We start from the raw sequence: 55,575 nt of genomic DNA on the forward strand, positions 1-55,575 counted from the left end.
AGTCCCAAAAATGCCCCATATTACATCTGTTTTTCCCTTGCTCTACTCTCAGAAGCTCCAGTGACCACTGCCTCCACATCAATATTTCTTCTGTTTCTAGAACCACAATAAGTCTATAGCAGAATACTAGCAAGTTTACTTTAGTCCATAGTTCATTCCCCAATTCTGAAGATTCTGGGATGGTGATGCCCACTCCACTTTTGGGGGGGGGGGGTTGATCCCATATGGCCAATGGATGAGACTCTCTTGCTTGCAATTGTAGACATTCTTCGTTCCTTAGTATGTTGGTATATTAGTCAGTCAAAGGGGTTCCAATACAAAATACCAGAAATTGGTTGGTTTTTATAAAGGATATTTATTTGGGGTAGGAGCTTACAGATACTGGGCCATAAAGCATAAGTTACTTCCCTCACCAAAGTCTATTTGGAGCAAGATGGCTGCAGACGTCTGCAAGGGTTCAGGCTTCCTGGGTTCTTACATTCCTGGGGCTTGCTTTTCTCTGGGTTCAAGGTTCTTTCCTTCCTGGGGCTGGCTTCTCTTTCCTCAGGGTGCTGACTTCCCTGGGCTCCAGCTTAAGTCTTCAGCATCAAACGCCAACATCAAAACTCCAACATCAGAAAAACCCCAACTCTGTTCTTTGCCCTAATCATAACTCAATTATGCCCAGGTACAAATCAGATTACAAACATAATCCAATATCTATTTTTGGAATTCATAACCATATCAACTGCTACAGTTGATTATCCATCATCTCTTCCTTGTTAGTTGTCCTGGATGAGTCCAGTGAACTAAAGAGTAGGTATTACAATTCTGTTGAGATTCAGGGCCCAGCTTGCACATGGACAGCCCAGAGATTTAAGTCTCTTGGACATACACCTACCAACTTTAGTACTAATTATAAGTTCTAATAGAAGGACAGAAGAGCTATGTGTAGGGAAACCACAACTGAGTCCAACTCTGTCACACTGGGGTTAAAACTACAATGTTGGGAAAGCTCTTTTGGCAATATGACAAGGAAGGGTTACTGGTTTAGGGTGTTTGATGGGGGCATTCAAGACAGGGCACATCTGGGGTCGGCTTCTAGGGAATGTGTGAGTCATCATTTTGTCATAGTGTGATGTATCAGTGGGCGGAGACCCACATAATGAGTGGGAAGGAGTTGGATTCCCATCCTGGGGAGGCCCATTGTGTTCTCAAATGGAAGAGTAGGAGTATCTCGAGAGCATAGGCAGTGCCTAATAGGGGAGGACATGCCAGTGTGTCAAGCGTTCAGAGTTGTTGCAAGTAACTATGAATCTTGTCCTTTGAAGAGTGAAGACTGGTCATCACTGTGGTCCCCAAGGGGAGGAATAGAATAGATGGAACAGGGTTAACTGGGGGGCAACAGAAGTGTTCTACATGATCTCGCAATGATGGATACAGGCCATGTTAAATTTCATCAAAAATTTATAAAAGTGTATGGTCCAAAATGTAAACCATAATGTAAACCATTGACCATGGTTAGTAGCTATACTTCAATATTTGTGTATCAGTTGTAACAAATGTATCATCCACATATAAAAAGGTTATTAATATGAGAAGGGGGAAAGGGGAAGGATGGTGGGTAAATGGGAGTCTCCTGTTTTCTGTATGTGACTTTACTGTAACCTAAAACATCTTTGAAGACAAAATTTTAAAAAGTAGGACACTGTAGCAGTGTGATATTATTGATGAATTCCAAAAAGAAATATTGGATTATGTTTGTAAACTGATCTTCTCCTCTGAGTATTTTAGATTATATTGGATTCACAGGTTTACTTGATTAAGGAATTATGTAAATCTCTTGTGCCAGTAGGGTGTTGAGTCCCCACCCTTTGGTGGGTGGGGACTCACAGATAAAAGGCATGGCAAAGGACAGAGTTGAGGGTTCTTAATGTTGGAGTTTTGAGGTTGGAGTTTGATCCTGGTCTTAAGCTGGAGCCCCAGGGAGAGAGACCGAGCCATTCGCCTGATAGTCTACAGCTGACCTCAGGAGAGAGGCAAAGCCTAGAGAGCCTCACAGTCTACAGCTGACCTTGTTGAAAAAACAGGGGAGCTGAGCCCAGAGGAACTCAGGAAGCCTGGGATCTTGCTCCCACATGTGAAAATAGACTTTGGTAAGGGAAGTAACTTATGCTTATGGCCTGGTATGTGTAAGCTCCTACCCCAAATAAATACCCTTTATGAAAATCAACCAATTTCTGGTATTTTACATCAGCACCCCTTTGGCTGACTAATACAGATACTCAGGGAATAAATGGGAGAAAATGTCACTGTACATACAGGACAACAGATCTTACAGTGATGAAAGGCAAAATGTAAAAAAATATATTTTATAATATTTTCATTATTTTTTAATATCCCAATTATTTTATTTTAGTTTTAGTGTTCTTTTATTTTTTGGTATTTTATTTCTTATGTTTAAAGCTATCATTATTATTTCATTTTCTTATTAATTGTATTTGGATATTTTATTGGCTTCATTTTTTTAAGAAGTTTTGGATCACAGAAGGGTTACAACTCTGGCAGGGGAGGACTATTGGTGTGAGGGGTCAGTGATGGGGAATACATAGGAGGAAGTTCACCTGGGCATATATATAAGGCATATAAATGTGTTCAAATGTTCATTGGGCATTGCCACAATAGGTAGAGATTTATACAATAACCAAAAGAATATCAAATTCCTGTCCTGGGGAGCTCTGCCACATTCTAGAATGGAACAGCAACAATCCCCCAGTACAGGGGCAATGACTAGTGAAGGAGAATCGTCCATAGATGGGCCCTTGATATCAATGACTATGATGATGAGCCTTTGCTTTTGAAATTGAAACTTAGCCTAGTGTTGTAGGGTGCCTAAGAATTACCTAGTGGGGGCCTCCTTGTTGCTCAAATGTGGACTATCTAGTCCAAACTCAGCATATAAACACAATAACTTCCCCCCAGTGTGGGACATGACTCACAGGGTTGAGCCTCCCTGGCCCTTAGAGATTGTTCAAAGTACCAACAAGCAATGTAATTGAAAAAGAAAAAAAAGACCTTGACCAAAAGAGGGAAAAGGTAAAGACAAATGAGTTCACATGGCTAAGAGACTTCAAAGTGAGTCTGGAGGTCATTCCAGAGGTAACGCTTATGCTCATCTCAGCAGGATCTCATTGACAGCCAAAGAAGATACTACCCTAAATTAGCAGGGCTCCTGAGGGCTCTGGAAACATCCAGACACTATAGTCAGAGCAGATAGTTCAGGAGTTTGGTCCCTTGGCTGTGGATCCTACTTTGGAATTTATGTTCCCCAGTGTGACAGAATTGGACTAAGTTTTGGTTTCCCTACATATGGCTCAATTTTCTGTAAACCCAAAGGACCAGCAGCATCCAGGAAGTCAGCAATGGAGCCCTCCAAGAGAGTTTTGATATACTCATCCATCTCATTGCAAACAGAGGCTAGAGGAAGAGTTAGGCACACTCATCACGATGACGAGATGACCCCATGCCTTGTAAAAAGACCAGTGCATACATGGCATGGCCAGACTTCACAAAGTGTTGGTGTACAGATGTCTGTCTGCATGGACAAGAAAAGACTCACCCTTGTGAGTCCAGCAAGTTAGCACTGGTCATATCTGGGCAACTTCCATTTTCTTCCATGTGATTTTTTTTATTTTCCAAAATTTCTAAAGAATGAAGTCTCCTAGACACAAAGGCCTTGCAGACAACTTAAATTTGTTCCTAAAAACTCAATCTGTTAAGTGAAGAAATGTTGGAAAATGTTCCCCTTCCTTTTAATAGGAAAAATAATGATGTATTTCATGATAATCCAAAATTGCCAAATTATTTCCACAAAGAGAAAAACACATCAAATGGAACATGAAAAAATGTTTATAAAAGTATTTGTGGGAAGCAGATGTGGCTCGGGTGATTGGGCTCCTGTCTACCATATGGGATGCCCTGGGTTCAATTCCTGGGGTCTCCTGGTGAAGGCAAGCTGGCCTGCGCTACCGCGGAGAGCTGATAGCAGACAGCGAGTGCCAACAACAAGGCGGGGGTGGGGGGTGGGGGCAGAAAGTATATGTGGCACTTGGAAAGCCCCCCTATAAAGAGACAATCTGTATATAGATACATTGCAAGAAAGGTGTACTGTATTCATTTTCCTTTTCATTTCAGCACCATTTCCTTTACTAATTGTTATGGGTTTCATTGTGTCCCTCAAAACGTATGTTTTAGCGTTAACCCCCAGTCTCGTGGATGTGACCCTGCTTGGAAGTAGGATCTTTGAGGATGTTATTAGTTAAGACCAGTCTGGATTTGGGCAGGCCCTGGTCTGCTGTGACTGGTAGCCTTATAAGGAGAGGAAATATGACATAGACAGACACAGAAAGAAGACTGCCAAGTGATGGAGGCAGAGATTGGTTTATGGCACAGAGAATGCCATGGACTGCCAGCAAGCCACTGCCAGGGCCCCACAGACTCCAGAGGAAGCACGGACCTGCCAGCACTTTGACTTTGGACTTCTGGCCTCCACAACTGTGAGGAACACCTTTCTGTAGTTTTAACCATACCAGTTAGTGATAGTTTTTACAGCAGCCCTAGGAACCTAAGAACCAATTTTTCAGTCGTCTGGGGACTCATGATAATCTTTCACTAAAACGGCCCTTAAAAACAAAGTTATAGTACAGGAAATCTACCAGTCAGGCAAAATTAAGGCAAATACAACAGTGCTTCAAACAATGAGAAAATAGTGAATGTACACGAGACTAAAGTCTAGAAGGTTCTACCCATGCAAAAAAAAAAAAAAACAAAAAACGTTTTATGGTTCATTCAAAGACAGAGGCCAATTCAAGTTTGTTCCATACATTATTCTCTGGCTTGAAACTGGCAGGCCCGTATTTGCCTAAAACCACAATGTCAAAATATCCCTGCTTATAGCGTATTTACTTAGCATGTTTGAGAAAAGCTGTTATTAAAAGGAAGTTTTCCGGGGAAGCGGATGTGGCTCAACTGCTTGGGCTCCCATCTACCATATGGGAGGCCCTGGGTTTGCTTCCCAGGGCCTCCTGGTCAAGGCAAGCTGGCCCACGCCCACGCCTGTGGAGGGCCCGCAGAGAGCTGACGACCCGTGCCCACAGAGAGTTGGTGCAGCAAGATGATGCAGCAAAAGGAGACAAGCAGACACAGAAGAACACACAGAGAATGAACATGGAGAGCAGACAGCAAGCAAGTAGCAAGGGCAGGGGAGAGAAGTAAATAAAATAAATCTTAAAAAAAAAAAAAAGTTTTCCAAAAAGTGACGTTGCAGTCAAAAGAGCTGCTGAGGCAAAAAGTCATTAGCTGAACAGTTGCTGTGTGAGATAAGTCTGTATTTCTCTAGAACCAAATCCCTGTACAAGCCTCCCGAGAATGCTCGTGTGGTCTCCACGCCTTCTAGGCAGGGGTCACACACCCCTCCCTGATGGCCACTGGTGCCGGGCCTGTGACGGCAGGAGGCAGGGGGTCACTCCTTCCCCCTCTGTGGGAGTCTCTCTGGGAGGAAACAGCCCTTGCTGGGGGACAGTGGCCCTGGAGGAGAAACCTGGTGTGGATCTGGAGGCTCAGAGCAGAGTCCGTCCAAGCCAGGAGCACATCCACTGGGTGCTGGGGGTGCCCCTGTCCGGTGGTCAGCAAGCCTGGGCTCCAGCCTCAGCCCTGCCATTAACCAGAGCTGTGACCTTTCCCTCTCTGACCCCTGGATCACACCATGATCAAGTCTGTCCCGCCAACCTTATGGGAATACTGTGAATTCCATGCCAGAGGTTCCCAAACTGTGCTGCACAAGGCACCCCAGGCACGCTGAGGTCATTGCTATGAGGTGCAACCTGGACATAGGATTGATACAAGCTATCCAGGGGATTCTAGTTGGGGAACCACTGATCTACATGGAAGCAACACCTTTTAATCATCGAGCAGGACTAAAATCACCAAGAATAACATTACCAGCTCCATTCACAAAATCTTAATATGCACCAACTATTGTGATGAGCACTTTACCTGCATCATTCATGTTAACTATCTCAACACTATGCAAATCAGTTTTCTCCCTTGTACAGTGGAGGAAAGGGAGGCTTCAAGCCAAAAATCACATGGTAGATAGATGGTGACCCTGTATCCCCCAAAGCCCAAGGCTCAGTACTGGGCAAGGCATTCTGAGAGGGAACTGGTTCAGAGGCCCCAGGCTGGGCCTGTTAGCTTCACCGCATTATTAGCCACATGCCTCGAGGTCTCAGGTGTGAGGCTCAATGAAGATCCCAACACCCAGGGTTATGGAAGCCCCCAAATGCCACCCAGCTAGCATAGAGTCATTTAGGGAAAAAAATACTACTACAAATCTGTGTTGGCCCTGATATACTTGACAGTTCCTTCAGTCACTCCCAAATATCAGGACAACCACCCAGACGCCCTTTGACCATCCACTCCATCTTCCCTGGCCTAACATCTAGCAGTTTACTTGGCAGGTGGGACTTCTCCAAGGAGCTACAAGGAGAAGCTATGCCACGGAGCAGCCCCTGGGAGAGAGGAAGGAGCCAGAACTCATCTGTCCAGCTCCCTCCTACCTGCTGTAACCCATTGGCCAAATCAACCCATAAAGACTTCAACCCCCCACACTTCTGGGATGTGTTGTCTGGCCAGCCCAATAAGGGATGCCAGATACCATGCCCTGCAGCCAGGAGACTGAAACTCTGGTTGAGCAGCTAAGGGAGCCCAGCATTCTCAGGACAAGTGGCTGGTCAGTCCCTCCTGGCACTGGAATAGTCCAGATGCCTTTGGCAAATAAGAGACAAAGAAGGGAATCCTCTTCACCTTCCTCACATGTGGAAAGACATTGTTGACATTGTTAACTGAGGGCAATACCTTTGGAGTCCAGCAGAGATTCTTACCTGGTTGCACACACTATATGATCTTGAACAAGTTATTTTAACTTTTTGCTTTTCTTTCCATAGGCTTAAAATGAAGGTGAAAGTGTAAGATCATTAGACAATGAGGAGACTAGATGTGACTAAGGGACACAGCTGAGGCAAAGCACCTTGCACAATGCTTTCTTTTTTTAAGATTTATTTATTTATGTCTCTCCCCTTCCCCCCCCCGCCCCAGTTGTCTGTTCTTTGTGTTTATCTGCTGCGTGTTCTTCTTTGTCCGCTTCTGTTGTCAGTGGCACGGGAATCTGTGTTTCTTTTTGTTGCGTCATCTTGTTGTCAGCTCTCCGTGTATGCGGCACCATTCTTGGGCAGGCTGCACTTTCTTTCGCGCTGGGTGGCTCTCCTTACGGGGCACACTCCTTGCGTGTGGGGCTCCCCTTCGCAGGGGACACCCCTGCATGGCAGGGCATTCCTTGCACGCATCAGCACTGCACATGGGCCAGCTCCACACGGGTCAAGGTAGCCCGGGGTTTGAACTGCGGACCTCCCATGTGGTAGATGGATGCCCTAACCACTAGGCCAAGTCCGCTTCCACACAATGCTTTCTAATAGGCTATTGCCCATACTCCCAAAAGGAGTTTGCTTCTTCCTCCCAACATGCAGGGTAGGCTGCTTTGGTTGAGAAAGTTCATAATTATTAGACAGGAGTGGTGATATAGTTGGGGTGGGCCATGTAAGTTATTTTCCACTCTGCTGGTTGGAGGCAACGAGATCACCAAGGAATTGAAAGCAGGTGCTTCAGGCCCCAGGTAACTCAGCATCTACAGTTCTGGGTGCTGCTATCCAGGCTTCCATCTAAGTCCATGGGAGCATCACATTTGAATTCTAAGTGGCCCAAAGATAAGACAATAACCTGGACTCTGGGTAGTTTGCAACCCCTTGGAATACAGGTTCCTACTAGCTTCCCTTCCCATGCCTGCTCTTCCTTCTTTCCCAGATTTCTGGAGGAAGGTAGCTTACTCAGCATTCACTGTTGCTCAGTCAACTGAACTGCAGGGGGTGCCCACAATCCATGATCCCCCTACAGCACAGGGCCTTAGGCTCATGCTGTTAAAGGCCAACATGAAGCCAGAAAGAAGCTGTACGTCAGTCTACCTGGGGGATACAGGGGAAACCTCATGGAGCAGATAATTAGCTGGGGCTTGACAAGAGTGTGCCAGGTAGGCAAGAGGGTGGGATAGTGAGGAAGTGAGGCTGACATTCACAGATGGGTCCTACTGAAGCAAGAGCCTCGATGAACCTGTTTCTTTCATCTTCACTCTGACCAAGTGGTAAAGACCAGGCCCAGATCTATTCCTGGGAATATGGCAGGACAGGTTATCTAGACCACTCCTCCCTTGGAACAAGAAAAAAACACTAAAGATGCTAAATATCAGAGACATTTGAAAGAGCAAAAGCTTTAATTCTGATTATGTCCAATTGATTTTTCTTTCATAGTTCATAGTTGGGGGCCATACGTAAGAAATCTGAACCAAACACAAAGATTTTCTCATATTTCCTTCTACAAGTTTTTATATTTTTAGTTTTTATTTGTCTATGATCTCCTACGAGCTCACTTTTGAATATGATGTGAGGAAAGGGTCAGGATTTTGTTGTTGTTGTCTTTTTAAATAACCAATTGTTTCAGGACAGTTTGTTGAAAAATTATTCTTTCCACATAGCCTTTCCACCTGTCAAAAGTCAAGTGACCTCATATGTGTAGTTATATTACTGGATTCACTGTACAGTTCTATAATCTATTTGTCTATCTTCATGACAATACAAAACTCTCCTGATTTTTAACAAACCTTAAAGTTATGCAGTATAATCACTCCAAATTTGTTATTTTTCAAAGTTGTCTTGGCTACTATAGGTCCTCTGCATTTAAATATAAATTTTAGAATCAGATTGTAAATTTCTATTTAAAACAAAAAAACAAAAAAAACCTATTGCCTGCTGCCACCACACTCAAACTCCCACCGCTCCGGACTCACCACTGTTCATTCTCACCAAAGAACAAGTTGGTCAGGAAGCTGAATCACAGCCATGGCTTTTAAGGACACTGGAAAGACACCCTTGGAACCAGAGGTGGCAGTTCACTGCATTAGAATCAGCCTAGCCAGCAGCAATGAGAAGTCTTTGGAAGAGGTGTGTGCTGGCTTCATTAGAGGGGCAAAGGAAAAGAACCTCAAAGTGAAGGCGCCAGTTTGGACGCCTATTAAGACTGAGAATCACAAGGAAATGGTGAAGATTCTAAGACTTGAGATCACTTCCAGGTGAGAATCCACCAACAACTCGCTGACTTGCAGTCCTGGGATTGTTAAACAGATTACTTCCATTCAGTATTGAGCCAGGAGTAGAGGTCGAAGTCCCCATTGCAGACGCTTAAGTCAGCTCTTTGAATAAACAGATTGTCAGTTGCTAAAAAAAAAAAAAAGAAAGAAAAAGCCTCCATGGATTTTGATTGGGATTGCACTGAATCTATAAGAACAATCTGGGAGAAACTGACAGTCAAACAGTATTGAGTTTCCAATCTATGAACACAGTATCTCCATTTATTTAGGTCTTCATTCCTCTCAGCAACGTTTTGTAATTTTCACTGCAGAGATCTTTCACATCTTTATCAAATTTATTCCTCAAGTATTTGGCAAATTTTGACACTATTGTAAATTGTGTTATTTTAATTTGTGCATGGCCAGTATATAGAAATAAACTTTATTTTTGTATATTAATCTTATATTCTGCCACCATATTAATTAATTATGGTAGGTTTTCTTTTTTGCGTAGGTTCTATCAAATTTTCTACAAGACATCTTCAAATAAAGACAATATTAATTCTTGCTTCCCAATTCCTTATTTTGGACAGGCTAGAACCTTCAATAAAATGTAACACAAGTGATGAGAAAAGACATTTTTGCCTTGGTCTTGATTGTAGGAGAAATAGAAGAAAAGCATATACACATTCAGTGTTGGGGACCAAATCAAATTTTCCCATAAAATGCATGCTCAGGTAGGTCCCAACCCCTGATCCTATGGGTGTGAACTCATTGCAAATAGAATTTCTACAAGATGTTACTTCATTCAAGTGTGGCCCATCTGAATCAGAACGAGTTTTTTGGGGGGTTTTTTTTCTCTCTTTTTTTGAGAATGAAAATGCTCTAATATTGAAGTGATGAATGCACAATGCACAACTCCGTAATGATACCAAATGCCATTGATTATACACTTTAGATAAAATGCATGTCTTCAGGTTGAGTTTTAATTGGATTACTAGAGTCCTTTATGAGCAAAGTGAAAGTCAGACAGAGAGAGAAATGGAGAACAGCCAGAAGCTGGAAGTCAATGGAACCCAGAAGAAAAAGAAGATGCCGCCATATGCATTGCCATGTGACGGAAAAACCGAAGACCCAAGGATCACTAGAAGCTAGCCAACAGAACACCAGTCATCAGGAAGAAAGCATCGCCATGCTGACACCTTGATTTTAGACTAATCTCAAAATGCTGGGTAAATAAATTCCCAGTGTTTAAGCCAACCCATTATATGGTATTTGTTTTAGCATCTGGGAAACTAAAATTTCCTCTAGTTCCTTATTTGGTTAGTTTTTACTGAGTAGTGTTAAACTATTGAAATCATTTTGTGTCTATTGATTTAATAATAATCTTTCTCCTATAATCTATTAATACAACAAATTACATTAATTTTCAAATTTTAAGCCTACCTTGCATTCCTGGAGTAAACCCCAGTTGACCAGGGTATATCACCCTTTCTATATACTTCATTAGTTTTTGATTTGCTAAAACTTTATTAAGAATTTTTGCACTGATATTTGGCATATAATGTTTAATGTCCTTTGGTTTTGAGACCAAGGCAATGCTGGCTTCAAAGACTGAGTTGGGAAGTATCATTCCTCTTTAATTTTCTGGAAGAGGTTGTATAGAAATGGTATTATTTCTTCCTTGACCATGTGGCAAAATTTACCGGACTCTATCTGAGCCTAGAGTTTTATTTGAGATTTTATAAGTTCAATTTATTTCATAGATATAAGACAATTTAGATTTTATATTTCTTCTTGAGTGAATCTGAAATATCTAACTCATCTCGATTGTCAAGTTTATTGCCATTAAGTTGTTCATAATATTCTTATTATTGTCTTAATGTCTGTAGAATCTGTAGTGATGTCACGTCTCATATAGCTCCTTTGTTTTCTCTCTTTTTCTCTTGATCAGTATGAATAGGGGTTTATCAATTTTGTACTAGTAATTTTAAAAGAGCTGGCTTTTGGTCTCATCAAGTTTCTCTATTATTTTTTCTTTTCTACTTCATTGATTTCTAGTCATACCTTTGTTATTTCCCTTCTCCTTACACTAAGTTTAATTTGTTGTTCTTTTCTAGTTTCTTAAAGTGGAATCTGTGGACAGTGATTAGAGACCGTTCCCTTTTTTTCTAACATAGGCATTTGATGTTATAAATTTCTCAATAAGTACTGCTTTAATTGCATCACAGGATGCAAGGGCAACATTCAAAACTCAATTGTATTTCTACAGACAAGCAATGAACAAGCAATGAAACAAAAAATGAGAAAAGCAGTACAAATTATAATAACTACCCCAAAATGAAACACTTAGATATAAAATCTAAGAAAATGTACAGGGTTTGTATGCTGAAAATTACAAAAGAAATCAAAGACATAAAACATGGAGACATGTCATGTTTATGGATAAGACTCATTATAATAAATACATTATTCTCACCAAAATTTATCTATAGATTTGATACGCCAATAAAATCCCCACAGGATTTTCTGTACAGTCAGCTGATTTTAAAATTTATACTGAAAGGCAAAGAAGATAGCCAAAATAATTTGATAAAGAATAAAGCTGGGGGAATCATACCTCAGGTTTTAAGGAATATGACAAAGCTACCATAATCGTGATCATGTGGTATTGGCAAAAAGATAGACAGACGCATAGATCAATAGAGCAGAAAACAGAGTCCAGAAATAGACCTACCCAAATAGTCAATTGATTTTTGACAAAGATGCAATGGAAATTCAGTGGGAAAAAGGTATATCTTCAACAAATTATGCTCAACAATTATACATCCATCCACATAAAAAAACATAAACCTCATACCCTATAAAAAGGTAACTCAAAATAAAGCATAAATCCAAACATAATATGTAAGCCTATAAAATATTTAGAAGAAAACAGGAGAAAATCTTCAAGACCTGGGGCAAGACAAAGATTTCTTAGATATGACAACAAAAGAACAGTCCAGAGAAGAAAAAAAATTTAATAAACAGGAATTCATCAAAATTTAAAATTTTTGCTCTGTGAAACACACTATTGCATGAATAAAAAACAAGCTATGGTTTTGGAGAAAATATTGCAAATAATTAACAAAAGATTTGTATCCATAATACATAAAAAACTCTTACATCTCAAAAGTAAACAAACAACCCAACTAAAAAATAGGCAAGGCTTGAACAGATACATCACCAAAAAAGATATATACAGATAGTACATGAAAAGATGCCCACCATAACTAACCATTAGGGAAACATGACAAACTACCACCACGCATCTATTAGAATGGCTAAAATTAAAAATATGGACAAGTGCTGATGAAAAGGCAAAGCAACTAGAACTACCTTATTTTTGAACTTTTTCTCAATCACACTAAATAAATATGCTCACTATAACAAGTAACATTTTGACATTGTGGTTTGAGGCAGAGACACATTGCCAGTTCACTCAACACAAGTTTCCAATCAGAGAACAACTTTGAATTGTGTACTATTTGAATGAACTATAAGACATTTTTCTTTGCATGGGTAGCATCTTCTAGACTTCTGTGTGTGTTCAATATTTCATTTTTTGAAGCATTCTCATACTTAGCCTTTATTTTGTCCTAAAGCAGGACCAGCAAACTTTTTCTATGAAGTGTCAGAATATAAATATTTCTGGCTGTGCAGGAATAAGGACTCTTGCAACTACCCTGCTCTGCAGCAAAGCAGCTGTAGACAATAGGTATGGGCATGGGTGGGTTCCAGTGAAATTTTGCAAAAACTGACTATAGCTTGATCTGGCTCACAGGCCATGGTTTGAAGATCCCTGTCCTGGTGGCTGGAGCTGCAGATGGTTAAGGGCTGCCTGGCACACATTTAAAACACAGCAGGCAGCAAGTGGGCAGGCCCTGGGCCAGCCTTCATTGACACTAAGCATTTTAACCAGTGGCTGTACGGTTTTGCTGGGGAAACATCTCGCTGCTGGCCAGCTCTGGTCTCAAGGTGGTTTCAAGAGAATGCCTCCTCATCAGATCTCACCCTTCCGGAGTACATACAATTCCTGAAGTCCTTTGCCAGCCCTGCTGCGAGCATAGCACCTGAGGCCAGGGGCGGAGGGATTGTCTAAGTGTAGGGCTGAGGCATGAGCCCAGGTCTCCTGACCTCCATGACGTCTTTCCCATTGACCGGGCTCCCCTTTACAAAGAGGGAGCTCCCCTGAAAAAGAAACCAACAACAGGAAGCATCTTCACCTGACCCTTTGTGAAAGGAACTGCGGAAGGACCCGTGTTCCTCAGGGGCTGTCCAGGGACTGTGTCTGCCTCACCAGCGGAGTTGGGGCGAAGATCGCCAGTCAGATCTGCAGCTCAGTACCTCGGGGTGGGGGGACCAGCGAGCTTGGCGCACACCCCAGGTGAAGGGACAGGGCCTCAGTCCACCAGCACCCCCAGTGGCCTGAGACATGGCTTTCCAGGGCCCGGGACATCATGCCCGGGCCCCGTCTTCACGATACCCACGGCAGGCTTGAAGGAATACACTTTATTAGTCTAGCTCTCAGATACTAGCGGCTAAAATTCCACAGAATTATAACAAGCTATTTACAGAGTGCTGCCTGCGGGCCGGAGGCAGCTGGGCCCGGGCTCCCTGCCACCTGCAGCAGAAGCATCCGGCACACACGGGACATTGGCACACACTACTGACCAGGCCGGGCGGAAGGCACCAGACCGACCGACAGACAGACAGACAGACACACGGGGGCTGAGGCTGCCTCAGTGCCTCTTCAGGCTGTAAGCCAGGCCGCCAGGGGCCCTGGGGCCCTGCAGGGGCGGCGAGTTCCAGACGGCGGAGCTGGTGCGCTTGTGGTAGCGGGGCTTGCTCTTCTTGAAGATGTCCTCCAAGTCCAGCGGGAGAATGGCCCCGAAGAGCTCCACGAGGTTTGGGGGGTGGTAGTACTGGTGGATGATGGCCTGGCTGAGCTGGGTTCCTGGGGGGAACGCAGAGGGCGGGTCACGACCTCGGGGCTGCCTTCCCCTCTCCCCGCCCTGCCCGCAGGGCCCTCGTCACCCTCTCCACCCAGCATGCTCAGAGGCCCCCTCCCGCCTTGCCACCTCTGAACGCTGGGGATGCTCACGACACGACTTACTGCTGGCCTCCGGCAGCCTGGCCTGGGCCCTGGCTCCCTCGTGTGGGAGGCGCACGGCGCTGCCAGCAAGGCTGGGGAGGCCCTGGGTGTCGGAGGCGGGCACCCTCCCTGCCCTTCCGTGTACTAAGTCCTGAGTAAACCGTGCCAGGAGGGGCTGATCACCCCGTTTCACGGATGAGGGGGCTGAGTGTTGGCGTAAGTTGACTCAGGTCACCTACAAGTAGGTGGGTCAGCCCCCACCCCCACCTCCCATGGACCCCTGCACGCTGCTGCCTCCCGGATGACGTGCTAAGGCGACTAGGTCAGGCTCCAGCCACTACGAGGTTCAAATGAGGGGAAATTCAAAAAAGCGAGTTGCATGCTAGACAATGCTGACCCCCGTGAGCTGCCCGGCCTTCCCTCTGGGGAGCGAGGTGGCGCCGCGCCAGCTCTGCCGATTCTGAAGCACACGCTGCTGGCACTGGCCCGCTGCGCTCCCAGCAGGCCTGGCACCCAACAGCAGCCACACACGCCCACGGCCCTGCTCAGCGCTGGGTCTGTCCACTCTGGGGTCACGCCCTGCTCAAGCGCCCCACGCCCCTCCTCGGGGCCTTGCCTGCCCTCCCCCAGCTGGCGGGAGCCCTCTTGGTGCTCCGCCCAAACCCCGCCAGCACTCCCAGGCCATCCAAGGAGGGTCCGCTCTCCCAGCTAGAACGCCCAGCACGGGGCCTGGACGGGGCCCAGGGCGGTTTGTACGTCGGTTGAGAACAAGGAGGCCGACACTGCAGGCCTGGTCCTCAGCGGAGCCTGCTGGCTGCAGGACACCCCACCCTCCCCAGGCACCGTCCGAGGCCCCACGGAGGCGTGTCAGGCCCCCCACCGCAGGCTGCCGGCCTGCAGGGCACAGGCCGCGCCCCCCAGGCCTGCGAGCGCGGTGGACGGGTCTCCTGGGGCGCTCTGGCTGCTCACCATTGGCCCAGGCAGGGATGGGCTTCCGGGGCTGGGCCTCATCGTCGGTGGAGTCGTCGCTGTTCAGGTCCATCCCGTAGTTGTCCGGGTTGATCTTGGGGGGCCCCCTGGGCCCTTGTGGCGTCATTTGGTAAGAGGTGCAAGCGGGAGACTGAAAGAGATGGCCGGGCTGTCACTCACCATCCCCGACCCCCCACTTCCTCAGCACTGAGAGTTGGGGCTCCGGTCGGCCCCGACTGCACAGTTCATTTTACAAGTCGGCCCACACGCCCTGCTCTGCATCTTCCCTTTTCATGGTCAGGCTGGAGTGGCCGTCCTGCCAGGTCAGTCCACACCACTCACCACCGCCCTCTCACTGCTCCAGAAGCCTCCACAGACACTCAGCGACTCGTCGTTCAACAGTGACGGTGAACCCCGAGCTCGTTTCCAAGCTTTCCACGTTTTAAACTGTGCTATGATGAAAAGCCTTCCTCATTCTACGTTTTGGTGGTTAACAGTGCTAAACTAGAAACAGCCTGCATGCCGTTGAGAGGCGCTGGCTAGAGAAATTCTTGTACATCCAAACCAAGGAAAACTACACAGCTGCTAAAAGAGAATAGGTTCCCATGAGCTGAAATGGATGGGTATATACACTAGACTAAATGAGGAAAGAAAGAAAAATAAACCTGCCAAATGGTATGCATAGTCTGTGCCTGTTTAAAAACGTGTGTGTGCACGAGTGTGCAAGATAGCTACACGTGTAAAAACCTGAAAGGACAGACAGGCTTCACGGAGTTTAATTCTAAGGGTACTTTTTAAAAATGTTCTTTTATAATTTACAAATTCTACTTCTAGAATAAAAACTAGATATATCAAAAATATTTTGGAAAGTGGATATGGCTCAACTGATAGAGCGTCCGTCTACCACATGGGAGGTCCAGGGTTCAAACTCAGGGCCTCCTGGCCCGTGTGGTGAGCTGGCCCACGTGCAGTACTGCCGCACTCAAGGAGTGCCGCGCCACACAGGGGTGTCCCCCGTGTAGGGAGCCCCACACGCAAGGAGTGCGCCCCGCAAAGAGAGCCGCCCCACATGAAAAAAGCGCAGCCTGCCCAGGAGTGGTGCCGCACACACGGAGAGCTGATGCAGCAAGATGACACAACAAGAAGAGACAGATTCCTGGTGCTGCCGAGAATGCAAGCAGACATCGAAGAACACACAGCAAATGGACACAAGAGAGCAGACAACAGGGGAGAGGGGAAGGGGAAGAGAAATAAAATAAATCTTAAAAAAAAAATTTCAAAAACCACTGGGCCACGGATGCCCTTTCTTTCTCGGTGGCTTACCATCGCCCACACCCCCCGGCTACTGGGAAGAGACTAATGTGAGCTGGGGCCCCTGCCCTGCGTGGGGCCTGGGCCTCACCTGCACGTCCACGGTCACATTCAGGCTTTTGCTGGCCGCCGTCTCCTTGGCTTTCTTCTCCTGCTCCTCCTGCAGCCGCCGCTCAGCCAGGCGCTGCTGCTCTTCCTGGACCCAGGTGCCAGGCATGGGTGAGGGAGCCGCCAGTTAGGGAGCCGGGCATGTGACCCCCCCAGGGCCGACCCCCCACTGTGGGGCAGGCCAGGCGGCTCCCATGCCGGCGGTGCCTAAAACAGGGCTGCCCGCACTCCCCAGGGCAAAGAACCCCGCAGAGCCGCCCTCCTTACCTTTCTCCTCTTCTCCTCCAGCTCCCTCTGCAGTCGCTCCTTCTGCAGCCGCAGGGCCTTCTCCTTCTCCTGCTGCTCCCTGAGCACCGAGCGAGAGCCTCTCAGGGCAGGCCCACTGGGCATGCCTCAGAGGACGAGGCAGCAGAACAGGCACACCGGCTTCGCGCCCACAGCCACGCTTCGACTGGCAGGGCTGGGCACGTGCACACCCAAGGGTGCAGGGAGAGGGCATGCAGCATGGCTCCAGAGACCCCACCCTCCGAGCCTCATTTTCTACAGATGGGGACCAGGACACTTGCCCAGTGCTCCCTCCCCAGTGCCCTGTGGGCACACACCCCTCTGCCGGCAGCGTCCTGCAGGGCAGACTCGGCCCCAGGCCTGGTGTGCGGCAGGGGATGGGCCGCTCACGGGCTTTGGGAGCAGTGAACAAGTCATGTGACACCGCTGAACCCTGAGGGGTGGAGCTGATGGTTCCCTGGCTGCAGAGGACCTCAGTGAGGCTTCAACCAAGTGCGTAAGCATGTGGCGTGGGCCCTGGCCCACGGCTGCTGGCCACTGTCCTCACCCACAGAGCCCCTGGCATCCTTGTACACGGTCGGCCCTAAAATCCCATTAGCTACCACCCGCCCTGGCCCCGTTCCCAGACAGCTAGGGGCAAGTCAGCCGATTGTCTCCATCTCTGACACTGCCCCCAGGGCCAGGGACATCTCAGTATCGGTCAACTCAACAAAGCACTGGGAGTGGCTCCGACACAGTCCAGCCTGCTGGCTGCAACTCCCCGCTCCCCACAGGCCTACAGCCACCCACGAAGACGTGCACAGAAAAGTCTGGCCCAACCCTCCCAGCCTGGGCATTTCCAGAGAGGTGGAGGCAGGAGAGAGGACACTGGGGCCAGGCTCACATGCACCTGCATGTCTGACCCACAGCGGGGCACAGGACCCACATTGACACGCAGGTGTGGCCCTCTACACCAACACAGCACCCAACAGACAGAGGCTGCATCTTGTCTTCCTTTGCATCCCCAGAACCCACCGCAGCCAGGCAGAGGGCAGGGCCGGGTAAACGCCTGCAGAACTGAACGCAGAGCTCTTGTCCGCTGCACACAGAGCCAGCAGGCTCAGGCCCACGGATCTCAATGGGGGTCAGTCTGGAAACGTGGGGCAGGGGGTGGGGGGTGGCAGACTGACTTGTCATCATCGCCAGGAGAGGTACATTTGTTGGGCAGGGGCCAAGGATGCTGGACAGACTGCAACACACCAAAAAGCATCACCACGAAGAACCCTCTGGCCCAAAAGCCAAGAGAGCCCCTACTGAGAAACACTGGCTCGTCCCCCCACTTCCCTGCACCAACGAAGGGAAAAAATGAACCACAGGGGTCAGCACAGCTGGTCCAAAATGAAACCCCGAGCGACTCTGCCCCGCGATCCCTTAAATCCCTGTAGCCGACGTGCTGGGGACGCAGGCGGTTGCTGCAGGCGCCTGGGTTGGGAGCCAAGGGAAAACCCTGCCCTTCCCTTCAAGCCCCAGGTGGAGGTGGGAGCTGCCTCTGGGCGGCCGCTGCGCCTCTTTCCTGGAGGCCCACACACAGGTGCGTAGGATGGCGGGCCGGGGAGGTGACGGGCCTCCTTGGCCACCGGGGGGGCCGATCCGCCTGCCCCGCTGGGGCCTCCCTCACCTCTCGGCCTGGAGCCGCTCGAGCTCCCGCTTCCGCTCCTGCTCCCGCTTCCGCTCCTGCTCGGCCAGCTGCCGCTCCTGCTCGCGCTGCTCCGCCAGCCTCTTGGCCTCGGCTGCCTTGCGCAGCCGCTCCTGCTCCTCCTCCTTCTTCTTCTGCAGCAGCTCTTGGTGCTGCCGCTCTTCCTCCTCCTGAGATTTGGGCAGAGGGCAAGATCAGGGCCAGAGGGGGGTCTGGCGGGGCCGGGCACCTGCGCCTCACGTCGGCCGCCATCACAGGGCGAGCAGGGCTGAGCTGCAGGCCAGCCGGCAGGCCAGGCTGCCGGAACGCCACAGCCCGCCTGGAAAGGCATCTCAGAAAGGCTTCTTCCACTGCAGCAGCAGATTTCACGCTTAAAGAGCATAGACTCCAGAGCCAGACTCGCCAGCTGTGTGACACTGGGCAAGTTGCTTCACCTCTCTGACCTCAGTTTCCTCATCTATAAAATGGGACAACAGCAATACCTACACCTCAGGGAGTTGCTGGGTTTATATGGGCAACACACCTAGAACAATAAATTTTTGCCATTAGCATTATAGCCCCCTAATGACAGATTTGCAGTCCTTTGGGTTCTGAGTTTCTGGGAAGAGCTAGGCCCCATGTACGGATGGAACATTCAGGGAGTGGACTTACCATGCACCAGGCATTGACCTAAGCACTCTGCAAACATTAGTGTGTCTAACCCATACACGAAAACCCTATCAAGGAGGTACCACTGTCACTTGAAGTGGCTGGAGCACAGAGAGGTCAAGTAACCTGCCCAAGGTCACACAGCCAATAAACGGCAGAATTGAGATCTGAATTCAGAAAAGTCTAGCTTCAGAGTCCATGCACTTAACCCTCAAAGGCCACCCTACAGAAAATGGGAGGGAGGTCACCATCCCCATCCCCATCCCAGAGGCATTTGTAGACCCTCTTTCCAGGCCCAGCAGAGTCCACACTGGTGCCATGCGGGTCCCCGCAGCGCCAAGGCGGAGCCTGCCTGGCCCCACCTCCTGCCGGCGCCCCTCTGCCCACCAGCGCACATACCTGCTGCAGCCACCTGAGCCTCCGCGCTTCCTCCTCCTGCTTCCTGCGGGCCTCCACCTCCTCCATCTTCCTGGCTGCCGCCTTCTTCTTGGCCTTCTCCTCTGCCAGCCGCTCCTCCTTGGCCTGCGGAGACCCCCACAGGTGCCCCCCTGGAGCAGCCCTGCTCACTCGGCCCTGCAGAGCGGGGCCCAGAGCTGCACGACGCACCCAGCCCAGGGAGAGGCGCCGGGAGCCGGCCCGTCCACGGGTGTCAGACCCGCCGCTCACAAAGGGCTGCCGGGAGAACCCAGGGCCGAGAACTCCCACCCGACGCCTGGCTCAGAACAGGCTTCCCTAGGGGCCCTCCGCTTCCCTAGGGGTGCAGCCCTCACCCTCAGGCCACGAAGCCGGAACCACCTGGGTCCCACCCGGGAACAGTGCACCCCGCAGCACGGCCACCCGCCAGCCCGAGGCCCGCACCTTCTCGGTCTTCTCGTCGATCTGAGCAAACTTCTGCTCTATCTGCTTCTTCTTCTCCTCCTTCATCTGCTCCACACGCTCCCGGGCCTGGAGCACTTTGCGGAGACGCTCCTCACGCTTCCTGCGGGGGGCAAGGGAGTCACGGGGGGCCGGCCGAGGCCGGGGAGGACGGCGCCGGGCGCGGGGCCAGGGCACTTACAGCTTCACCTCCTCTAGCCGCCGCCGCTTGTCCTCCTCCACCTTCTGCCTGCGGAGCTGCTCTGCCTCCTCCTTCCGCCGCAGGGTCTCCAGGCGCTGGCGCTCCTTCTCCTGGGGAGGGTGGGACGTGAACGAGGACGGCGGCACTGGGCTGGGGACACGGCCAGCCCAGGGCAACCCCCACCCCGGCCACCCAGCGGTGCCCGGCCACACGGGCAGCACCAGCAGACAGCTTCGAAGCAGCAGAGCCGCCACCCAACACGCCCCCACCCCACCCAGCTCGAGTCCCGTGGCTTCCACGTTTCCTCCTGGGGAGATCCAAAGGCCTCCCGAGGGCCTGGTCACGAGTGCCCTTGACTGAGCCGTGACAAGCAGGGTTCAAATTTAGAAGAATGAAGAATGACTACAGACAGACAGACACTTTGAAAGTACGGTTAATGCTCTCTTGAAGGGGGTGCTCATTTATTATTGCTACTCCTGCTTTATAACTTATATACTATGTACGTAGACACATATTCTTTTGTCGATATCAACTATTTCAAAACAATTGAAAAGCAAATAAAGGAGAATAAAAAAATATAGCCAAATGCTACCTGAAGCAGTTTGATATAGTTACACATTCCAAAAATAGATATTGGATAATGTTTGTCAACTGTGTCAACTGGTCTGTACTTGGGTATGATTAAATTATGATTAGGGCTTTGATTGGGCCACGTCAGTAGGGCATTGTGTCCCCACTCCTTGGTGGGTGGGAACTCACAGATAAAAGACATGGCAAAAGAAGAGAGTTGAAGATTCTGATGTTGGAGTTTTGGTTTGGGTGTCATGCTGGAGTCTCAAGCTGGAGCCCCGGGAAGCAAGCACACAGAGGAAAGAGAAGCCAGCTCTGGGGAAGAGGAATCCTGAGCCAGGAGAAGAACACAGAGATCTAGAGATGGCTTCTTAGACAGACAAGAAACCCAAGGAGAGAGACAGAGCTGTTCACCTGATGGTCTACAGCTGACCTTGTGGAGAAAACAGAGGAGCTGAGCCTAGAGAGAAGCAAGACCTAGGAAGAGAGGAACCCAGGAAGCCTGAACTCTTGCAGACAATGGCAGCCATCTTGCTCCAACACGTGGAAATAGACTTTGGTGAGGGAAGTAACTTACGCTTTATGGCCTGGTATCTGTAAGCTTCTACCCAAATTACCCTTTATAAAAACCAACCGATTTCTGGTATTTCATATCAGCACCCCTTTGACTCACTGATACACTACCAGAAGTTGCTAGAGGCTGGTGAGATAAATTAGGGATGGTATTTCAACCTTAATTTTCTGATCTTCCTATGATTCCACTACCTTATTTTAGTAATTTTTAGAACAACTTTTTTAAAGCACCGGTGTGTGGACAGCAGACCGATGGCGGCAGCCCCGAGAGGGCCCGTGGCACAGCCGTGGCAGTGGGCCGCCAGCAGGGACAGGCAGGGACTCCAAGCCCAGCCTGGTCAAGGACGGGACTGGTGCTTTCCACGTACAAGGCTCATGCCCACCGCCCCGCCAGGCCCCACCTCCGGGCTCCCCTGCTCGCAGCCCTGGTTTCTGCCTATTTTTCCTTGGCCTCTGTCCGACTGGAGGAGCACTGCTACCTGGAAACCTGGCCCCCAGGAAATACGATCCTGCTGAAGATGGAGAGCAGGGGTCTGGTTCTGGTTAAGATGGAGTAACCATACTCCACCCTGTCTCTCCTCCTGACTGTGCTGTAAAACCTGGCTAGAAGCATGGAGCAGCTATTGGAGGGCTCTGAAAAGTAAACAACAGCAGGCAGATTAGGGAAGAAGACAGTGAGTTTACCCATTTTTCCTCCAGCCTAAACTATCTACAGCCTGGGACCCGGAAGGAATCAGTGAGGCAGACAGAGAACTCCGGAAAAGCCCTGTCATTCTGAGTCAAGGAGGAGAAGGGGAACTTCTAATGCTCAGGGAGCATGGCATCCCATTTTGGGTTTTTTCCCTTTTCTCCTTTCTCTTGTGTCTCAGCTCACAAGCAATCCCATGGCAACGATGGCAGCAGTAGTTACGGAACCCACAAGAGTCAAAACTCTGAGAGAGGAGAGCCTTCCTCCCCAGTCTACAGGGTTTGATCCCAGATGGTTGGGGGAAACCCTGTTGCTTATTTCTTTCTCTGTCCCCCCAGCAGCAAGCAGCTGAGCAGTGTAACTGAAGCCCAACTCCTCGGCAGGACAGGAAAGGGAAGACCCAAAGAACTGGAAAGTACTGGAGAGATCACGAAAACGGAGGCCGTAAGTTGATTATGAACTGCTGGGCTCATCCCCAAATGCAGGGTTCTGACTCTAATTTCACACCAAACACTTGGGGAACTAAATTAACAGACCACTTTCCAGGTCCCACTGACTGGCCACACACAGGGCACGGATCCAGGTATCACTGCAAAGACTGTCAAGTCTGACAGGAAGATTGGAATCACATCCCACAGCTAAGGTGGGTTGGTTGGAACTTGTAGCCTGAACCTAACTGGTTGATTCTTCCTAAATCAAAAATATCTGTAAGATTGAAACAGGAACCAGAGTTGCATAACATAATATGCAAATGTTCAGGATACAAAAATCTAGGAAAATGTTAATTGTCACATGAGAAGAGACAATCAACTGATGCCAATGCCAGGATGACACAGACATTGAAATTACCTAAGACTTTAAGCAGCTATTATAAAAACGCTTCAATAAGTATTAATAATTGCCAATATTCTTGAGACAAGTGGAAAAAATACAAAATAAAACACATAAAGAAAATAAAAGGTACACATAGAATAGCAAATAGAAGATATACAGAAGAACCAAATGGAAATTTTAGAACTAAAGCTATAATAACTGAATTTAAAAATTCGATAGGGATGAAAGAGGACCCATATCTCACTCCCGATACAATTAGCAACTCAAAATGGATCAAAGACCTAAATATAAAAGGCAGGGCCATAAAATTATGAGAAGAAAATGTTGGGAAACATCTTAAAGACCTTGTGGTAGGTGGTAGTTTCTTGAACCTTACACCCAAATAAGAAATAGATAAATGGGACCTCCTCAAAATTAAACACTTTTGCACCTCATGGGACTTTGTCAAAAGGGTGAAAAGGCAGCCGACTAAATGGGGGAAAATATTTGGAAATCACATCTCCAATAAGGGTTTAATATCCAGGATATACAAAGAGATGTTACAACTCAACAATAAAAAGACAAATGAAACAATTAACACATGGGCAAAAGGTTTGACTAGACATTTGTCCAAGTAGAAATACAAATGGCAAAAGCATGAAAAAATGTGCAAACATCACTAGCAATTAGAGAAATGCAAATCAAAACTATAATGACTTATCATTTCACACCTATCAGAATGGCCACTATTAAAAAGACAAAGAACTACAAGTGTTAAAGAGGATGTGTAGAGATAGGAACACTTATTCACTGTTGGTGGGAATGCAGAGTGGTACAGCCACTGTGGAGGAGTGTTTGGCAGTTCCTAAAGAAGCTTAATATAGACTTGCCACGTGACCCTACAATACCACTACTAGGTAGTGGTATTGCATCGAACTGAGAGCAGTAACATAAACAGACATCTTCACACCAATGTTCACAGTGGTATTATTCATGATCGCCAAAAGATGGAAACAACCCAAGTGCCCATCAACCAATGAATGGATAAATAAACTTTGGTATATTCACATGATGGAATATTATGCAGCTGTAAGAAGAAATGGAGTCATAAAGCATATGACAACATGGATGAATCTGGAGGACATTGTTGAGTGAAGCAAGCCAAACACAAAAGGATAAATACTGTATGACAGCATTACTATGAACCAAATATATTGTGTAACATATTGTATGATTAAAGAAGAAATATATATGTATTATCCAGTAAATTTAATTGACAAAGGATGTTTTTATTTAGCTGTGTTTTTTTAAATTTTTAAACTATTGTTTATATTTTCAACTATTAAATGTACCAAATAAAGTTAAAAAAAAATCAGTGAGGAAGTAGTTGTGGCTCAAGCAGTGGGGCACCCGCCTACCATAGGGGAGGTCCTGGGTTCTGTTTCTAGTGCCTCCAAAAGAAGATGAGCAAGAGAGCTGATGCAACGGGCTAGTGCAGTGAGCTGATGCAGCAAGATGACATAGCAAGATGATGCAACAAAGAGACACAGTGAAGAAACACAGTGTAACACAGCAGACAGGGAGCGGAGGTGGCTCAAGTGAATGGATGCCTTCCTTCCACATGGGAGATCCCGGGTTCAGTTCCCAGTGGCTCCTAAAAAGAAGATGAACAGAGAACAGACAGCAAGTGCAGAGAGAGCAAACAAGCAAGGAAGAGAAATCTTAAAAAAAAATTCAGTTGATGGGGGAAGTGGATGTGGTTCAGGCAACTGGGCACCTATATGGGAGTTCCCAGGTTCAGGTCCTGATGCCTCCTGAAGAAGACAAGCACCACACCCACTACAACGAGCAGACGCCACAAGCCAGCAGACTCCACAGAATGAATGTGGCTCAGGCCACGGGCACACCCCTCCCACGTGGGAGGCCCCAGGTTCTGTTCCAGATGCATCCTGGAGGTGTGCAAACAATGAACAGACAAGACGAGAGAACCATTTGAGGGGGCGGGGAGAGGGTAAATAAATAAAAGGAAATAAATGTTAAAAAAAAAAAAGCTTGGGAATATGTGTAATGGCAAATGTATCAACATTTTTAAAAATTCAGTGGGCTCAATAGTAGAATGGAAAAGACAGAAGGAAGTCAATAAACATGAAGATAAATAAAATTATCCAATATGAACGTAGAGAGGAAAAAAATTGAAAAAAATGAACAGATCCTTAGGGAATTGTAAGATAATACCAAAAGGTCTATCATTCCTATCATCAGCATCCCAGAAGAAGGGAAAAACTGTGACGCTGAGAATTTTTTGGAGAGTAATGGCTTGAAAACTCCCAAAGTCGGTAAACTACATAAACCTACATATTCAATGTCAGTGAACCCCAAATGGGACAAATCCAAAGAAAGTCAAGCCAGAAGATAGAATCAAACTGCTGAAAACTGAAGACAAAGGAGGAACCTCAAAAGCAGAGAAAAATGACAACTGACCGGAAGGGAAAAATAAATGGAATGACTGTGGACTTCTCATCAGAAACCAAGGAAGCCAGAAGGAAGTGCTGCAAGAAGAGAGGCCTGTGTCCTGGGAAACTATCCTTCATGAAGGTCAAAAAGGCATTCTCCAATTAAAAGAAAACTAGAGAATCCGTGGCCTGCGAGCAGATGTGACCTAAACGAATTGCTAGAGGGAGTTCTCCAGACACAAGAGAAGTAATACCAGACGGAAACGTGGGGCATCTGGAAGGAAGAGCCACAGATATCTGGGAAATCTACTATTCTTTCTTCTTGAGTTCTTCAAAATGTCTGACAGTTAAAAAACAAAAACTACGACATTGTCTTACGGGGTGTTCAACGTTTGGAATGTGAGATTTTAGACAACGATGGCATACAGAGGCGCGTGAGGGGAACCTATATGGCAGTGAGCTTTTGATAGTCCAGCTGAACTGGTAGAACAGTGATTCGAGACAGACTGAGATGCTAAGAATGTAATTCCTAGAGTAGTCAATTACATTGAGTGAAGCAAGCCAGACACAAAAGGACAAATATTGTATGATTACGTTACTATGAACTAAATACACTGTGTAACATATTGTATGATTAAAAAAAATTTATATGTATTCAGTACGATTGAGAAATGTATGTTTTTATTAAAAAAAAAACCCTCAAAACCATAATAGATAAATTAAAATGGAATTTTAAAAATGTTCAAATCCCCCCACCCCCAAAAAAACACAAGGCAAGAAAGAGGAAACAGACAAAGCAGAAAAAAAACCCAGGTTATTAAATGTAAATACACCAAATAAAAGACAGATAGTCAGAATGGATCAATATAAAAATAAATTCAAACCAAACCCTGACCCAACTATATGCTGTCTACAAGAAACTCAATTCAAATATGATCTAGGGAGGTTCAAGGCAGAACGCCAAGTGAAAGACGCTAATCTCAAAGGGTTCCATACTGTTTGATTCTATTTACATGACATTCTCAAGAAGATGGCACCCCAGGGATGGAGAACAGCTCCGAGGTTGCCACGGATTGACTGGGGTGAGGGGAGGGTGTGACTAAAGGAACAGGAAGAGAGGTTTGAGGGTTGACGGAACTGTTTGAATGACAACTGTGGTAGAGTCTCCATAAACCTACGCATTAAAAGCTCACAGAGGCAGTGGACTTGGCCCGGTGGTTAGGGCGTCCATCTACCACATGGGAGGTCCGTGGTTCAAACCCCGGGCCTCCTTGACCCGTGTGGAGCTGGCACATGTGCAGTGCTGATGCGCGCAAGGAGTGCCCTGCCATGCAGGGGTGTCCCCTGCATAGGGGAGCCCCATGCACAAGGAGTGCGCCCCGTAAGGAGAGCTGCCCAGCGCGAGAGAAAGTGCAGCCTGCCCAGGAATGGCGCCACCTACACGGAGAAATGACAAACAAGATGACGCAGCAAAAAGAAACACTGATTCCCGTGCCGCTGACAACAGAAGCGGACAAAAACGACGACACAGCAAACAGACACAGAGAACAGACAACTGGGGTGGGGGGAGAAAGGGAGAGAAATAAATAAATAAATAAATCTTAAAAAAAAAAGTTCACAGAACTATACCCAAAAAATCTGCCAAATTTACCATATAATTTTTTTTAGTATAAAGTTTTATTAAAAAAAAAAAGAAATGGAGAGAAACAGATGCCCACAAACCGTAACAGCCAAGCAGGGTCCTGGAAGGGCTGGAGAAGGACCCGGCCTTTGGGAGGCCCCCACGTGAAGCAGAGTGGGTGTCTTCCGCAGGCCCCTGCTCTCTAGGGCCCAGGGTGCCCGAGACCCAGGGAAGAGGAGTGGCTCGGGGCAGGGGGGAGGGCACATGCCTCCATCCCACTTCACCCACCGAGCTGCACCCGTCTGCTCTCCCCCAAGGAGAGCACCTCGGGAGAGCCCGCTGCTCCCACCACCTTCTCTTCCTGCCCCACGAGGTGACCAGAACGCGTGCTCTCAGCAGGGCGCAGCAGCCTGGGCTTTCATCCCAAAGCTTGAGTGCAAGGCCAGAGAAGTAATCGTGCTGCATTTAAACTTCAGGGAAGGAAGCTCGTGCTTAGGAGGTGTTCCTTTCATAGGATACGCTTCTGTCCCCAGCCCCAAAAGCAGGCGAGGTGGCCCCTGCTCCCCAGAGGCCACCCTCAGGCCAAAGCAGATGGTGGAAGAAAAGCAAACGCAGATGTGACCCCACCTGCCTCCAGAGCCTGAACCCAGCAGCTCTCTGCCATCTGCCGCATGCCCAGGTCACGCCAAGCCTGTACGGGGTGCTTCACACACAGTACTCTCTTAGATGTTCAAATCTGAGCAACCACTGGGCTCGTTCTTGTAGCTGAGGAAGCTTGGGCCCAGGGTTAAGAAACGTGTCCCCGGTCCTGAGGCAAGAGCTGGGATTTGAACCCAGTGCTTCCCTCTACAACCTTCGTAGGCCCCGGTCTCCTAGGATGCCCTGTCTAGGGACCTGGGCTCCCTGCAGCAGGAAAGTGCAGCGTCATGGGCCCTTCACTGCTAGACCTGCGAGGATCCGATGAGTCTAGGATGGGGTACGGGTGGGGCAACTCCTCATGGGAGGAACAATCTGAGTTTTGTTCACTGCTGTGAACCTGGTGTGAAAACAGGTGCCAAGAGAGCTGTACAGCTGTTTGCTCATCCACCCAGCAGAGACCAGAGGCCTTGCAGGAGAGGCAAATTCAGGTCGCACCTGACCAGCTGCTGGGAAGGCTGTCCCACCCACCAAGTCACAGCACAGTGCAGGCCAGGCGCTCAGCTGGCGGCAGACGCCCTCCCAGCTGCCACAGGGCAACCCCGTGCAGCTGGTGGGAATCCCTGCGCCTGCAGCGACTAAAAGAATGGCTGGGCCGCCGCCATGGCAACCAGCACAGGACACCCAAAAGAGCCACGAGTGCAGGCCAAGCAGCTCTCCGTGGCTCCTTGCTCATGGCTGGTGGCCCAGTTCTGCTCCGCTCTGAGGTGTCTGAGAAGAGAACAGCTCCTGTGGCCTTGTTTCCAAAGGCTGCCACTGACAGTCACACTGTCACCTGGCGAGACCCTGCCTCCAACCTTGGTTCTGACCCAGGCCACCCCTTTGCCTCTAGCTCTGCCCCCTCAAGGCAGTAGCTCGGGTCTGTGACTGAGAAATCTCAGTGTCTCTGGGGATCAGAAAGAACTCGTCTGTTCTCTTCCCAGCCCCAGACCGAGGCAAATCCCTTGGCTGGAAAGCGGGGGAGGGTGGCTGGGGGAAACACTTAAGCGGCCACCCTGGTAAAAAGCCACAGGTCACACCCCCACTTGCTTCCTCCCCAAGATTTCTCCTCTTGGGAGAATAGTCAAGGGCAGAGGGCAGCCTCTGCAGAGGGAGGACGCCTCTACCCAGCACCCAGCACCCAGCACCCAGCACCTCCCACCTCTTAACATTCGCACTGACAAAGTGACAAAGTTAGCGTGTCTACAAGTGCTGTCAGTTACGCAGGGAGAGGGCTACAGCGGGTAGGTGCGCGGTGGAGCTACGCTACGAGGACATGAAAAGGCTTTACTTACGACAAAGCTGCACTGTGGAAGAGAGGGGACAAGGAGAGAGCCAACAGTTAATGCCAGGCTGGGGAACGTCCTGGAAAACTGCCTACACTTCCGGTTTGCCGACGAGTCTGCTCGGGGCAGCAAAGCTCGAGCTGGCAGCACCAGCACTGCTGCTCATCTCCCCAGCCCTCAGCCCCAGAGAACAGAGCGTCCTCGCGTGCCCCTCATCTCGCCACTCAAACCACGGGAGGTCTGGGGACAGAGGGGCAGTGTCGACGGCCGCTAGGCCAACTCTGCACCTTGCCAGCCAGCCCGGGCCAGGCCTCTACACCGCAGCCCAGGGCCCATGCGGTCAAGACGAGGTCTCCAACGTGGAGGGATCCACGGCCACAGAGGCTCAGGCTGGCCCTTGACCCATGCCTGGCCACACCCACTCTGCCCAGACCCACGCTGCCCCCAGCAACCCACGGGGCTCTAGCCGAGACGGGCTTCCTCACCTTGGGGTCCACACGCAGGGGCGTGTTGCGCTTAATGAAGGACTTCATGACGCTGCCGCGGGGCGCCGACGTTGGCGTCATGAGCATCTGGTTCCGCTGCACGGTGTGGAGGAAGGTCCGGAGGGGCCGCACCACCTGCAGGAGCACAGCAGGCTCAGGGAGAGGCCTGGGCGCAGGGCAGGGACCGGGCTCAGGGAGCGGCCTGGGGGCAGGGCAGGGACCGGGCTCCGGGCAGGCACCGGGCTCAGGGCAGGGCCCGCGCTCAGGGCAGGCACTGGGCTCAGGGCAGGCATTGGGCTCAGGGCAGGCACCAGGCTCAGGGAGCGGCCTGGGCGCAGGGCAGGCACTGGGCTCAGGGAGTGGCCTGGGCTCAGGGCAGGGACTCGGCTCAGGGCAGGGACCAGGCTCAGGACAGGCACTGGGCTCAGGGCAGGCACCGGGCTCAGGGCAGGGCCCGGGCTCAGGGCAGGCACTGGGCTCAGGGCAGGCATTGGGCTCAGGGCAGGGACCGGGCTCTGGGCAGGGACTCGGCTCAGGGCAGGGACTCAGCTCAGGGCAGGCACTGGGCTCAGGGCAGGCACTGGGCTCAGGCAGACATTGGGCTCAGGGCAGGGACCAGGCTCAGGGCAGGGACTCGGCTCAGGGCAGGCACTGGGCTCAGGGCAGGGACTGGGCTCAGGGCAGGCACTGGGCTCAGGGCAGGGACCAGGCTCAGGGTGCGGGCTGGTCTCAGGGCACCACAGGCTGGGCTCAGGGTGCCGCGGCCTGGGGTGGGGTCAGAAGGAAGCCGTGCCCACTCACCTTGCTGGCTGGACAGGGCGGGGAAGGGGTCTTGCTCCGGGGGGGCTGCAGGTCCTCGTCCTCCTCCTCCAGGGGTTGCTCCCCGTCCAGCTCGCTCACCGCCTGCTTGTAGCTGCGCTTCCTCCTGCCGAGGTGTGGGTGGCAGCAGCATCCCGTGGCAGATCAACCACAGCCCGGTGCAGGGGCACCCACAGCCCTGGCTGACCCCGGGGGCCTTTCCCACACCCCAGCTGTGCTCACACAGGTCACCCGAGAGTACACCCGGGCCCAGCCCGCAGGACTGCAGAGGGCAGAGCTCAAAGGAGCCAGCCGGGGCCTCCCTGGCCAACCTCTGCTACCCAAGCAGAGGAAGGGAAGTGACCAGTCCAAGGTCACATGGCCAGAAGCTCAGGGTTACGATCTGTGCGCCCACCACTGCACAAAGCCACCCTCTCTGGTAACCAGAGCGCCAGGCCACAGCCCAGCTGACAGGCGGCAGAGGCCCTCACCACACGTCCACCCTCCCCAAACGTGGCCTCGAGGTTCACACCCAAGGGCTCCCCCCGGAACCTAGACGCCCGCCTGCACCCCCCCTCCCACATGCAAACCTGACACTCTGGGGCGGCTCCTTGGGCACATCTGTTTGGTCAGCCTCAGCCTCTGTGAAGAGAGCGGTTCCAGTGGGGGGAGCCACAGGGATGACAGGGTGACATGGAGGGGTTAGGGGAAGGTGCCTGGCAGGCCCGATGGTGGCCAGTGGCGGAAGCCATCAGCCTTAGCATCTACTGGCCTCAAGAAATCCATGGGGATCCAGAGTCCAGCATGCTACCCCCAGTCCCTGGACGCCTTGCCCCAGTCCAGGCTGGCCGCTGGGACAAGAGGCTGCCCCCACCCCTGTTCCACCCCTGCTGCTGTGAGCCGTGTGCTGCACTGCAGGAGCAGAAGCGGCACGGAGGCCATTCAACAGGCTGTTTGAATGGCTCTAAATTCCACTCCCAGCCCTTCCAGCCAATGCCATGACAGGGGAGCAGAGGGCTCCTGCTGACGTCAGCAAGGTGGGGCGTGGGGCCCTTTCACATCCTTTACTGCAGCCACCCGGGGCTGCGGGGCTGGCAGGGCCACAGTCCCTGACCCCTTTGTAAAGATGGGGAGCTCGTCCCCCCCAGAGAGAAAAGCACACTACCAGCGAGACGCGCGTGGAGCCTGGGACAGCCCTTGACAGCGGGGAAGCCGGGCCGGGCCTGCCCACCCCCCTTAGAGAGGGGACGGAGCACCCACAAAGGTCAGAAGTGACCCACAGCAGACAGGACGGGAGGCCAGGTGTCCAGACCCCCGGCCCATGGCTCCTGCTGCCCCTCGGCAGGCGGCTCCAGGCCCTGACCTGGCCGTTCGCAATTAATGCCCCAACTCAGGCCCCTCCCCTGCTTCCGTCCCGCCCAGCCAGGTGCGGACCCTTGGTGGCACTCAGCATATCTCCAGCTAAAAGGGGGGAAGATGAAACCTACAGACTCGAAGGAGGTCTTGCACCCCCTGGGCTTCATTTACTTTGGCCCATCGCCCAGAAAATGGGGCACCCTTGACCCCAAACTGAGATTCAGGTCGAGGCCACCAAGGCACCCAGCAGGTCAAGAAGTCTCACCTTGCTGCCTTCTAGGGGGTGTTTCCTGTCCACCAGCGGCAGGCTGTGAGCCAGGTGTGCCATCGGCGATCTTGGTGGCACCAAGGGGTCCCAAGGTCCTCCCTTCGCTCTTGGGGACCTGCGGGAAGAACCAAGGCTTTAGGGGTCTCCACCTGGGTCTTGAGGTGCAGGGCACAACCCCCAAGGCCTTCCAGAGGCCCCTCTCTCCCTGGCCTTACCTCCGGCTCAGTGGCTTCCACAGGCTCAACCTCCTTCTGCTCGGGGCTGAAAAGAGAGCAGGAGGGATTGTGGCATCCGCCCAGCGGGTCCCAGCCCACCCCCACACAGAGCCCCTCCCCCATGCCCTGGGGGTTAGGGACCCAGGCAGAGCCCACAGGCCCCAGGCAGGATAACAGCCAAGGCCAGTGGCTCCCCGGAGCTACTAATGCTGGGGAAAATGAGGGACATCAGCTAAACCTGGCTTCATCTCCCTCCCATCAGAGCTTTGCTTTGGGATTTGAGCCCTGTCCCAGCACCACCTCTCCATCCATGGTAGGATGGCGCCACCTCTCCATCCACTGTAGGTCAGCCAAGGCAGCGGGCCCCACCCCAAGGACTGATCCTCTGCTCCAAAGCAGGGCCTGGGATGGGTAGTTTAGGTGATGGTGGGATGTGGCCTCAAGGAAAAGGAGTCCGTGGCCTGGGCTGGCCCAAAGCAGTGCTGGGGTGTAACCCTGAAGCGGGCACCCCACACCAGCAATCGCAGCTGCACCACCTCATCCAAGGCCTCTGGAGCCCACAACCTCATGGGGACCCTGCACCAGGGTAAGGACGCCAGGCTTGGAGGGCTCAGGCCTGGGCCAAGGCTGATGAGCGCTGCGGGCAGCCCTGGCACCTGAGCTGCCCACTGCCTGGTTAGACCAGGGCAGGGGGCAGCCAGGTCTGAGGAAGGAAGGCTCGGCCACAGGAGGGGCTTCCATGCCACAGCTGACCGCGACAGCCCGGCCCCCCGGGTCCCCAAGCTCCAGAACTGGACTCACCATAGTTTCTGGGGCACTTCGACATCCAGGAGCCTCTCCAGGTAACTGTGACCTGAGGAGAAAACGAGCACAATCCGCCACTAGATACGGGCCGGAACAGCCAGAGATCCCAGGAAGCAGGCTCCAGGGGGGCTGGGCCTCTTCTCTTCCACGGCCACACCCTCTGCCTTCGTTGGACAGAGGCCCTGCAGGCTCCCAGAGTCCTGAGCCCCGAGGAGCTACCAGCTTTACGTCTCCTGCCGCTTCCTGGCTGGCAGGGCACATCTTGGCTCCTCCACTGGGCCGGGCTTATCTCAGAAGAGGGACAAGGTCACTCAGCTCCAGACCCCCAACTGCCACCACAGGGCGAGACACTGAGCAGCTTATTCACTCAACAAACGTCTGAGCACAACTCAACAAACATTTAATGAATGGCCTGGGCCCTTCTTGAGCCAGGTCTGGGGGACACAAAGGAACAAAATAGTCACTACCTGGTCTAGACAGCAATTACTGAAGTACCATAAAAACCACACTGTGACTCATAAGATGAGAGAGCAAAGGGGTTTAAAGGCCTAGAAAGGGGGGACCTGGTCTGGTCTGGAGAAAGGGGTAGGAGTGGGAGGGAGAAGAATGTCCGGTGGATTCTCAGACCCATGGGAGGCCCCAAGACCCTTATGGAGATCTATGAGGTCATAACTATTTTCACCATAACCTGAAATGCTATTAATCCATTGCACTGTGCTGACATCTGCACTGACAGTGCAAAGCAACGGGTGAAATTGCTGGTGCCTTAACACAAGTCAAGGCCATGACACAGACTGTGCTTGACATCACTGTACTCTCCACCATCACACACTTGCAGTAAGAAAAACACCCACTCTCCATATACTTCTTTTTTTTTTTTTAATTTCTCCCCACTCTGCCCTCCATTGTCTGCTTTCTGTGTCCATTCACTGTGTGTTCTTCTGTGTCTGCTTGTATTCTCATTGGGTGGCTCCAGGAACCGATCCTGGAACCTTCCAGAGTGGGAGAGAGGTGATCATTCTCTTGCACCACCTCAGCTCCCTGATCTGCTGTGTCTCTCATTCTCTCTCTCTGTGTCTCTTTTTGCTGCGTCATTTTGCTGCGCCAGCTATCCATGTGGGCCAGCACTCCTGTGCAGGGCAGCACTCCTGCACGGGGCAGCACTCTTGCACAGGGCAGTACTCTGCACAGGCCAGCACTCCGCATGGGCCAGCTTACTGCGCAGGCCAGCTCGCCTTCACCAGGAGGCCCTGGGCATCGAACCCTGGACTTCCTATATGGTAGACAGGAGCCCAATTGCTTGAGCCACATCCACTTCCCGCCATACACTTTTAATATTCTGTGTGATAAAGCAAAAAGTATCCAAAATGCCCCCCAGTTGCATACTGAAGTCTTCGCAAAAAGCACTCATATTTGAGGACAATTCCTGTTTGGGTGTGTGCTGAACTAGCTACTTTTCTCATGGAACATTTTCTAATTGAAAGAATGATGATAAACATGCAGTCTTGGATATTTAGCAGGCACTTTATCAAAAATGAAAGAATTAAAAAAAAAGAAAAAGAATGACCTAAGTCTGTCACTTAAAGAAAATAACTAATAATACTTGTCAATAATTAAAAATTGAGGTTTCAAACCAAAAGTAGGCTTTTGGTAAACATGTATCCACCACTGTGAGCTTCACGTCTTTCTAATATCTAAAGGCTTTTCTGATGAGATCAGAAAACAAATGTGATTTGTTTATGTATTTTATAATGAAGTATATCAACATTTGGAAGATCTGCATAACTCAGTGACTATTTTCCCAGTGATGGATGCATGATGTTATATAATTGCACATGGCTAAAAGATCCATTCAAAGGACAAAATTAACCAAAGTGGAATCAATGGAATGGTTTTTCAGCTTCCACGCTGCAATGAAACTTTAAGAAACTATCACTTTTGCACTGAGCCTTGTGCACAACTATCTGAAAAGGCTGTTAAAATACTCCTCTCTTTCCCTCCTTCATATCTGTGTGAAGCCAGATTTTCTTCATATACTTCAATCCAAACAACACAGACTGAATGCAAAACCCGGCTGACTTCTTTTAAGACACATATTAAAGAGATTTGCAAAAATAGAGAACAATGCCAATCTCCTCACTAAATTTTTGTTTTGGAGAAGCTATTTTATTAAAAAATCTTATGCTAACATGCAATGGGCTTGTTCTTTCTATTTTTAAACAAGCTAATAAATATTTTTCTATTCCTCAGCTTTAATTTCTAATACAGTAGATAGAATCCTTGCAATCAGAAGCTCTTTGGGGTCCTCCATAGTTTCTAAGAGTGAGAGCAAGTGCTGAGAATAGGAAGTTGAGAACCACAGGTCTAGAAGGAACAGCACTTGCTGCGGCCAGGCAGGTAAAGGCGTGGCCATTCCTGGGAACAGCAAGGCTGGTAGGGCTGGAGCACCCTGAGCCGTGGGGAGCGTGGCCAGAAGCAAGGTGGAGAGGCAGCCCAGGTGAACCCCGGCAGCGCCCACGGGTCCGAGGGAAGACGGCAGAAGGACAAGGAGCTGGAGCAGCAAGCTGGGTGAGGGACAGAGGAGCAGCAGGGACCTTTCGCAGGTGTGAAGTGGCCAGGCATGGGCGAGGTGGAGGAGCAGCGGCAGAAGTCAAGCTGGCGGTTGCGGTGGTAACTGCCCCATCTGAGGGGTCTGGGTCTGAAGACATGGCTCCCATCCTCCCCCAGGCTTCCCTGCCCCCAGTGGGGGTGGCGCTGTCTGAAGCCAGGATAAGACGCTGCCCAAGTGACGCACAACGGGACCACCAGCACAAGGCTTCTCTGAAATGGTACGCACCAGGTTCCCTGCGCACCGCTCAGGTCTCAGGGCCGGGCTGGTGACAAGGAAGTGGCCTAAAACTTTGCAGGGGAGCGAGGAGCTGCTCTCCCCTGCTTAGCTACTTCAGTTCGCCTGAGCTCCCCTCCAGCCAGCTGCACACCAGGGTAGCGCCGCCACCCAGCAGCACCTCGCCCCCAGGGTGACTCTTGGCACTGGCTTCCAGGGTCTCACCCGGGCACCAGGACCCAACGGCCACCCTTCCCTACCCACGCCCCTGCAGGTGTTTCCTTCCTCTCCAGAATTAACGACTTGTGCCTAATCTTTGTTTCAAGGACTGTTTCTGGGGAGCCCAGACTAAGACCCCGCCTCAGACTCACCCACCCGGGCAAGCCCAGAGCCTCGGTGTGGGAAGGCCCCAGGAGGCCTCCTGTCCCCTCTGCCTTCAAGGACACAGCTGTTCTTGGGTTTCAGCCTTTGGTTTTGGACACTAGGTTGGACGCTTTGCCAGCATTCAAGGAAGGTGTAATCACCATTCTACAGATGGGCGATCCGAGGTTCAGAGAAGGGCCATGCCCAAAGTGACAGGGCTAGGATCGGTGGACGCCAGGGCTCCCCCTCCTCGCTTCACTGCCTCCTTTCCCTCATGCTCCCACCCCAAAAAGGGGATGAGCACTGGGCCTGGAGTTAAGACAGGCTCGGGCGAGCTCACAGTAGTCGAATCGGAGGTTCACTCGTGTGCAGGGAAGAGGCCGGGGGAGAGCAAAGCCAATGGCGTAAGAGCAGCAGATCTGGGGTGTGCGCTTCAAACCCGCCTGGCCCGGCCCCTCCCAGGATCAGATTCTGACCTCAGAAAATCTCCAGCGCAGATCCAAACCACTTAGGCCTTTCCAAGAATCCAAACACAGACTGTGTGGCACTGCAGGAAGGCGAATGCCTTCCCCTGGCGAGTGACTCAGCAAGGCCCGGGAGAAACCTGCCAACGGGCAGTGCCCTCACCTGCCCGACAGGCCCCGACCTCGGGCCTTCCACAGCACCTCCTCACCAAGCAGCCTGCCTTCCAGAAGAGGACGAAACATGGGAGGCTCAGCCCCAGCATCTAGTTTCCAGATTCCATGGCCTCCTGAAGCCTCAGTTTCCTCCTCTGTCAAGGGGGGAAATCCTAACAGGCTAACAGTGCCGTTGCGAGGACCGAATGCAATGACCTTTTATTTTCTGAACAGCGAAGCGCCAGGCAGGTGTTGATTAGTACCTTAACGCAGGTTGTTAAGACCTGGCCCGTCCTCGCCACCCATCTCACGGCCTCTACCAGTCCTCCAGCCTGACCCTTTCCAAGAGCCTCCTTCCTGGTCTCCCTGCCTCCTTCCCTCCCCTCCTTTGGCCATTTTCCCCATGGAACCAGGGACCCTCTAAGAACTTCCAAGCAGAGGTTCTTCTGTGGGCTCAAGTCCAAGTTCCTCACGTGGCACTTGAGGCCCAGACACCCATCACCTACTGCCTCATGCCTCGGGAGCTCGAAGCTGTCACTTTGTCAGGAATACACTTTCCCACATTTTTTCCACCTGGCACAAGCCCAGGCCCCCTTCAAAGCCCTCCCGGCTCAGCCCACCCCTCCTCCACACAGCCGGCGCTGCCTCTCCTCTGGGGCTCTGCCCGCACTGGGACAAGCACCCCTGCACTGGGATCCGGCAACAACAAAGGCAGCTCCAGGCCCTTGCGAATGCCAGGCCCTGCTCTAAGCACTCTCTGTGGATGGACCAAAGAAACCCTCAGTGACCCCGGGAGGTGCTACTTCTATCCCCGGTGGGCAGATGCGGAACAGAGGCCCACAAAGAAAGTGGCTGAGCTGGAATTCACACCCTGGTCATCCAGCTCCAGAGTCACCTCGCCTGCCCTCCTCCTGCCTCTCACAGCTGCTCAGGCCTGTCTCCCCGAACGGGCTTGCTGGGAGAATTCTCACCTGTACCCCAAGACCAAATAGCATTGCTAAAAGGAGAGGGTGGAGTGGGCCTCTGCAGAGGAACGCAGCCTCCATGAGGCCATTAACCGCAGGGCACTGTGGCCAACCCTCCTGGCCTCAGTTTCCCCATTTGTCAAACAAGTGCTGGACTGGATGGGCACCACCCAATACGGTGGCCACTAGCTACGTGTGGCTATTTAAATGTAAGAAGAATTTAATAAAATTAAAACTTCAGTTCCTCCATCACACTAGCCACATTGAGGGCTCAATATCACCTCTGGCTAGTGGCTCCCACAGAGGACAGCAAAGACATGGGGCTTTCCTCTCACTCTAGAAGGTTCTGTTGGACAGCTCCGTGCTAGATGACGGCCCTCCCCAGGGTTCCTCTGGGTGAGCCAGGTACCCAGGACCACCCACCACCGAGCCCCAAGACTCACAGATGATGCGGGCGGAGGGGGCCGGTTCTTCGGAGGCCTTCTTGGCAATCCTTCTACTTGACCTGCGGACGTTGCTCTCCGGTTTGGCTACCAGGGGTTGCTTCTGGGCCGGCAAGGCCTGGGGACCCGGGGAGGACGGGGCAATCAGGCTGCGCCGCACCGACTGCACGCCCTTGCGGGAGTCCGTCGGCGTCGAGAAGTTATGGGGCAGGATGGGCGCCAGCACCCGTTCCCGCCACGGCGAGTCCGGAGAGCCAGGCGAGTCCTGCAGGCCCGGAGAGGCCTGCGCAATCCTCAGCTTGGACGCCGACCGCCCTGCCCCGACCCCGCGCCCCTGGGGGTCCTGGGGTGTCGACAGCAGGGAGCTCAAGGTGACCGACTCCAATCTCCCAGCCTCAGGCTTCTTGGGTGTTGACTCCTCGTCTGATGTCAGGGTGCCCTGGCAGGCAGGGGCTGGGGCTGGAGCCAGGGCTGGGGCCAGAGCCTGTGGTGGCGCCTGGGCGGCCTGGAGCTGGGTGAGGTGCTGCTCGGCACTCTGGCGCTCGTGGACACCTACCATCACCAAGGGGACCGCCTTGTCCTGGGCAGGGCTGTTCTTGGGCTTCTTAGTCAGGGCCGTGGGAGACTCTGGGGTGGGTGAGAGAGCAGCCAGGGCTGCACTGGCAGCCGCCGCCGCAGCCCGGGTCACCCGCCGGGGGACGGAGCCATTCTCCCCGGCCACCGTGGCCAGCTTCTCCACCTTGTCCTTGCTGCGGAGGTGCCGGGAGCTCAGCTGGCTGCTCCTAGTCTTTCTGCGGGATAACCTGGAGAAGGCAGCAGAACAGAGGCTGAGACCGCAGCCAGCAGGGTGGGAGGCAGCCTGAAATGGGAGTGCGAGCGCACCAGTCTTCCCACAAACCACAGCTTGGCCAGGAGGGCTTGGAGGTGAAGGCTCTGGGTTCTAGCCCAGGCTCTGCCACCTCCAGCCATGTGATGTCGGAGGTCGCTCCCCTCTGAGCCTCGGTCTCCCTACCTGTGAATTGGGGATAACATCCCAGACCTCAAAGAACTGCTAGGAAGAGTAAATTCATACAAATGAAGCAGTGTCCCCAGACAGCTCCCACTACTGATGTCAAACTGTGCAGAGCACCCTGCTGGAGGCTTGACACTTGCCCTCGCTTAGTCCACAGGATGGCCCTAGAGGTAGGTACCATTACACCCATGTAGACATGAGGAACTAAGGCTCCAAGAAGGGCAAAAGTAACCCATATATATACAGCTGCTGGGGTGTATGCCCAGGACTGCCTGGCCCCAAGGGCCAGCCTCTTCCCTGAGTACTCTGCAGCCCACAATCCTTCCTGAAGGACCTAGAACAACCATAGCAGCAAGAGTCCTGGGGAACAAACCTGCCTGGCCTACACCTCTGGTCGCTCCCACCCAGGAAGGTCAGATTCTCTCTCTTCACCAATCTCTGGGAGAATCCTTCAAATCTTTCCCATCCTTCAAGGCCCAAAGTAAACACCCTCTGCCCCTAACACGTACACACACAATGGAAGCATGCGCTTGTGCACGCTACAGCCACACTCTGGACTCCAGGGTCTTAGGCCATGTTTTTGGTTTCCCTGTTGGCAACCTGCCCCTCAGCAAGACTCACATAATATTACCACCTCCACCACCGCTTCCATCACCACCACCACCACCACCATCTCCATCTCCATCACCACCTCTACCTCTCCCACCACCACCACCACCTCTATTACCTCTCCCACCACCTTTATCACCACCACCCCCATCGCCACCACCACCTCTATCACCTCTACCACTATCACTACCTCCAATACCACTTCCATCACCACCACCATCTCCATCACACTACTACCTCCACATCTGTCACCACCTCCACCTCCACCACCACCTCTACCACCACCACCTCCACCTGTCACCTCTACCACTACCACTACCTCCATCACCACCTCCACCAATCACCATCTCCATCACCACTTCCCCCACCACTGCCATCTCCATCGCCACCTCCACCACCACCTCCACCATCACCACCACCTCTATCACCATCACCTCCACCACCACCACCACCTCTATCACCACTACCACTACCTCCATCACCACCTCTCCCACCTCCACCTCTACCACAACCACCACCTCCATCACCACCACCTCCACCTCTATCACCACCACCACCTCTATCACAACCACCTCCACCATCACCACCACCTCTATCACCATCACCTCCACCATCACCACCACCTCTATCACCACTACCACTACCTCCATCACCACCTCTCCCACCTCCACCTCTACCACAACCACCACCTCCATCACCACCACCTCCACCTCTATCACCACCACCACCTCTATCACAACCACCTCCACCATCACCACCACCTCTATCACCATCACCTCCACCATCACCACCACCTCTATCACCACTACCACTACCTCCATCACCACCTCTCCCACCTCCACCTCTACCACAACCACCACCTCCATCACCACCACCTCCACCTCTATCACCACCACCACCTCTATCACAACCACCTCCACCATCACCACCACCTCTATCACCATCATCTCCACCATCACCACCACCTCTATCACCACTACCACTACCTCCATCACCACCTCTCCCACCTCCACCTCTACCACAACCACTACCTCCATCACCGCCTCCACCTTCACCACCACCTCCACCACCATCGCTCCTGCATGGAGAAGTTGCTCCCCTGGTGGTAGGCTCTGTAAAAGCCTGCAGAATCAAACTCATCCAGCAGGTAGGGAGCCTTCACAGACATCCCTCCCTCAGCCCTCCTGGCTAGTGATGGCCTTTGGCCGCTCCTACCTCTTCCTAATTGGGTCTCTATTTTCATCCTGAGCATAAGAAACCCGTCTTTTCTTCCGTTGTTTCTTCTGAGAAGGTGTCTTGGGCATCAGCTCGGGTTCTTTGCTGAATTCTCTGTGTGGTACAAGGAGAGTGACATTCACAGCTGAGAGAACCGCTGGCCCCTCTCCCATCCAGCCCAGCCTCCCCGGTTTCCTGGCAGTGACAGGCCACACTAGTGACCAGCAGGCTCCCAGAGGGCACGTGACAAGTCACCTGCCTGGCACCCGGGGCTTCCCCCTGGAGCCTCAGCGGGGGAGCAAGCCGAGCCTCCACCAGGCCCTTACCCTGAGGCCCAGCTGGCCCCTCAGAACCAAAGCCAGAGGATCAAGAAAGCTCAGGACACACCCTCTCCCCAGGTCCTGGAGGGACAGGGCAGAGGGTCTGGGGGATATCCCAAGAAGAGGGATCCTAAAGAGAGACCTGGAAGAGCAGGACTGCCCTCTGGGATGCCACAGTGCTGTTGACAGAAGCAGGAAGGAAGTCGGGGGAGACACTGGGACTCTGGGGGAAGAATCCTGGGACTCAGGCCTGAGGCAGGGGCCAGTGGGAAAAGGAAAGCTCCAGCAAAGAGGGTGGGGGGTTCCAGGAGGAGGAGAAAACAGAACACCCATTCTTCTTCCCGTGGCTGCCAGGGGGAGTTGTGTCCTCACCCTCACAGACCATCAACCCAAGGAGAGGCTGGACGTCTCCTTCCTCTTCCCATTGTACCAGGTCGGATCCCTGCCACACTGGGCGCTCAGGAGGGGCCCCTGACAGGCTGCTGTGTCCCAAGGCTGCAGCAGCCCAGGCAGCCCCGGCACCCGCCCGCTTCACCTGGTGAACATGCGCTCTGCCTCCTCCTCGATCTCCTCAAGCCAGACCAAGTCCTTATTGTCCACATTACAGATGAACTCCAGGAGCTTCTGGTCGCACAGCTCCAGCAGGTGGATGGGACCTGGGGCTGTCGTCCCCATGGTGGCTCTATCTGCTGAAGGCAAGGACAAGAGGCACAAGGGCTCAGGGCTGGGGGCTGGAGCCTCCTCCCAAGCTCAGCAGCACCCTCCCCCACCCCAAGACACCTCAAACCACCCAGGGCCAGGACTGGCCACTCCCCTCAGATGCAGAATTCCAGCGGCAATCCACTAGTCTCATTTCTTTTTTTTTTTTTATTATTTTTTTTTTTTATTTAATTTCCCCCCCTCCCCTGGTTGTCTGTTCTTGGTGTCTATTTGCTGCGTCTTGTTTCTTTGTCCGCTTCTGTTGTTGTCAGCGGCACGGGTAGTGTGGGCGGCACCATTCCTGGGCAGGCTGCACTTTCTTTTCACGCTGGGCGGCTTTCCTCACGGGCGCACTCCTTGCGCGTGGGGCTCCCCCACGCGGGGGACACCCTTGCGTGGCACGGCACTCCTTGCGCGCATCACCACTGCGCATGGCCAGCTCCACACGGGTCAAGGAGGCCCGGGGTTTGAACCGCGGACCTCCCATATGGTAGACGGACGCCCTAACCACTGGGCCAAAGTCCGTTTCCCTAGTCTCATTTCTGTAAACAGAAGGGCCCTTCCACTCACACACTTCAAATACTGCCCCCATACACACACACACACACACACCACAACACCGCTATCCCCATTAGTTCCACCCATCCCTGCCATTTCTGATCTCAACAGTCCCCCTGACAAATGGCCTTCTCTGGGGCTTAAGGTGACAGAGCACCACCAACTGCCTTCCTGGGTCAGGGAGAAACAGCAGCCAACACAGGACACCACTCCACCTGCCCAAACATGGGCCTGCTCTTACTCTCCTGTGGGCTTGATGGCCCTGATGAGCAAGGGGTGAGACACTGCCACACTGCCCCTATATGCAACCTGACCCCCAGCATGAGGCCAAAGAATGCCAAACCTGCCAGTGAGCAGGAGTTCTGCATTCCAAAGGAGTCAGAAGGAAGGGGTCCAGAGGATGGCTCCTCTCCCAAGACCCCCTCCTCCTGCAACCCTCCTCCTTGAGCTGAAACATTCTAGAAAGAGATGGTGGAGTGATGGGAAGAGCAGATAAGCTAAATCTTATTTTTTTAAAAACCTGCCTACAAATACTGGGCTGAGGAAATACGAAATCAGTTTTCTCTTAATTTTTGTTAAGAAAGCATCATGTAGCAGCTCAGGAGAAGGAAGGAGCATTCTATTACAGTCATATCAGGGGCTCAAGAAATATCCCAAGTGGGTGAATGAATGAAACAATAAATAAAGGCATGAGCGGTCCTTAGCAATAATAATGGGCTGCATATCTCACGCCATGCAGTGTCCCACCATCCCGATCTAGTCCTTCAAAACCGAGTAGAACTACACAAGCTCAGTCTCCCCACCTAAGACAGAAGCTCCTGGAAGGAAGGAAGAGCTTTGCACCAAGCCAGACTGCAGCCCCAGGAGACTTCTAGGGGAGTGATCTCCCCTGGGGCATCTGGGCTGCTCACTCTGCTCTGGAAACTCTTGCCGTTGTTCTTTGAACCCATCTCAGCCCAAGGGAGGAACTAACCTAAAGTAGCCCCAGCCATGAGCTAATTCCTCTACCTCAATTCTCTGCAGGGCACTCGGGTTACTGTTTATCTGCACTTCCTGACTCTGCCCATTAAGCATTTGTTCCCCAGGGGCAAATCCTTCTCCAGTCTTGTTCATCACTTAAAGCCCAGAGCCCAGGACAGTATCTGACATGGAAAAGATTGTTGAATGAATTAATCCTATTACCCTGCTCTTAAACAATGAACTTCCTACAGATACACGCCCCCCTCACTCACACACACACACACACACACACACACACGGACACAGACACCAAATGAGCACATTTGAAACAAGTTAGGGCAGAGTCCACATCCAAAGCCGCTGCTCCTAGATGCTAAGGACAGCATAAATCTGGGTAGGGCCAAATGGGCAGATTCACAGACGCTCTGGATAGATACCTCAGCTCTGAACCAGCTAACGTCATGGGCAAGGCACTACCCCCTGCCAACCCTCCTGCTCCCCTCAGCTCTTCTGCCTCCAGAGCACAGGTCTGGCAAAGTACCAGAACCCCAGCCCAAATCCAGAAAAGAGAAAGCTGTTTAAGGAACCAAATTAAAAGCAAAGTTCCGCTATAAAAAGCAACAACTTGCTAACTTTTAAAGCCATAATAGCTACTCCCGTTTAGTCCCATTCCAAGTCCAGGCGGGGCGTCATCTCATTTAATGCACCCCACGATCTCGAGGATATCCATGTAGGGATGGGAAACTTAGGCACGGAGAAGTCAAAATCACCCAGGAAGTCAGGGGTGGAGCCTGGGTTTTAACTGTGCCTTGAACTGCTAGCTCGCTATACCGCCTTCTAGCTGTGAGCTTCTGAAAGACAGGTGCTAAGTCTGGTCTCTCGACACTCCCACAAGTCCGCGGTGGCTGGATGGAACTGACCTGCTGACAGTGAGCGCACTCGGGGACTGACAAAATAAGGGGCAGTACCGGTCTCCAGAAACCGTCTGGTTTAAAATGCAGCTCAGCTGGGGGAGGAGAGGGAGGAGACGAGCCGGGGATATTCTCTTGGAACCTGGGAGCCTAGGTGGAAGGCGGGGTTCAGCGCAGGCTCAGGAACCAAATCAGGTTCCCCTGCAACTTGGAAGAGGTCACCCTAAGTTCCCAGGCCGCAGGGGCCGTCACGCCCCCGGCCGGGAGCCGGCGGGAGGGTTAACAAATCGCTGACCACCCCCCACTCCCGCCGGCCACCGGCGCGCACTCACTGGGCTGCCCCGCGTCTCCGAAGTGCCGCTGCGATCCAAGTCCGGCGGGCTCCCTAGCCGAGCCCCCCGCCCGCCCAGCCCCTCTCGGCTCCCAGCCTCCAGGACTCAAGGCTCCAGAGAAGCAATGGGGCCGAGCAGCGCGGGCGAAATCTACGATTTTCAAAACCGAAGGCTCGGCCAATCCCCGGCAAGTACGTCCAGGCGACTGCAAAACCCTAAGCCAATCATCTAACGGAAGGCACCGGTCAGGCTGCCTATTGGCTGTTTGGATTGGCAATCTGCGGGACTAAAAGGTGGGGAAAGGAAGCGTTGAAACTTTAATCCTCCCCAGCTTCCGGGAGAGTCGCTGGCCTGGCGGTGAAAGCGGAAGTCGCGGTGGGGGAGGCGCGCTCCGCGTTCCATCGGGAACTACAAGCCCCAGCATGCACTGCGAGTGCCTCACGTGGCTCGGGAGACGCGTTGGGGGCCTTTGTGGTCTCTGCGGCGTTCGTCTTGCGACCCTTTTACGTTACTATTCCGGTGTCCAACCTTCCACTCTATACAGGATAACATACATCCAACCTCTCTTGCATTTGAGAGGAAATAAGAACGCTTTGTAAATCGCACCAGAGTTTGGATCATCTCTTGGGTGAAAGGAACCTGAGTCCCACCTATACTGGCTCCGGATCTTTCTTTAGGGCAATGGGTCTCAAGCGGGGGCGATTTTATTTGTTTGAGTACATTTTTGATTGTCACAACTTGAGAGGGGATGGGTGGAAGCGGGAGCTCCTGGCGTCTAGAGGGTAGAGGCCAGGTGACAGCGCCACTCCCATCACCACCACAAACAACCAGCAAAGAATTATCCAGCCCAAAATGCGAGTACTGCGGCTGTTGAGAAACCCTGCTTTAGACAACTCACTTTAGTCCACTGTGAGTCGGGGTTGCCATCACTCGTAATATAAAACAGTGAAATGACCATCTTTCCTCTTCCTGCGTTTCTGTGGTATTGCTTTCTTCTGACTGCTCCCACCTTTTTTGGTAGAATTTACTCGGTTCTAATTTAGTTCCATTGCCTCCTTTCACCAACGAACAATAAACACACCCTCTACCCCCAGAATCTTTGCTCTGCTCTGCTCTGCTGTACTCTACCCAGCCGTGGAGCTGAGCTACTGCAGCTCAATCTGAGAGGCGCAACCAGGTAGGGAAAGCATAATCCATATCGCCAAGCTAGCATTTCCTGACCGCCCACTCGGTGGCAGACCCTGTTCTGGGCGTTCTTCCAGGCATTATCTCCAGACAGCAAGTTACAAGTTTTATTTCTGTTGTAACAAATGAAAAGACATGATGAGTAACCTGCTAGGTTCAGTAGTCAGAACCAGGAATCAAACCCAGGCCTCATGTATCTGAAGCTTGGCACCTGCTTAGGAAGAATTATTTAATGGACCCAGGGAAGATATGTAGAGAAAAGAGATTTTAGCCAACTTCAAATAGCAGAAAGGCTATCCTCTAAAGAATGAATTATTAGACTTACCCTTGGGTTTTACCTGAATAACACAGATAACAACTCTGCATGTCCAAAATTGACAACTTCCCTTACAAAATCACTCTTGCTTTTAATTCTATTTCAGTAGCTTGTTGAGTGTCCAGTGTGTTCCAGACACTGTGCTGAGGATACAATAGTGAGCCTAGGAGATGTGACCCTGTCCTCATGGAGTTTACCGTCTAGTGGACTGTACTTATCCTACTAAAACAATAGGATGGTAGAGATGGATTTCTGACAGTGAAATAGAGCAGAAGCTACAGGTATAGATTAGCACAAAGAAAGCGGTGATGGAATTTTCTACTTGAAAGCAATGAAGAAGCATCTCCTTGATGGGCACTACAGCCCTCTGGATACCAGGTCATTTGAGATAAAGCAGTGCCTGAAATGTGGATTTCCCATAAGGTTAAGGAACCATCTTTACATTTTCCCAAAGGGAGAAATTGGCAGCTGTCAGTCTCGGGAATAAAGAGGGAGAAATTCCGTATGTCTAGAGCAGTAGTCTTCAAATATTTTCACTCTAGCATCCAGTAAGAAAAATGTTTTAAATATAGATATACTCTTTTTTTATTTGACCTTTAAATTTTTCTCATCCTTTAAGTCATTGCAAAGGAGGTAATTTTCAGTGTCTTGTAAGTTTTGACATTCTATAATAAAATCTTGAATCACTTTTTGTAATGTATCCAATGGACTCAAAATATAACAATCTGATACCCACCATCATACATTTTAAAAAAACAACCTATGAATGAGCTTTTCTGTAACAATATAACCTTTTAAAAATTCATCCTTTTTCTCCTTGAACTCATATTTACATTCTACTTCCCCACATAATTATACCCTAAGGTAATATGCTTAAACTGGTCATTGATTATCCTAATTCTCAGAGACAAAAACATGTATATAAATTGAACTTTTTTTCCTGGTAAATTATAAGACTCTAAGATGTGAACCTTTTTCTTCTGGATTGAATCATCATTCCAGTTATTATTTTCACGTAATTCTGGAGAACCCAAAAGCAACTGAAACTGTTTCATTTGACACTACAGTTGACCTACACAAGAACTGACCTCTCTGCTAGCTACCAGCTAATCATTTACTCACTATTATAAAAGGGGCGGGAGTGGGGGAATAGAACTAGCTGATCCAAGGCACATTCTCAAGAAAATCAAATGTAAGGAAGAGTACATATGGGATATATCCATTAGGATCTGAAATTGACTCCTTTTTTTTTTTTTTTAACCCCCTGGTGGGTGGAGGAGGTTTCTCTCCACATGCAGGCTGCTTGCAATATCCTGCCTCCATTGAATACCTTTGGGATGGTAGTCATAGTCAAAGATACAACTTGAGCTCTGAAGGACTGCCAAAAACCAAAAGGCTTTGCTCCGACTGCTGAGCCAAAAACAGGCCTGAGCAAGAGCACAAGCCCCAGCAAGATGGGCTAGAAGTGTGTGCACGCCTACTTGGGCTTGTTTAAACTGTCTGGCACCTGGCTGGGGAATTGCAGGCTTTCGTGACCAGACAGAAGAACTGAGTAATGTGTAACCTGAATCCCAGGAATGTGGGCTGCAAAGCCACCTTCTTCCCTAAATTAGGGAGTCCTTGTTACAGCCTGTGGGTTTGGTTTGTCCCATCAGTGTTACAGACGAGAATCCAGCCAGAATCACAGTAGTATTACTATTGCTGTGTTGAAGAACGAGCTATTTGTAATTCATGCAAGAATTAGAAAATTTTCAGAGAAATTGCCCTGAGTAATGGTTTAGCCCCATGATTCTAATTTACAATGTGTAACTGACTAATTAAGTTAGACTTGTATTCTTAGGTTGGAAATCTACTAAGTTTATACCCAGAACTGGATTATTTCAGAGAACTTCAGAGTCACCATTATTATAAACATCATTTATTATCATTGAGAATAACATAAATACTAGGTTAAATCATATGAAATTACCAATATTCAAGTGATTTTTGGGCCACAAAAAAAGTAATTTCATATGGTTCAAAGAAAAAAAAAAGAATAAAGAAAAGTGAACAGAACCTGAGAGACGGCTGGCGCTGTCCAATATACCAATATATGCATTGTGAGAGTATCAGAAGGAGAAGAAAGAGAGAAAGGGGCAGGGAGAATATTCAAGGAATAATGGCTGAAAACTTCCCAAATGTAACAAGACATGAATATATACATCAAAGAAGCTCTACAAACTGCAAACAGAATAAACCCAAATAAAGACATACTCTACTCTTTACTTTCTACAGGATCTAAAAGGTAAATGCATCAAAAGTAATGATAAATTTCAATAGCTTTGGACTCATGATGTATAAACATAGTTTGTTTATGCTATTGAAGTTAAGTTGGAATCAACCAAATGAGTTTGTTATAGATTTAATATGTGAAATGTATACCTCATGGTAATAACATAGAAGATATTGGGGAAAATATGCCCAGAAGGAAATGAAAAAGGATTCTGAAAGATCAACTAAATACAAAACATTTGGCAATAATGGAAGAATTGAGGAACAAAAGAAGGTATAAGACTTACAAAAAAAACTAAAGAGTAAATGGGGAAAAGTAAGTCCTGGAACATCAGTAGTACTTTAAATGTAAATGGCCTAGACTCTCCAGTCAAAAGGCACAGGTTGGCATAATGGATAAAAAGAATGACCTAGCTGTATGCCTAATAGAAAAGACTCATCTAAAATTCAAAGACACAAGGAGGCTGGAAGTGAACAGATAGAAAAATATTCCATGCAAATAGTAGTCATAATAATAATAAAAATAATGGAGGTGGCTATACTAATATCAGTTAAAATGGACTTTAAGTCAAAACTGATAAAGGGACAAAGAAGGACACTATATTATTGATAAAAGTTTCAATTAATCAAGAAGGCATAACAGGAAGTAGATGTAGCTCAACAGTTGAGTGCCTGCTTCCCACATGGGAGTTCCTGGGTTCAGTTCCTGGTGCCTCCTAAAGAAAAAATAGACAACAAGCAGACAATGAGCAAAAAACAATGAGCAGACAAACAGTGAGTAGAAACAAGCAAAAACAAGGAGGAAAAAATAACAACAAGTAAACAGGTAAGGGAGCCATCTCAAAGGGGGAGGCATAAAAAAAATAAAAATAAATTTTAAAAAAGATCAATAAGGAAATAGAGGAACAATACTATAATATAAAGCAATTAGACACAGTAGACAGTTATATCAACACTTCATCCTAACAGAGAAGTACACATTCTTCTCAAGTGCACATGGATACATTTCTAGTATAAACCATATGTTAGTTTCCAAAACTAATCTCACTAACTTTTAAAAGATTGAAATCATACAAAGTTTCTTCTGCAACCCCAATGGAATGAAACTAGAAATGAATGACAGAGGGAGAATTGGAAAACTCAACAACTAGTGGAAAGTAAACAATACACTCATAAACAACCAATAGGTAAAAGAAGAAATCCCAAGCGAAATTAGGAAATATCTTTAGGCTAATGAGAATGAGAACACAACATACCAAAATGTATGGGATGCAGCAAAGACAGTGCTGAGAAGGAAATTTATAGCTCTAAATGCTTACGCTAAAAAATATATATAGATATCAAATCAGTAACCTAGCCCCACACCTGGAGGAACTAGAAAAAGAAGAGTGAAGTAACTAGAAAGTGAAAAGAAGGAAGGGTATTATGGAAAGCAGAGCAGAGATAAGTGAAATAGAGAATAGGAAAACAATAAAAGAATAAATAAAATCAAAACTTGGTTCTTTGAGAGGATTTATAAAATGGACAAACTTTTAGCTAGACTGACAAAAAAGAGAGAGTACACAAATAACTAAAATCATGAATGTAAGTGGGGACATTACTACTAACCTTACATAAATAAAAAAGGATTATAATAGGATATCATTAACAATTGTACACCAACAAATTAGACGATCTAAATGAAATGGAAAAGTTCCTAGAAACAAACTACCTAAAGTGACTCAAGAAGAAATAGACCATTAATAAATATTTTGAATCATTAATTAAAAACCTCCCAACAAAAGCCCAGGACTACATTGCTTCACTAGTGAATTTTGCCAAACATTCAAAGAATAATTAATTCCAATTCTTCTCAAACTCTTCAAAAAAAAAAAAAAATTAAAGAGGGAGGAAGATATCCTAATTTATTCTGTGAGGCCAGCATCACCCTAATACCAAAGCCAGATGGAGATATCACAAGAAGAGAAAATTACAAACCAATATCCTTTATGAACACAGATGCAAACATCCTCAACAAAATACTGGCAAACTGAATCCAACTGCACAACAAAAGGATTCTACATCATGATCTAGTGGGATTTACCCCAGAAATGCAAGCATAATTCAACATACGAAAAACCAATAAATGTACTACACCAGGTTTTAGTTTCATCGTTGCTAAAGCAAATACCATGAAGTAGGATGGCTTAAATGATGGGAATTTATTGGCTCACTTGAGGTATCAGTAAGCTGGTGTTTTCTTTCTTTTTTTTTTTAAAGATTTATTTTTTATTTATTTCTCTCCCCTTCCCCACCCCCACCCCCCACCAGTAGTCTGCTCTCTGTGTCCATTTGCTGTGCGTTCTTCTGTGTCCACTTGTATTCTTGTCAGTGGCACCCGGAATCTTTGTCTCTTTTTGTTGCATCATCTTGCTGCGTTAGCTCTCCATGTGTGTGGTGCCACTCCTGGGCAGGCTGCACTTTTTTCGCACTGGGTGGTTCTCCTTAAGGGGCACACTCCTTGCGCATGGGTTTCCCCTATGTGGTGGGCACCCCTGTGTGGCACGGCACTCCTTGCACGCATCAGTACTGCACGTGGGCCAGTTCATCACATGGGTCACACTTGGGTTTGAACCCTGGACTTCCCATGTGGAAGGCGGACACTCTATCCATTGAGCCAAATCCGCTTCCCGGTGCTTTCTTTCTGAAGACTGGCATTTGGAGCAGGCTGCTGATGATCCTTGGTTCTTGGCTTTTTTGTCTCATGGCAGCATCTTCTCCTTTCTCATCCAGGTCCCCTTGATTTTCAACTCATTGCTTCCCATAGCTTTCTCACTATTTGTCTGAATTTCATTCTACTTATAAAAGACTCCAGTAATAGGATTAGGACCCAGCCTTATTCCATCGGGACACATTGTAACTGAAGTAACCTCAACATCAAAAGGTCCTACTTACAGGGAAGTGGATGTGGCTCTCAAGTGATGGGGCCTCCACCTATCATATAGGAGGACCTGGATTCAATCTCTGGGATCTCCTGGTGAAGAAGAGAGGGGAGGGTATGCCTGCATAATGAGCCAGTGCCTGCACAGTGAGCCAAGTGCCCGCGCGAGTGCCCACATGGTGAACCAGTGCCTGCGCAAGTGAGTCACAAAGCAACATGGTGACGCAACAAAAGAGAGACGAGGGGGACAGTCAAAGTGAAGTACAGCAGAGACCAGGAACTGAGGTGGCACAATTGACAGGGAACTTCTCTCCACATCAGAGGTCCCCAGGATCAAATCACCCTGAATCCTAGAGAAGAAAGATGAGAAAGAAAAAAAAAACAAAAAAAACCCAAAACAGAAATAGAACAGAAGATCACACAGTGAATGGACACAGACAGCAAACACAGCAGGGTGGGGGCAGGGGAGGAAAAAAATAAATAATCTTTTTAAAAAAGGAATAGAATGTATTAAAAAAAAAAAAAAAGGTCCTACTTACAATGAATTGATATCCACAATCATGGATTAAATTTAAGTACATGTTTTTTTGGCGTACATAGTTCCAAATCACCCCACCACATTTCAAAATGAAAGGGAAAAAAAACAAAACACCACACACACACAATCAACTTAATCAATACAGAAAAGGTATTTGACAAAATCCAGCACCCTTTTTTGATAAAAAGCACTCAGAGAGATAGGAATAGAACTTTCTCAACATTATAAAGGGAATGCGTGAAAAAGTCATAGCTAACATCATATTCAATAGTGAAATATTGAAAGCTTTCCAACTAAGATCACAAACAGGAGAAGGATACACTTTTTACTTCTGCTATTCATTATACTGGAAATGCTAGCCAGAGCAATTAGGCAAGAAAAACAAATAAAAGGATCCAAATTGGAAAGGAAGAAGTAAAATTTCATATGGTTCAACTAATACTTGGGAAGGTTTGTTAAATCAGACTACTGAAGTTCTCAAAAAAATTAAATGTGTGAAATTTTAAATACCTAAGATGTTTAATGAAGTTTAAGTTTGTTGAATGAGACCTTAACAGTGATTATTAAAATTTGCTAGCTTGGTACATGTAAAAAGAATTTTAAAAGCTCCAGGAAGAATTAACTTTAATAAATTGAATATTTTAAAAACACAGTCACTCCTGAATCACCTTTTTGATGCACAAAGGCCTCAAGGGCACCATAAAATTCCTTTTTTTTTAAATTTATCATGTACTTTTATTAACAACATACTGCAAAACTATACAATGTAGGTTTTGAAATCAACCCACTTCTTAAAACTGAAAAACTACCCTTTTTACACCACTTGAGTCTTGATTATAAGTTCCAGACCCTACACCAAAATAATATAGTGTAACCAAACACCTGAAGAACAGGGAGGGAAAGTGTTCCACTGGAATGGAGAGATTACTTATGCACAAACAACTGAAGATCTTTTCTAGCTCTAAGCAATTTACTACACATTCCCAAATATTCAGTTCCCTTTTCTACAATGCTACACCCAAACACACAGCAACTAAAAACTTGGCCACAGGTGCTGCCTAGTCGCTCATCAACATCAAACAAACAAACAAAAATATTTATATAAATTAAGTCAATTAAACCTCACAAAAACTAAAGAGACACAAAACAAAATCCAATTGTCAATAAAAACTGTACAGGACTGGTCAGTCTTTTTTATCTGGAAAATATGTAACTTTAAAAAAAAAGTTTTGTGGTATAAAAAAAAAGTCTTTTAAATCAATATTAGCTGGAGTGGAAATGAAGATTCACATTCAGTAGAAATAGAAGATTCAGTAGAAACGTAAGTCCCAGGCAGGTTGAACCCTGCTTTCCTTTTTTTTTTTTTTTAATTTTTTTGTCTTTTTTTTTTTTTTAAAGATACATAGATCACAAAAAATGTTACATTAAAAAATATTAGGGAAGCGGACTTGGCCCAGTGGATAAGGTGTCCTTCTACCACATGGGAGGTCCGCGGTTCAAACCCCAGGCCTCCTTGACCTGTGTGGAGCTGGCACACAGTGCTGATGCGCACAAGGAGCGCCCTGCCACGCAGGGGTGCCCCCTGCATAGGGGAGCCCCACATTCAAGGAGTGCGCCCCATAAGGAGAGCTGCCCAGCGCAAAAGAAAGTGCAGCCTGCCCAGGAGTGGCGCCGCACACAGGGAGAGTTGATGCGGCAAGATGATGCAACAAAAAGAAACACAAATTCCCGTGCTGCTGACAACAACAGAAGTGGACAAAAAGAAGAACACGCAGCAAATGGACACAGAGAACAGACAACTGGGGTGGGGGGGGAGGGGACAGAAATAAAATAAATCTTTAAAAAAAAAATATATATATATGCACATATAAGAGGTTTCCATGTACACCACACCCCATCACACCCCACTCCTCCCACATCAACAACCTCTTTCATCATTGTGGCACATTCATTGTATTTGGTGGATACATTTTGGAGCATTGCTGTACCACATGGATTATAGCCTGCTTTCCTTTAGAGAGTATCTTAAGGCTGGACCCTCTGCTCACAGAGGTCAGTGTATTCTGGGCAGAGGTTTTAAATTTGGCCCCAAGGAAAGCATAGAGGATGGGATTCAGACAACAGTGGAAAAAAGCCAGAACCTCAGTGATGGAAATCCACAGGCTGCATCTGTTGGTGAAAGACCTTCTCTCTGTCTTCACACTTCCCTTCTGGGCAGTTGATGCTGTGGCAAACTGTTATTTTGGGAATTTGCTCTGCAAGGCAGGCCTCTACGGCAGTGTCCTCATCCTGGCTTTCATCAGTCTGGATCAATACCTGGCCATGGTTCATGACACCAATAGTCAGAAGCCAAGGAAGCTTTTGGATGAAAAGATTGGCATCTGGATACCTGCTCTCCTCTTGACTACTCCTGATTTCATCTTTGCCAGCTGTAGCAGTTTGATGTAGTTATGAATTCCAAACACAGAACTTGGATTATGTTTGTAAACTGGTCTGTACCTAGGTGTGATTAAATTATGATTAGGGTTTTGATTGGGCGACGTCATTAGAGCACCCCTTGGTGGGTGGGGACTCACAGATAAAAGGCATGGCAAAGACAGAGTTGAGGGGTTTTTTTGGTGTTTCGTTTTTTTAAAGATTTATTTATATTTTATTTATTTCTCTTCCCTTTCCTCCCCGCCCCCCCAGTTGTCTGCTCTCTGTGTCCATTGGCTGTGTGTTCTTCTGTGACCGCTTCTATCCTTATCAGTGGCACCGGGAATTTGTGTTTCTTTTAGTTGCGTCATCTTGTGTGTCAGCTTTGCATGTGTGCAGCGCCATTCTTGGGCAGGCTGCACTTTCTTTCGCACTGGGTGGCTCTCCTTACGGGGCGCACTTCTTGCTCATGGGGCACACATGGGGACACCCCTGCATGGCAGGGGACTTCTTGCATGCATTAGCACTGAACATGGACCAGCTCCTCACGGGTCAAGGAGGCCCGGGGTTTGAACCACGGACCTTCCATGTTGTAGGCGGATGCCCTATCCATTGGGCCAAGTCCGCTTCCCCAGAGATGAGGGTTTTTAATGTTGGAGTTTTGATATTGGAGTTTGATGCTGAAGGCTTAAGCTGGAGCCCTGGGAAGTAGGCACTCAGAGAAAGGAGATGCAAGCCCCAGGAAGAGAGGAACCCTGGGCCCAGAAAGAAGCAGGCCCTGGGAAGAGAGGAACCCAGGAAGCCTGAACCCTGACAGATGTCGGTAGCCATTATGCTCCAACACATGGCAACAGACTTTGGTGAGGGAAGTAACCTATGCTTTATGGCCTGGTAACTGTAAGCTTCTACTCCAAATAAATACCCTTATAAAAGCCAACAGATTTCTGGTATTTTGCATCAGCACCCCTTTGGCTGACTATTATACCAGCACTATTGAGGTGGATGGGAGGTATACCTGTGACCACTTCTACCCCAGTGACTTGTGGATGGTCATGTTCAAGTTTCAACACATCATGGTTGGTCTGATCCTGCCAGGCAT

General features: G+C 49.5%; 1 protein-coding gene across 4 annotated transcripts; it reads right to left on the minus strand.

The window, feature by feature from the left end:
* Positions 1–12,211: 12,211 nt before the first annotated feature.
* On the minus strand, positions 12,212–45,004 carry INCENP (inner centromere protein). Of its 4 annotated transcripts, none has more exons than XM_012521386.3 (19): positions 44,832–44,932; positions 41,907–42,057; positions 41,052–41,165; positions 38,216–39,018; positions 33,001–33,052; positions 32,200–32,245; positions 31,982–32,099; positions 30,951–31,002; positions 30,364–30,487; positions 29,563–29,697; positions 29,087–29,098; positions 20,399–20,508; positions 20,200–20,320; positions 19,741–19,863; positions 18,676–18,863; positions 17,001–17,079; positions 16,717–16,821; positions 15,315–15,465; positions 12,212–14,207 (listed from the first exon to the last, which is right to left on the minus strand). In XM_012521386.3, the coding sequence occupies exons 2-19, from the start codon at positions 42,044–42,046 to the stop codon at positions 13,993–13,995; spliced, it is 2,688 nt and encodes an 895-aa protein (XP_012376840.2). In that variant the 5' UTR covers positions 42,047–42,057; positions 44,832–44,932; the 3' UTR covers positions 12,212–13,992. The 4 variants fall into 4 exon arrangements, with proteins under 4 accessions (XP_012376840.2, XP_012376838.2, XP_058161293.1 ...); XM_012521384.3 differs by having other exon boundaries at positions 41,907–42,060; positions 44,832–44,912; XM_058305310.1 differs by lacking the exon at positions 29,087–29,098 and having other exon boundaries at positions 44,832–45,004.
* Between the last annotated feature and the right edge of the window lie 10,571 nt (positions 45,005–55,575).

This window comes from Dasypus novemcinctus, chromosome 10 (genome assembly GCF_030445035.2).
Source record: "Dasypus novemcinctus isolate mDasNov1 chromosome 10, mDasNov1.1.hap2, whole genome shotgun sequence".
Lineage (NCBI taxonomy): Eukaryota > Metazoa > Chordata > Mammalia > Cingulata > Dasypodidae > Dasypus > Dasypus novemcinctus.

Coding starts and splice junctions, on each gene's coding strand:
- INCENP (XM_012521386.3), bottom strand. CDS start 42,046: ATGGGGACGACAGCCCCAGGTCCCATCCACCTGCTGGAGCTGTGCGAC. Junction 17,080..18,675: donor GAGCGGCTCCAGGCCGAGAG/GTGAGGGAGGCC, acceptor CTCGGTGCTCAG/GGAGCAGCAGGAGAAGGAGA. Junction 14,208..15,314: donor CATCCCTGCCTGGGCCAATG/GTGAGCAGCCAG, acceptor CGTTCCCCCCAG/GAACCCAGCTCAGCCAGGCC.